This window comes from Budorcas taxicolor, chromosome 23 (assembly GCF_023091745.1).
Source record: "Budorcas taxicolor isolate Tak-1 chromosome 23, Takin1.1, whole genome shotgun sequence".
Taxonomy (NCBI): Eukaryota; Metazoa; Chordata; class Mammalia; order Artiodactyla; family Bovidae; genus Budorcas; species Budorcas taxicolor.
The window spans coordinates 543,062-605,030 of NC_068932.1; the positions used below are offsets into that span (position 1 = coordinate 543,062).

General features: G+C 37.5%; 1 protein-coding gene and 2 pseudogenes across 1 annotated transcript; 1 reads left to right on the plus strand and 2 right to left on the minus strand.

Annotated features, from left to right (window-relative positions):
- Positions 1-7,872: 7,872 nt before the first annotated feature.
- Positions 7,873-8,814, plus strand: LOC128067940 (olfactory receptor 5D18). The gene has a single exon (XM_052661071.1). It carries the CDS (start codon positions 7,873-7,875, stop codon positions 8,812-8,814), a length of 942 nt encoding a protein of 313 aa, XP_052517031.1.
- Positions 8,815-26,571: 17,757 nt separating this feature from the next.
- LOC128068048 (olfactory receptor 5W2-like) lies at positions 26,572-36,891 on the minus strand (annotated as a pseudogene).
- A 5,878-nt stretch (positions 36,892-42,769) lies between these two features.
- LOC128068049 (olfactory receptor 5W2-like) lies at positions 42,770-43,700 on the minus strand (annotated as a pseudogene).
- Between the last annotated feature and the right edge of the window lie 18,269 nt (positions 43,701-61,969).

The window sequence follows — 61,969 nt, forward strand, 5'->3', positions numbered from 1 at the left end:
AAATCCATTTTGGTGCAGAAGCTTTTAATTTTAATTAGGTCCCATTTGTTTATTTTTTGCTTTTATTTCCAGTATTCTGGGAGGTGGGTCATAGAGGATCCTGCTGTGATTTATGTCGTTTTGCATATGTTCTCCTCTAGGAGTTTTATAGTTTCTGGTCTTACGTTTAGATCTTTAATCCATTTTGAGTTTATTTTTGTGAATGGTGTTAGAAAGTGATCTAGTTTCATTCTTTTACAAGTGGTTGACCATTTTTCCCAGCACCACTTATTAAAGAGATTGTCTTTAATCCATTGCATATTCTTGCCTCCTTTGTCGAAGATAAGGTGTCCATAGGTGCGTGGATTCACCTCTGGGCTTTCTATTTTGTTCCAATTGATCTATGTTTCTGTCTTTGTGCCGGTACCATACTGTCTTGATGACTGTGGCTTTGTAGTAGAGCCTGAAGTCAGGCAGGTTGATTCCTCCAGTTCCATTCTTCTTTCTCAAGATTGCTTTGGTTATTCAAGGTTTTTCGTATTTCCATACAAATTGTGAAATTATTTGTTCTAACTCTGTGAAAAATACAACTGGTAGCTTGATAGGGATTGCATTGAATCTATAGATTGCTTTGGGTAGTATACAAGCAACCCCTGCAGTTCAATTCCAGAAAAATAAACGACCCATTCAACAAATGGGCCAAAGAACTAAATAGACATTTTTCCAAAGAAGACATACAGATGGCTAACAAACACATGTAAAGATGCTCAACATCACTCATTATCAGAGAAATGTAAATCAAAACAACAATGAGGTACCATCTCACGCCAGTCAGAATGGCAGCGATCCAAAAGTCTACAAGCAATAAATGCTGGAGAGGGTGTGGAGAAAAGGGAACCCTCTTACACTGTTGGTGGGAATGCAAACTAGTACAGCCACTATGGAGAACAGTGTGGAGATTCCTTAAAAATTACAAATAGAACTGCCTTATGACCCAGCAATCCCACTGCTGGGCATACACACTGAGGAAACCAGAATTGAAAGAGACACGTGTACCCCAACATTCATCTCAGCACTGTTTATAATATCCAGGACATGGAAGCAACCTAGATGTCCATCAGCAGATGAATGGATAAGAAAGCTGTGGTACACATACACAATGGAGTATCACTCAGCCATTAAAAAGAATTCATTTGAATCAATTCTAATAAGGTGGGTGAAACTGGAGCTGATTATACAGAGTGAAGTAAGCCAGAAAGAAAAACTCCAACACAGTATACTAATGCATATATATGGAATTAGAAAGATGGTAACAATAACCCTGTATGCGAGACAGCAAAAGAGACACAGATGTATTGAACAGTTTTTTGGACTCTGTGGGAGAGGGAGAGGGTGGGATGATTTGGGAGAATGACATTGAAACATGTATAATATCATATAAGAAATGAATCACCAGTCTAGGTTTGATGCAGGATACAGGATGCTTGGGGCTGGTGCACTGGGATGACCCAGAGGGGTGGTATGGGGTAGGAAATGGGAGGGGGGTTCAGAATTGGGAACACGTATACACCCATGGCGGATTTATGTTGTTGTAAGGCAAAACCAATACAATATTGTAAACTAAAAATAATAATAACAATAATAAAATTAAATTTAAATAAATAAATAAAAATCCAACGTAAAATATCAATAGTACCAAGCTTGAGAAACTCTGAAGATTATAATCAATAAATAATTTTATAATAGTGAGAACTGACTTGGTAAGATTTACTTCTGGTTGATCCTTAAATCCTTGAATATCTGAACACACAACGCCATCAAGAGTTCTAACTGTTATGTGGGACCTCTTGCCTTTAATGTTGAAACATCTAGAACCAGTTGGTTCTTGGTTTGAGAAACAGTGGTGACCTTACCAGAAATGTTAGTCTGAGAAAGAATTCTTATTTATAAAGAAAGATAATTAAAGGAAATTAATTATCTGATATGTATGACTTACAGTTCTAAATAAAGGACAGTTCCAGGTGAACTAAGATGTGCCACATTGTTAATACTTTACCCCATTGCCACCATGTATTTGTCAAAACCTTCCACACAGAAAAGGAAATAATCAACAGAAAGAAGAGGCAACAGAATGGGAGGAAATATTTGAAATGCATGTATCTTATAAAGCAGGGGTCCCCAAATTCCAGGATTTAATACCTGACAATCTGAGGTGGATCTGTTAATAATAATAATAATAAAATGCACAATAAATGCAATGTGCTTGAATCATCCCAAACCTGCTACCACCCTGGTCCATGGAAAAATTGTCTTCTATGAAACCAGTTCTTGGCCCCAAATACACTGAGGATTACTGCCAAGGATTCAGTTCAGTTCAGTCTCTCAGTCGTGTCTGACTCTTTGCGACCCCATGAATCGCAGCACGCCAGGCCTCCCTGTCCATCACCAACTCCCGGAGTTCACTCAGATTCACATTCACCGAGTCAGTGATGCTATCCAGCCATCTCATCCTCTGTCGTCCCCTTCTCCTCCTGCCCCCAATCCCTCCCAGCAACAAAGTATTTTCCAATGAGTCAACTCTTCGCATGAGGTGGCCAAGGTACTGGAGTTTCAGGATTAATCTCTAATGAATGCATTAAAAGGTCATGCAATTCAATAGCAATAAGCACAAAAACTAATAGGCCTACTAAAAAATTAGCTAAGGACATAATTTAGACATTTTTTTAAGAAAATATATAAATGGCCAATAGATATTTTAAAAGAAGAAAAACATGTTCAATGTTCTAATCATCAGGGAAAGGCAAATCAAAACCCAAATGAGATATTACCGTATATCTGTCAGGCTGACTATTATCAGAAATTATAAAAAGACAAGGTCAGCAAGGATATGGAGAAATTAGAACCTTTGTATGCTGTTGGTAGAAATGCAAAATGGCGTGGCTGCTATGGAAAACAGTATGGTGGTGTTTCACAATATAAAAATTAATAGCTATATGATCCAGTAATCCTGTTTTTAGATGTTCATCAAAAAATGGTGAAATTACGATTTCAAAGAGATGTTAACATTTCTGTGTTCATTGTAGAACTATTCACAGTAGTGAATAGTAGCTGAGATGTGGAAACATCTAAATATGAAAAATTAAGTAAATAAAGAAAATGTGGCATATACAAAATATGGAATAAAACTCAACCTTTAAAAAAAGATGGAAATTTTGCAATATGTGACCACATGGATGAATATTGAAGATATTATGCTTAAGTGATATAAACCAGTAACTGAAATGCAAATATTATATGATTTCCCACTTATGTATGTATTTAACATAATAAAATTCATAAACTCAAAGAGCATTATCATAATTGTCAGAGTCAGGTGGAGGGGGAAATGGGAAGTTACAAATCAATGGGCATAAACTTTTACTTAAGCAAGTTGAATAACTTCTAGAGATGTAATATACAAAAAACACATCCATAGTCAGCAATGCTGTATGAGTATCCTAAAATCTAAGAGGATGGGTCATGTTTCATTCTTACTGCAATAAAATAATATATATATATATTAAAAAAAGAAATATAGGTGTATTATTATTTTAAAAAATTTTAATTGCATTTCATCAGTTTCTCACTCCTCCCCCACAACTCCCACCCCATTAATGCCAGCTTATTTGTCTTGAATCCAGTCCAGGTACCACATTGCATTAAATCATCATGTCTTCCAAATCTCCTCTAGTCTGTGACACTTTTTCAATTTTCTTTTTCTTTTCTTTTTTTTTTTTTTTTGGCTTTTACAATTCTAAGGGATACTGGTGAGATATCCTGTAGAATACTTTCAAATGTGGGCTTTCCTAATGATTTTCTCACATTGGGTTGAGGGAAAGAATATCACAGAAGTAAAGCTTTTCTCATCACACCATACCAAGGGATAAATGAGAGCCACGTGACACCACTGTGGTGATAGTCACCTTTTTTCAGGTAGAAATGGCAGCCCACTGCAGTATTCTTGCCTGGACAATCCCTCGGACAGAGGAGCCTGGTGGCCTGCAGTCCATGGGGTCGCTAAGAGTCGGACACGACTGAGCGACTTCACTTCCACTTTTCACTTTCATGCCTTGCAGAAGGAAATGGTAACCCACTCCAGTTTCCTTGCCTGGAGAATCCCAGGGACGGGGGAGCCTGGTGGGCTGCTGTCTATGGGGTCGCGCAGTGTCAGACACTACTGAAATGACTTAGCAGCAGCAGCAGCAGCAGCAGCAATCAGGTAATATCAGTCACATTTCTTTAAAGTTGAATTCAAGATTTCCAATGTAGTTGAGTTGATAACGATTATTTCTAGAGTGTTATTTTTTCCTTATTTAAATTCTATAGTTCATGTTTTCTTCAAGAAATATGTGCTATTTCAATATCTAAAAGTAGCTAATGGAGTGGATGTGGTGATGTAATAAAAGAGATATTTAAAAGGGACTAGATCATTTTCCTAACTTGTTTGTAAATATTTCTGCTTTAACTCAATAAATCATGATATCAGATGTTCATTCTTTTCTATTTCTGTGTAGTATTTCATTGTAAAACTATATTACTACCTGCTTATCAAATCTTATTGATATTTGGGTTATTTCCACCTTTGGGAAACTGTGAATAAAGTTTCTATGAATACTGATGTATGATCCCTTTTGTAGAAATATGTTGTCATGCCCCTTGCATAAATACAGTTGAGATTTGTGGTTAAAGGTAGGGTACATATTTATCTAAGTAAAAAGTTTCCTTATCAATCAATAAATAAATCATGAAGAACTCTTCATTCTACTCCCGTTTGGTTATAGTGAAAGTCTGGAAGAAGAGGGTTTTACTTGTCATATTGTAGTCATTCAATTAATATTTGATAATGTTGACTTCTATAATTATGTAATTTTGATAACTGTAGAAAAAGTATTGGAGTGATGAAAAGTCTGAGAAGAATAACTTTAACATATAAATTTTCATATGAAATTCCCCTAACACTCTTCCAGTTTTTCTGGGACACAGAAATTGCATCAGAGAAGGGTGATTAATTATAAATGTTTATTTCATGGCTTTAAAAGAATGAGGCAACAGATAGTCTCTAGGGTTTATGCCCCAAAGGCTGTGACTCTGGATATAACGATATATCCATCACTTCCAAATAGGACAGATCCTGCTTTCAACATCAGCAGGTATGCATTAGATTCTAAAGACAGATTAATATTAATTTCAATGTTGGGAATCTAGGGAAAAAAGTGTGGAGGGGAAATTCACCATTTCGATATAGACATTCTTGAGAATTACCTAGTCATTGAAAATTGCCTTTCTGAGGGTTCAAGGAAGAGGAACTGCACTAAACCTAGAGAGCTCTCTATTAAAGCTGGCTCAGCTGAGATCATGAGTGAGTGTGTGTGGGTGCTCAGTGCTTCAGTCCTGTATGATGCTGTGCCAGGCTCCTCTGACCATGGGATTATCCTGGGAAGACTATTGAACCAGGTTGCCATTTCCTCCTCCAGGGGGTCTTCCTGACCCAGGGATCAAACCTGGGTTTTCTGTAACTCCTGCATCCTCAGGCAGGAGGATTCTTTGCCATGGAGCCACCTAGGAAGTCCTACCCCCTGAATAACAGCCCCTTAAACAAGAGATGCCTGGAATGTGGGGTTAGGAGAGTTCTGAGAATCTGGGGAATGTGCATTGTCTTGCTACTTCAAATGTTTGAAATTGAAGTCAAGGTAGAAAGGACAAGTATTTTAAGAAAGAGAGAGATCAAACAAACTATAATGAAAAAAGGAAAAAAGGACCATTTTTACTTAAGATTATAAAGTGGCTCTGAGACTAAATATTACAACAAAATAGGGGGGAAATGTAGGGAACCTATATAAAAATTAACATTAGTTTAAAATGAGTGTTTAGGAAATTCCCTGGTAACTCAGTGGATAGAGCTTTGCCAATGCAGGGGTGCAGATTTGATCCTTGGTCAGAGAATTGTAGTCCCACCTGCCTCATGGCATATATATATAACAGAAGTGATATTGTTGCAAATTCAATAGAGACTTTAAAAATGGTCCATATAAAAATTAATTAATTTAAATTAATGTATGTTTAAGTACCTTGGTGCTGCTGCTGCTGCTGCTGCTGCTGCTGCTAAGTCAGTTCAGTCGTGTCTGACTCTGTGCGACCCCATGGACGGCAGCCCACCAGGCTTCCCCATCCCAGGGATTCTCCAGGCAAGATCACTGGAGTGAGTTGCCATTTCCTTCTCCAATGCAGGAAAGTGAAAAGTGAAAGTGAAGTCACTCAGTCGAGTCTGACTCTTAGCGACCCCATGGACTACACACAGGCATATACTATAGTGGTGCTTTTACATGCAAAAATCTGAGTCAATGACAACAACAAAAGGAACCCACAGTTTTGGGGGGGTTCCTAAATGTTGCTGGGGGACTGGTTCCATTTCAGATGTAAGAATGAAAGCTGCAAAAGTATTTTCTCAGTGCTTTGTGATAGGCTGTCTTCAATACTCAAATTTATAAGTTTAGGAAGAGATAGGGACCTTGAGTTCTTTGTTTTGCATATGATCTGATCTCTTCATTGTTGGCCATCTGAAATCAGTTTCTTGAGTTGTAGAACTAGAGAGAACTACAAGAAATGAGAGAGAAAGAGCTCCTGGTTCTGGTTCTGGTTCAGTAGGATCTTAGAGGTATTGGTCACCATTTGGAGAAATAGAATTATTTTATATTACTTTTTTCTATTGAAGTATTTCCATAGTACAGTGCTACCTTAAGTGTTTAATCTTTCTCCTTTAGAGGTAATATATGGACAGAATAAATATTCTATGAATCTTGAAAGGAGAAAAAAGAGAGAGAAAGGCCAAAAACTGGACATTTCTAAGTCAATTTTTAATAAGGATAGCTATTCTTTCTGAGAGAATATTTTTCTCAAATTTCTTTCCTTGATGCTTTCTAGTATAGCTCTGTGATACGAATACTTTCATCAGGCACATTCCAAAGTCTCCAGTTTGTCATAAATTAGTATGATAATAAATAAAGAAAATAACATCTGGACCTGGATCAAGATTACTGTAGACAAATGAGTAATTGCTGGGAGACTGGATCAGCGTTCATGTCATAGATGTGTAGATTGAGCCTTATTTGCATGGTATAGGGAAAGCCAAAAATTTCCATCTTCTGCTTTGCCATCTCTAGAATAAATAGCTACACTAGATTATCTTTATTATTTTTTCAATATTATTATTCCTCAAGCAATGATGGGGGATTAACAACCTGGACTTGCTAAGTTGAGAAGTACACTCTGTGAAAAATTATAATTTATTTTGAAAACAAGTTTACTCATTCAGAAGCAAAACAAGTGTTAAAGTGCTTTATGGAATTAATAGTAAAGGGACAAATGTAAAGTGTTAGGTGTGTCATTTTTAATGTCACATTCTGAACATACAATGCAAAATTTAATTTGTTTAGAAATTTATCACTTTTACTATTAGTTATAGAACTGAAACAAGTAGCTCTGGTACTAGGGTAAATTAATCTTTTATGAAATTATAAAGTTCAAGAAAATCTGAAGGTATTATGAGAGGATTTCATTTAAAATAATCCCAAGTGACTTGAACTCATCTTTTTACTTTGAAATATTAAAAATTAAAATTGAGAACTAAGAAAGTTCAATAATTATAATTTTACTTAAATAAAATGTTTAAAAGTTTGTCATTTTTAAAAAATTTACTTTTAGCATAGCATGCATAGAAAATACATAGATTCTAAAAGAGACACTTTGCTTCATCTTCCAGCTTTGGTAAGGAGTAGTTAACTAAATGTCTTACATCCTTATTTACCTTAATATTTTTCTTTCTAGGACTGATTCAGATTCTGACAAACGGAAACCATGTTTCTATCAGAGAGAAATAAAAGTGGGGCCACGTTCACTCTCCTGGGCTTCTCCAATTACCCAGAGTTGCAAGTCCCCCTCTTCTTGACATTCCTGGCCATCTACAGTGTCACTGTGGTAGGGAATCTTGGGATGATTGTAATCATCAAAATTAACCCCAAACTGCACACCCCCATGTACTTTTTCCTCAGCCACCTCTCCTTTGTGGACTTTTGTTATTCCTCCATCGTTGCTCCCAAGACCATGGTGAACTTCATGGTAGAAGACAGAACCATTTCATTTGTAGGCTGTGTAATACAATTCTTTTTCTTTTGTACCTTTGTGGTGACTGAGTCCTTTTTATTAGCTGTGATGGCCTATGACCGCTTTGTGGCCATCTGCAACCCTCTACTCTACATGGTGGCCATGTCCCCAAGACTCTGTGCCACATTAGTGGTTGGATCTTATGCTTGGGGAATAGCTTGCTCCTTGATACTCACCTGTACTGTTATCAAATTATCATTTCAAGGTTTCAACACAATCGATCACTTCTTCTGTGAGTTCTCCTCCCTGCTTTCCCTCTCTTGCTCTGATACTTATCTCAACCAGTTGCTGCTTTTCATTTTTGCCACCTTTAATGAAATCAGCACACTCTTCATTATTCTCCTATCTTACGTGTTTATTGTTGTCACCATCCTCAAAATGCATTCAGCCTGTGGTCGTAGCAAAGCCTTCTCCACCTGTGCCTCCCACCTCACCACCATCAGCATCTTCCATGGCACCATCCTCTTCCTCTATTGTGTGCCCAACTCCAAAAACTCCAGGCACACAGTCAAAGTGGCATCTGTATTTTACACGGTGGTCATCCCCATGTTGAATCCCCTGATCTACAGTCTGAGAAATAAAGATGTCAAGGACACAGTCTCGAAGATCATGGACTCTAAAGTATTTTCATACTAAACATTATTCTGAAAGATTTTGCCCTTGATATGTAAATAAACTGTGTCTGCAAAGGTTGGTTGATAAAAAGAAATTTATTATTAATGAAGTGTTAATACATAAAATAGAAAGTACATGATATTTTACTTAACTGTACTAAACTTGACTCTCTCTCTTACTTACTGTAAAAAAAAGTTAGTAATCTTTCAAATCTTTTTCATTTAAAATTTTAGACAAATAATCTGATTACAACGGTTAAAAGACATAAATATCATGCGGTATACTTCTGTAATTTTAATAATTGTTAATTTCATCCTCCTTTTTTAATACTTATGATAGACTAGGCTCTCAATAATAACATGGATTCCTCTTACAAAAAGTACAAATAGCAGTTAAGACATAGCGTTCATACTTCAAGGAATAAAAATTCAGTGATGATAGTAGGGCACTTTAAAAAGTGGAAATTGTATAAGAGAGAAAACAGTAAGTATAATAGAAGGTTTCGCAGGAAATTTTTCAAGTCTTTAAGAGAGATACTTTTATCAAATAGGTATTATGTACTCTGGTTTGGATAACAGAAAGAGTTTTAGGAGACATATTTCAACATAGGAGTTTTATCCAGGAGACTAAAGACTGAGAAAGAAGGAGGTCAGAGTGCAATACTGAGTCAATGATACAACAATGATTTTTTTTAATTGAATAAATACTGTGCTTGCATATTTGGATATTTTTGTTGTATTGTATATACAGGTTACTTGGCATGAATGAAAGTTGATAAGACATGGTCTATATTCCGAATGTGTTTTCAAAAGAGCTCCATTGTGGCAACATAATCAGCTATGATTGTTGTTGAGTCACTCAGTTGTGTCCAATTCTTCTGCAATCCTGTGGACTCTAGTCCACCAGGATCCTCTATCCATGGGATTTTCCAGGCAAGAATACTGGAGTGGGTTGCCATTTCCTTCTCCAGTGATAGAGTCCACCACAGACTTAAAAATGGTAGACCAGATCTCAGAAAATTTTACATACAGACAGGAAACATGGTGAGTACCTACCTAATATGCATTTCAAGTATTATTCTGCCTATGAAGACATCAGAAATATTATCAATTCTTTTTGTTTTCCTGAATAAAATGTCTATGTCCTTCTCAACTAAAGAAAGTGAAAGTGAAAGTTGCTTAGTTGTATCCTATTCTTTGTGACCCCATGGACTAGTCCAGAGAATTCTCCAGGCCAAAATACTGGACTAGGTAGCCTTCCCGTTTTCCAGGGAATCTTCCCAACCCAGGGATCGAACCGTGGTCTCACACATTGCATGCAGATTCTTTACCAGTTGAGCCACAAGGGAAACCCTCTCAACTAAACTCATAGCTTTAAAAAAAACAGTACTTGGAGTTGCCCTAAGTGTTGAAAACCAGTTGCCTATATGACCATATTCAACATATGACAAGAAGGTAGTCACTAGCATCCAGATTTATTCAATCTGGCAAATTAGAAATACTAGATCTTTGGACTTTCCTGGTGGTCCAAAGGCTAAGAGTCTGCACTCCCAATTCAGGAATCGTGGCTTTGATCTCTGGTCAGGGAACTAGATTCCTCGTGCTGCAACTAAACGACTCTATGTGCTGCAACTAAGATCTGGTGTAGCCAAATGAAAAATATTGAAAAACAGAAATACCAGGTCTTCCAGTGTTCTGGTCTGGAAAATTCTGTGGACTGTATAGTCCATGGGGTCGCAAAGAGTCAGACACGACTCAGAGACTTTCACTTCACCTAACATTAATAGCTCACTTGCTTGAATAATTTGTACACTATTCTCTCTACTCAATATGTCTAGATAAATTCTACAATGTCTTCTTTTCAAAAGATCTAAACACTCATAATATTTGAGAGCATTAAATGTAAATGGGAATAGAATCTGTCAGAATTTGTGCTGGAATAGGAATGACACAAATATTTCAGCCACTTTCTCACAGCTGTTTTTCCTCAAATTTTTTAAAGTAATGCATTAAAATTAGATTGCCTTCTAATTTTGCTGAGGACTAAAATTTTGGATCATATATCTTTTAAGATGATTTTCTGCCCAATATGGTAGTTTTCAACATGATCCCAATTCTTCAGTTATGCAGGTATCCACACCCGTTTATACTCTTCTGATTAATGGTGGAATCAATTTCTCCATGTTCTGAATATAGACTACTTTGTGACTAGCTTTGGCTGATATAGAAGGTAGCTGAAGAGAGATTGTGCCATCTTCAAGCATCTGATGGCCCTGTGGCTTTCTCATAATCTTTTGGAATTTGCATAGTCTCTTGAAAAAGCTGCCATGTGAATAAGCACAGGCTAGCCTATTGAATAATGAACAATATGCCTTACATCCCTATTCTATGACATAGCATTTAGCAACCTCCTGACTGGAGTGTGAGGCCTTCTTATATCACCTAGACTGCAAAGTTGATAAAATACATGTAAGGACACCAGCCAAGCTCAGCCATGTCAAGATCAGATGAGGGCACTGACCTTACTGACTGATGGAATAGTGATTCATGCAATAAGCAGCTGTGTTTTTTGTTGTTGTTGTTTTGTTTTGTTTTGTTTTGTTTGTTTTAAGCTAGTGTTTTGGAGTAGCATGTTGTGCTTTCTTTAAAACCAATGACCATTCATCTGCTGATGGACATCTAGGTTGTTTCCATGTCCTGGCTATTATAAACAGTGCTGCGATGAACATTGGGGTACATGTGTCTCTTTCAATTCTGGTTTCCTCGGTGTGTATGCCCAGCAGTGGGTCATAAGGTAGTTCTATTTGCAATTTTTAAAGGAATCTCCACACTGTTCTCCATAGTGGCTGTACTAGTTTGCATTCCCACCAACAGTGTAGGAGGGTTCCCTTTTCTCCACACCCTCTCCAGCATTTATTGCTTGCAGATTTTCGGATCGCAGACATTCTGACTGGTGTGAGATGGTACGTCATTGTGGTTTTGATTTGCATTTCTCTAATAATGAGTGATGTTGAGCATCTTTTCATGTGTTTGTTAGCCATCCGTATGTCTTCTTTGGAGAAATGTCTATTTAGTTCCTTGGCCCATTTTTTGATTGATTCGTTTATTTTTCTGGAATTGAGCTGCATAAGTTGCTTGTATATTTTTGAGATTAGTTGTTTGTCAGTTGCTTCATTTGCTATTATTTTCTCCCATTCAGAAGGCTGTCTTTTCACTTTGCTTATATTTTCCTTTGTTGTGCAGAAGCTTTTAATTTTACTTAGATCCCATTTGTTTATTTTTGCTTTTATTTCCAGTATTCTGGGAGGTGGATCATAGAGGATCCTGCTGTGATTTATGTCGGAGAGTATTTTGCCTATGTTCTCCTCTAGGAGTTTTATAGTTTCTGGTCTTACATTTAGATCTTTAATCCATTTTGAGTTTATTTTCGTGTGTGGTGTTAGAAAGTGATCTACTTTCATTCTTTTGCAAGTGGTTGACCAGTTTTCCCAGCACCACTTGTTGAAGAGATTGTCTTTACTCCATTGTATATTCTTGCCTCCTTTGTCAAAGATAAGGTGTCCATATGTGTGTGGATTTATCTCTGGGCTTTCTATTTTGTTCCATTGATCTATATGTCTGTCTTTGTGCCAGTACCATACTGTTTTGATGACTGTGGCTTTGTAGTAGAGCCTGAAGTCAGGCAAGTTGATTCCTCCAGTTCCATTCTTATTTCTCAAGATTGCTTTGGCAATTCGAGGTTTTTGTATTTCCATACAAATCTTGAAATTATTTGTTCTAGTTCTGTGAAAAACATGGCTGGTAGCTTGATAGGGATTGCACTGAATTTGTAAATTGCTTTGAGTAGTATACTCATTTTCACTATATTGATTCTTCCGATCCATGAACATGGTATATTTCTCCATCTATTAGTGTCCTCTTTGATTTCTTTCATCAGTGTTTTATAGTTTTCTATATATAGGTCTTTAGTTTCTTTAGGTAGATATATTCCTAAGTATTTTATTCTTTTCGTTGCAATGGTGAATGGAATTGTTTCCTTAATTTCTTTTTCTACTTTCTCATTATTAGTGTATAGGAATGCAAGGGATTTCTGTCTGTTGATCTTATATCCTGCAACTTTACTATATTCATTGATGAGCTCTAGTAATTTTCTGGTGGAGTCTTTAGGGTTTTCCATGTAGAGGATCATGTCATCTGCAAACAGTGAGAGTTTTACTTCTTCTTTTCCAATTTGGATTCCTTTTATTTCTTTTTCTGCTCTGATTGCTGTGGCCAAAACTTCCAGAACTATGTTGAATAGTAGCAGTGAAAGTGGACACCCTTATCTTGTTCCTGACTTTAGGGGGAATGCTTTCAATTTTTCACCATTGAGGATAATGTTTGCTGTGGGTTTGTCATATATAGCTTTTATTATGTTGAGGTATGTTCCTTCTATTCCTGCTTTCTGGAGAGTTTTTATCATAAATGGATGTTGAATTTTGTCAAAGGCCTTCTCTGCATCTATTGAGATAATCATATGGGTTTTATTTTTCAATTTGTTAATGTGGTGAATTACATTGATTGATTTGCGGATATTGAAGAATCCTTGCATCCCTGGGATAAAGCCCACTTGGTCATGGTGTATGATCTTTTTAATGTGTTGTTGGATTCTGATTGCTAGAATTTTGTTGAGGATTTTTGCATCTATGTTCATCAGTGATATTGGCCTGTAGTTTTCTTTTTTTATGACATCTTTGTCAGGTTTTGCTATTAGGGTGATGGTGGCCTCATAGAATGAGTTTGGAAGTTTACCTTCCTCTGCAATTTTCTGGAACAGTTTGAGTAGGATAGGTGTTAGCTCTTCTCTAAATTTTTGGTAGAATTCAGCTGTGAAGCCGTCTGGACCTGGGCTTTTGTTTGCTGGAAGATTTCTGATTACAGTTTCAATTTCCGTGCTTGTGATGGGTCTGTTAAGATTTTCTATTTCTTCCTGGTTCAGTTTTGGAAAATTGTACTTTTCTAAGAATTTGTCCATTTCTTCCACGTTGTCCATTTTATTGGCATACAACTGCTGATAGTAGTTTCTTATGATCCTTTGTATTTCTGTGTTGTCTGTTGTGATCTCTCCATTTTCATTTCTAATTTTATTGGTTTGATTTTTCTCTCTTTGCTTCTTGATGAGTCTGACTAATGGTTTGTCAATTTTATTTATCCTTTCAAAGAACCAGCTTTTGGCTTTGTTGATTTTTGCTATGGTCTCTTTTGTTTCTTTTGCATTTATTTCTGGCCTAATTTTTAAGATTTCTTTCCTTCTACTAACTCTGGGGTTCTCCAATTCTTCCTTTTCTAGTTGCTTTAGTTGTAGAGTTAGGTTATTTATTTGACTTTTTTCTTGTTTCTTGAGGTATGCCTGTATTGCTATGAACTTTCCTCTTAGCACTGCTTTTATAGTGTCCCACAGGTTTTCGGTCGTTGTGTTTTCATTTTCATTAGTTTCTATGCATATTTTGATTTCTTTTTTTATTTCTTCTGTGATTTGTTGGTTATTCAGAAGTGTGTTGTTCAACCTCCACATGTTGGAATTTTTAGTAGTTTTTCTCCTGTAATTGAGATCTAATCTTAATGCATTATGGTCAGAAAAGATGCTTGGAATGATTTCGATTTTTTTGAATTTATCAAGGTTAGATTTATGGCCCAGGATGTGATCTATCCTGGAGAAGGTTCCATGAGCACTTGAAAAAAAGGTGAAATTCATTGTTTTGGGGTGAAATGTCCTATAGATATCAATTAGGTCTAACTGATCTAAAGTATCATTTAAAGTTTGCATTTCTTTGTTAATTTTCTGTTTAGTTGATCTGTCCATAGGTGTGAGTGGGGTATTAAAGTCTCCCACTATTATTGTGTTATTGTTGATTTCCCCTTTCATACTTGTTAGCATTTGTCTTACATATTGCGGTGCTCCTATGTTGGGTGCATATATATTTATAATTGTTATATCTTCTTCTTAGATTGATCCTTTGATCATTATGTAACGTCCTTCTTTGTCTCTTTTCACAGCCTTTGTTTTAAAGTCTATTTTATCAGATATGAGTATTGCCACTCCTGCTTTCTTTTGGTCTCTCTTTGTGTGGTATATCTTTTTCCAGCCCTTCACTTTCAGTCTGTATGTGTCCCTTGTTTTGAGGTGGGTCTCCTGTAAGCAGCATATAGAGGGGACTTGTTTTTGTATCCATTCGGCCAGTCTTTGCCTTTTGGTTGGGGCGTTCAACCCATTTACGTTTAAGGTAATTATTGATAAGTATGATCCTGTTACCATTTACTTTATTGTTTTGGGTTCGGGTTTATACACCCTTTTCGTGTTTCCTGTCTAGAGAATATCCTTTAGAATTTGTTGGAGAGTTGGTTTGGTGGTGCTGAATTCTCTCAGCTTTTGCTTGTCTGTAAAGCTTTTGATTTCTCCTTCGTATTTGAATGAGATCCTTGCTGGGTACAGTAATCTGGGCTGTAGGTTATTGTATTACTCAGCCGTTAAAAAGAATTCATTTGAATCAGTTCTGATGAGATGGATGAAACTGGAGCCGATTATACAGAGTGAAGTAAGCCAGAAAGAAAAACACCAATACAGTATACTAACACATATATATGGAATTTAGAAAGATGGCAATGACGACCCTGAAGGCAAGACAGTAAAAAAGACACAGATGTGTATAACGGACTTTTGGACTCAGAGGGAGAGGGAGAGGGTGGGATGATTTGGGAGAATGGCATTCTAACATGTATACTATCATGTAAGAATTGAATCGCCGGTCTATGTCCGACGCAGGATACAGCATGCTTGGGGCTGGTGCATGGGGATGACCCACAGAGATGTTATGGGGAGGGAGGTGGGAGGGGGGGTTCATGTTTGGGAACGCATGTAAGAATTAAAGATTTTAAAATTAAAAAAATAAAAAACTAAAAAAAAAAATAAATAAATAAAACCAATGACCTACTTAATTTCTGACACTACCACAAAGACCTTCTCAAGTCTTATATAGCAACTAAGCATATCAACTTTTCTTAAATGCAACTTGATTAAAATGTGTAATTAAAAAGTTTAGACAATTTAACTTGTTAATGTCATTGAATCTTTTGATACAATACTTTAATAAAATTATAGTATCTTGTTTGTATAAATGTAGTTCATCAAAAACTAACTTCAAAATTTTACTATAAATTTTATTAAAATGATCATTAAATAAAATTAAATTATAAGTTTCTGTTCAGTTCAGTTCAGTTCAGTCCCTTAGTCGTGTTTGACTCTTTGCAACCCCATGAATCGCAGCATGCCAGGCCTCCCTGTCCATCACCATCTCCCGGAGTTCACTCAAACTCACGTCCATCAAGTTGATGATGCCATCCAACTATCTCATCCTCTTTTTGTCTCCTTCTCCTCCTGCCCCCAATCTCTCCCAACATCAGAGACTTTTCCAGTGAGTCAACTCTCTGCATGAGGTGGCCAAAGTACTGGAATTTCAGCTTTAGCATCATTCCTTCCAATGAATACCGAGGGCTGATCTTTAGAATGGACTGGTTGGAACTCTTTGCAGTCCAAGGGACTCTCAAGAGCCTTTTCTAACACAACAGTTCAAAAGCATCAATTCTTCGGCACTCTGCTTTCTTCACAGTCCAATTCTCACATCCATACATGACCACTGGAAAAACCATAGCCTTGACTAGACGGACCTTTGTTGGCAAACTAATGTCTCTGCTTTTCAGTATGCTATCTAGGTTGGTCAAAACTTTCCTTCCAAGGAGTAAGCGTCTTTTAATTTCATGGCTGCAGTCACCATCTGCAGTGATTTTGGAGCCCCCAAAAATAAAGTCTGACACTGTTTCCACTGTTTCCCCATCTATTTCCCATGAAGTGATGGGACCAGATGCCATAATCTTTGTTTTCTGAATGTTGAGCTTTCACTCTCCTCTTGCACTTTCATCAAGAGACTTCTTAGTTCCTCTTCACCTTCTGCAATAAGGGTGGTGTCATCTGCATATCTGAGGTTATTGATATTTCTCCCAGCAATCTTGATTCCAGCTTGTGCTTCCTCCAGTCCAGTGTTTCTCATGATGTACTCTGCATATAAGTAAGCAGAGTGACAATATACAGCCTTGACGTACTCCTTTTCCTTTTTGGAACCAGTCTGTTGTTCTATGTCCAGTTCTAACTGTTGCTTCCTGACCTGCATATAGGTTTCTCAAGAGGCAGGTCAGGTGGTCTGGTATTTCCATCTCTTTCAGAATTTTCCACAGTTTATTCTGATCCACACAGTCAAAGGCTTTGGCATAGTCAATAAAGCAGAAATAGATGTTTTTCTGGAACTCTCTTGCTTTTTCCATGATCCAGCGGATGTTGGCCATTCGATCTCTGGCTCCTCTGCCTTTTCTAAAGCCAGCTTCAACATCAGGAAGTTCATGATTCACATAGTGCTGAAGGCTGGCTTGGAGAATTTTGAGCATTACTTTACTAGCATGTGAGATGAGTGCAATTGTGTGGTAGTTTGAGCATTCTTTGGCATTGCCTTTCTTTGTGATTCACTTACCTTTTCCAGTCCTGTGGCCACTGCTGAGTTTTCCAAATTTGCTGGCATACTGAGTGCAGCACTTTCACAGCATCATCTTTCAGGATTTGAAATAGCTCAACTGGAATTCCATCACCTCCACTAGCTTTGTTTACAGTGTTTTCTAAGGCCCACTTGACTTCACATTCCAGCATGTCTGGCTCTAGGTGAGTGATCACACCATGGTGATTATCTTGGTCATGAAAATCTTTTTTGTACAGTTCTTCTGTGTGTTCTTGCCATCTCTTCTTAATATCTTCTGCTTCTGTTAGGTCCATACCATTTCTGTCCTTTATTGAGCCCATCTTTGCATGAAATATTCCCTTGGTATCTCTAATTTTCTTGTAGAGATCTCTAGTCTTTCCCATTCTGTTGTTTTCCTCTATTTCTTTGCATTGATGGCTGAGGAAGTCTTTCTTATCCCTCCTTGCTATTCTTTGGAACTCTGCATTCAGATGCTTATATCTTTGCTTTTCTCCTTTACTTTTTGCTTCTCTTCTTTTCACAGCTATAGTACTTCAAAAAATACCTGACCTGCCTTTAAAACTTAGATAAATAGGTAAGCAGAGATTTCCTCTGAGTGTTTTGCTTAGATGATGTAAAACATCACTGCCAATGCTGTTCTTTATAGATGTCTTTTTATTCTTTCTGTAATGGAATTCTCTCCCTCAGAGAGATGAATTTTAAAACTGGCAATACTTTCAGGGTATACTAAGAACAACAAAAATAGATACTAAATAGATGTATTATAATCATCAATCCACTACTTTCAAAATATTGCTGTATAGTCTAAAATGTATGTCTAAAGTCCTCATTTTTTTTTTTTTTTTTTGAGAAAAACAAAAAGGTATATATAAACCAGAGAGAAACAAGAAGTCATGTCAAGGGTTGGAAAAATTTTGATTATAGATAGTGTCAGGCTTTCTGGAAAGCAGTACTTCACAGCACTCTTATGTTTTAAGTTTTGGGATTTTGTTTTTGCTTTTCTAATTGGGATAATTTGAGTATTACATGAATGAATAAGAGGAATCTTTGCTTCTGAAAAATGAAATTACTTGGAATTCTTGAATCTTTGGTATATTCCTCAAGGGCACACACAACAGACCCTCCTTTGACCACTGTTGTTTTAAGGAGAGGTTATGCAGATAAGAAGCGACTTGGGAGAGATCCTTCAGGCAGACCCATTAAACAGTCTCTGCGTTGAGCAGGGAGCATGGTTTCCGGCACTGTCAGTGGCTCTGCTCTTCCTAACACAGGGCCAGATGGCAAAAAGCAAGAAACAGTAAATGAGCTCATTCTATCAGTGATTCCATTTATGACTTTGTGCAAGTTACAGCTGTCAGCATCTAAGTCATCTTGGATGGTGCATAGCTGTAATCATCTCACTTATTTTTATAAAGATGAAAGGTGTGGGTGGTTGCATTAAGAAGATTACACAGCACATACAAAGTGATCAGCAAATGTGAACAATTGCTATTATTCTCAGCAAAGGCAGATCATTATTTCTATCCCTTTCTGGAATTCAGCAGAATGCTATTGTGACGTCAAACTCTATGTCCCCCAGAAAGGAACTCTAAGTGTAATATTGGCACAGTTAATAAGACTTATCCACATATTTCATAATGGCAACATAATACCTGGTTCAGAGGGTAGTGCTTGAATGCAGTAAAAAAAATGCTCTGCAGTTCATCATGACATCTGAAAAGAACTGTGTTGAACTGTAATAACATGTACCAACTTGGGTCTTTCAAGGTGGCTCAGTGGATAAAGAATCCACCTGCAATTCAGGAGACACAGGTTCAATCCCTTGGTCAGGGAGAGCCCCTGGAAGAGAGCATGGCAACCCACTCCTGTATTCTTGCCTGGAGAATCCCATGGACATAGGATCCTGGCGGGCTATGGTCCATAGAGTCACAGAGTCAGACATGACTGGAGATACTTGGCATGTACGTGAACCAGCTTTAAATAGCGTTTCCCCTCTGACTGCATCTCATACAACTCATTAATTATTTGAGGCCCAAGATGATGTTGTTTGCTTGATGTTTTGTTGATGTCCAACAGAGATCAATGATTGGTTTGGAAGCTTAAGAAATACGAGCTCCAGGGATACAAACACATGAAAATGTAAAGCATGTAACATTTTCCCTAGTAGCATCTTCACAAACAGGAAGCAAGTTCTATCTCACAGCTTACTTGGACTATATTCTGTTTGGGGGGGGCGGGGGGGGGATGGAATGAACTGTATTTCCTGGGGTCTGGAAGCTTGCTCATTTATTTGTTTTCTCATAAGGGTAACATTATTAGCCATGTATGAGATGGGGGAGAATTGTAAAAGAGGGTAGAGACATTAGACATATTTTTTAAAGTCTTAGTTAGCCTGTATTTATAGAGCATTTTAAGAAATGCCCAAATTTTGAGCACTCCTTTTTGAAAATATTCTCACTTTTTGTGCTGAGAAACAATCTCGACAGGAAATGGGGACAACTCAATCTGCAGAGCCAAATATCTTGAAACAGCTGTCAGTGTAAGAGGGAAAGAGTGTGAGCCAACAGGGAAGAATGCTTGATTCCTCTCTCCTTCCCTCCTCTTCCTTCCTCACTTTAACTCCATCCACAGAACCTGGGAAAGACAGCAGGGAAAGTCTCCTGACAGCCAATCTGAGGCTGAGAGTGGTGCTGAGGGGTCCTCGGAAGTGCTCCAGGAGGAACACAGACATGTGAACCATCTCTGGATCAGACAGGAGGGGGATTACTTTGTCCTCATGCCAAAGGGATTTGTAGATGTCTCTCTATAGCAATTTTCTGGCATTTGATACTATTGACATTTTGGCCCAAATTATATTTTTGTCTTTTCATGTGTTGTGAGTGTGTGTGGAGGATGGGGTTGGGGAGGAAGATGCTGTTCTGTACCTTGTAGACTATTTAGCAGCATCTCATCTGTCCAGGGGGATTCCCTAGTGGCTCAGAGGGTAAAGAATCTGCCTGTGATGCAGGAGACCCGGGTTCAATCTCTGGGTCAGGAAACTCCCCTGGAGATGGGAATGGTTGCCCACTCCAGTATTCTTGTCTGGAGAATTCCATGGACAGAGGAGCCTGTCAGGCTTACAGTCCATGGCAGTCTCAGTCAGGAACAGCTGAGTGACTAAGCCTTTCACTTTTACTCGTCGGTCCGCTAGATGTCAGTAGCAACCCTCCCTATTGTGCCTATCAACAACATCAAAAATTACTAAATGTCCCATGGGGTTATAATCTCTCCTAGTTAAGAACCACTCCTTTCTATAAGTAATCAGCAGCTTGATTTTTCTTTAGAAACAGGAAAAGGTTTTCCACAATTATGTGAGGGCTTCCCTGAAAGCTCAGCTGGTAAGGAATTCACCTGCAATTCAGGAGACCCACAATTATGTACTATTTTGAAATCAGAAAAGACAGGTCACTTGTACTGTCCATTAAAGAGAGAAAACCATATCCTCAAAATAATTACATTTTCAAACCGAAGTTTTTTAAGTCACATATTCTTTACCTCTTTGAGTGGCTCAGGGTAAAGAATCTGCCTTCAGTATACACCTGAGGCATTCACTCCCTGGGGTGGGAAGATAAGCCTGGAAGGAAATGGCAACCCACCCCAGTATTCTTGTCAGAGAAATCTCATGGATGGAGTGGCCTGGGAGGCTATATCCAGAGAGCTGCAAATAGTTGGACACAACTGAACACACATGCACACATTTACATTTTTGAAGTTATTTGAAGAATGTGGAAAATAGCTGGATGTGTTCGGGTTAGGTCAACATTTTTTCCCCTTAAAAATAAACAACTGGTGCCTCCAAATCACTTTACTTTTACTAAGGGTGAGGAGAGAAAATATCCTTCATTGGCATTTTCAATATGTCAAAAGCTTTGAATATATATCCCCTTTATTAAAAACACAACTACACCCACAACCCTTAAGGCTTTTATGTTTTGTGAGAATTCAGACAAGATTCTATTCTAAGGTTTCTTTTTAAAGTTATAAGAATAAAATAGTTACATATAATGGATGTTGTGAAGATCAGATATATAATGCAGCTTATGTATGCATATATAATATTCTATCTGTGCAATCTGGTTTACTATGTTGTCCCTTGCCATCTTATCATAATCATTTTTAGATCATTAAAACTTCTTCATGTATGGCAAAACCACTACAATATTGTAAAGTAATTAGCCTCCAATTAAAATAAATAAATTTATATTTTTAAAAACTTCTTCAAAAATCTGAGTGACTTTCCATAATATATATGCAGTATGTCTTTGAACGTTTTTCCTGTTGCTTGAAATTTTATTTCTAAATTTTTTATATCCTCTTTTTTTAATACGAATTTATTTATTTTAATTGGAGGCTAATTACTTTAAATATTGTAGTGGTTTTGCCATACATTGACATAAATCTGCCAAGGGTGAACATGGGTTCCCCGTCCTGAACACCCCACTTTCCTCCCCATCCCATCCCTCTGGGTCATCCCAATGCACCAACCCCAAGCACCCTGTCTCATGCATCAAACCTGGACTGGCGATTTGTTTCACATATGATAATATACATGTTTCAATGCCATTCTCCCAAATCATCCCACCCTCATTCTCTCCCACAGAGTCCAAAGGACTGTTCTGTACATCTGTGTCTAAATATAGAGTTATCATCATCATCTTTCTAAATTCCATATATATGTGTTAGTATACTGTATTGTTGTTTTTCTTTATGGCTTACTTTACTCTGTATAATAGGCACCAGTTTCATCCACCTCATTAGAACTGATTCAACTGTATTCTTTTTAATGGCTGAGTAATATTCCATTGTGTATATGTACCACAGCTTTCTTATCCATTCTTCTGCTGATGGACATCTAGGTTGCTTCCATGTCCTGGCTATTATAAACATAAAAATGCTGTGATGAACATTGGGGTACACGTGTCTCTTTTGATTCTGATTTCCTTGGTGTATTTATGTCCATCAGTAGGATTGGTAGGTCATATGGCAGTTCTAGTTCCAGTTTTTTAAGGAATCTCCACACTGTTCTCCATAGTGGCTGTACTAGTTTGCATTCCCACCAACAGTGTAATAGGGTTCCCTTTTCTCCACACCGTCTCCAGCATTAGAAATGAAAATGGAGAAATCACAACAGATCATAAGAAACTTTGAGCTTTGCCTCAAGGATATCCCCCACAATATGTGCTTGTGGTGTGTGTGGGATCATCACACAAATGAAATATAGAATCCATCAAGATTCATCAGTAAGAATCCATTTTTTCAAACTTAGAAATGTACCAATTTCAGTGACTTTAGTCTTATGAGCATTCTATCTTTATGGAAAGAAATGGAGGAAGACAGCAACAAACCAGCAAGCAGAAGAAACAGACAATGAAAGCAAACAAATGTAAAGAAATACTGTGCACCTCCAAATTGCCAGGTGAGATTTCTGAATAAATACGAAAGTGCCTGAAGTCTTTCAAGCATAATCTAGTATATGCCTGGCACATCTTGTTTAACACCTTTTACAATTAATTAGATAAATACTAGATATGTGGTATTTTATACTACTAACATAGATAGTATATAACAATTCAAAAATGTTTTCTTGTTGTCCCTCAAATCCACTTCTAAGGATTTCCATAAAGAGACCCTGGATATGAGAAATTATGTAAGCACACAATCATTCATTCTAGAGTTTATGATATAGATAATTGAATAAACATTTTTGTATATAAACAGTATCTCTATCCACTAGATTAACATTGAAAATAGCAACACAAGTATGAATACCTGTATATGAACGAGTAGATGAATGAAATAAATGAATATACATCAAAGGAAAGGAATATAATGTCTCTGTTCAGAATATTTTACATGTAAATGTGTTTATTAAGGTCTTTTTTACGTTTAAAATTTGAGTTTATACAAGAATACATGGTCCTTTCTGAGCAGTGTGAGTCAAGCTGGATTTTCCTATCTTTACATAGAATTTTTTTATTGTCACAATAAATTTAATGGATGTGCATATGTGTGTATTGTGCATCTCTGTGTTTGTACCATCTATTATGGAATTAAAACAGTGTACCTTTATTGGAGTTGGTTAAGCATATGTGATAAATGTTGGATAAGTGGAAATATTTAATCAAGTATGGGACTGAACTCTGAAGAGACAGGGACAAAAAAATAGGAAAAATCTATAAATATAGATATAGATATATCTATAATATAGATGTCTCAATAATCTCACATAGGAAATCGTGTTGTGCTCTGTTGCTCAGTCGTGTCCAAGTCTCTGTGACTCTATGGACTGTAACCCACCAGGCTCCTCTGTCCATGGAATTTTTCAGGCAAAATTTCTTGAGTGGTAGCCATTTCCTCCTCCAGGGGATCATTTCCTCCCAAGGATCTTTCCCACATCTCTTGTGCCTTCTGTATTGGTAAGTGGATTCTTTACTACTAGCATATTTGTCACATATTTCTGAGAACAAAAAAATTGAAAAATCCAGAGCTCTGACAAAGACATAGAAATATACCCTAAATTATTCCAGAGACAACACTGAATGTGCCAGAAGATAGAATCACACTCACGAAAACATCATAAGTTAGTCATAGGTATTAATATTTTGCAGTATGAGTTACTTAGATATATTTAATTTTTTTCAGTTTTTTTCTTTTCTTTTTACTAAAATAAAAATGTTCACCTCTAGTAAACAAACTTTCATCATGTATTTTGGAGAAAATCTTAATTCAGTTCAGTTCAGTCGTTCAGTCATGTCTGACTATTTGAGACCCCATGAACCACAGCACGCCAGGCCTCCCTGTTCATCACCAATTCCTGGGGTTCATCCAGATTCATGTCCATTGAGTCAGTGATGCCATCTCATCACCTTCTCCTCCTGCCCTCAACCTTTCCCAGCATCAGAGTCTTTTCAAATGAGTCAGCTCTTTGCATCAGGTGGCCAAAGTATTGGAGTCTCAGCTTCAACATCAGTCCTTCCAATGAACACCCAGGACTGATCTCCTTTAGGATGGACTTGTTGGATCTCCTTGCAGTCCAAGGGACTCTCAAGAGTCTTCTCCAACACCACAGTTCAAAAGCATCAATTCTTCAGCGCTCAGCTTTCTTTGGGAGAAAGCAATGGCAACCCACTCCAGTACTCTTGCCTGGAAAAGCCCATGGATGGAGGGGCCTGGTAGGCTGCAGTCCATGAGGTCTCTAAAAGTTGAACACGACTGGGTGACCTCAGTTTCACTTTTCACTTTCATGCAGTGGAAAAGGAAATGGCAACCCACTCCAGTGTTCTTTCCTGGCGAATCCCAAGGATGAGGGAGCTGCCGTCTATGCAGTCATATAGAGTTGGAAGGACTGAAGCGACTTAGCAGCCGCTGCAGCTGCAGTTTTCTTTATAGTCCAACTCTCACATCCATACATGACTACTGGAAAAACCATAGCCTTGACTAGATGGACCTTTGTTGTCAAAGTAATGTCTCTGCTCTTCAATATGCTATCTAGGTTGGTCATAACTCTCCTTCTAAGGAGTAAGCGTATTTTAATTTCATGGCTGCAATCACCATCTGCAGTAATTTTGGAGCCCAGAAAAATAGTCATCCACTGTGTCCACTGTTTCCCCATCTATTTGCCATGAAGTGATGGGCCCAGATGCCATGATCTTAGTTTTTTGAATGTTGAGCTTTAAGCCAAATTTTTCACTCTCCGCTTTAGAGAAAGAATAAACAAAACTTGAATAAAAGGAACCAAACATAAAGATCAGAGCATAAATAAATGAAAAATATAAAGAAAATAATCACAAAGATCAATGAAACTAAAAGCTGGTTCTTTGAGAATATAAACAAAGTTGATAAGCCTTCAGTCAGACTCATCAAGAGAAGCAAAGAGAAGACTCAAGTCAATAAAATTAGAAATGAAAGACGAGAAGTAGCAACTGACATTACAGATATTTTCCATTAGTCATCAATGTTGTGTAAGAGGGACATGTTATGCAAAGAAGAAGGAAAGTTAGTGATGAGGACTGAAGTAGACAGCCTAGAATACATCAGAGTCATGATATGCTGTTCCCTATTTTTGTGGAATTTCAAGAATATTTATGGAATAGAAGAGTATCTCCATGCCATTGCCAAAACTTGGATTTGAATTGTGAATTTCGTAAAAAACACTCAGTTCTTTAAGTTATCCATTTCTAGATGAGGAAGCCAATTTTAATCAAATGTTGTCTGCTGCAATACTATTTTTGACTTCCATTTAATGGGCTTAATTTTTTTCATATCATATTTATTAAGTCCAATAAAATGGACCAACATGTAGGTCAAATCAGTCTTTAGATGCTGTAATATACATCTGACATTTGAATGGAGACAAATTAACTAGATTATATATTTATTTACTGCACAATACCTGCCAATCCAGTGATGCCCTGTTTGTCTTAGGCTTTAATTTTCAGACAATATTTTCAGTTAGGCTGCCTTTTATGAGCAACAGTTCCAAAAGAGTTCAGTGGATTGATAAAATATGGTAGAAATAAAAACCTATACATCTTTTATATAAAATAAGAATTTTATAAGTTTGCAGCTTTTTCCACAATGAAAAGTTTTCCTAACATGCCATAATGTCTCACAAATGCCCTTAAATTTTTTATCCCATGATGATTTTGTGGCTCATTTATTATCAAACTGCTTAGTTCATTAATGTCTACTACTAGTATCAGCTTAAATTCGTTAATATAGAAAATATAAAAAGCCTGAGCTCTGAAAGATTGCTCAGTTAATCTTTGATTTACTTTATGACAAAATCTTTAAGACATTGCATAATGTTTTAGTGAGACTGAAATTATGTTTGAGTGATAAATGAACAAAATTAGCATAAGTAGAAAAGTCAAAAGGTTTTTCAAAAATGTTAAGTGCCATATATAAACCCTGCCCACACACTAAGCATGATATATGAGGAAACCTACAATATTTCTTAGCAGTGAAGATGACTTAGTCACTCAGTCATGTCTGACTCTTTGTGACCCCATGGATTGTAACCCACGAGGCTCTTCTCTCTATAGGGATTCTCCAGGCAAGAACACTGGAATGAGTTGCCATTTCCTCTTCCAGTCTTAATAGTGGAGTTTAATACAAATAATTATTCACTTAGGAACTTGAGAAAGTTGTTTCTCATGTGTCATGCCATATAATTTTCATTACACAATTACTACATGTGTGTGGTTGTGTGCAAATATGCATAATACAAATATTTTAAAATATAGTTTAGCTTTCAATTTTACTAAGACTTCTTTCACATCCTTGTTCCATAGGCTAAATATCAGAGGATTTAGGAGGGGAATCATAAGAGTGTAAAGCAAAGAGGTAATTTTGTCTTCATCTAGAGAGTAAGATGAACTAGGCCTGAAATACATAAAAAGCATAGTTCCCTGAAAAATTGACACTGCAGTTAAGTGGAAGGTGCAAGTGATAAAAGCTTTGATTCTCCCCTCAGCAGAGTGGACCTCCAAGACTGAAAGGATGATATAAAAATAAAAACAAGGACCCCTAAAACAGTACTCAGTTCAATAGAACCCAAAGCAGTGAATATCATTAACTCATTGACCTCTGTATCTGAGCAGGACAGGAAAAAAAAAAAAAAGAGGTAAATCACAGAATGGTTAATGGTCAAATGGTTAATCACATTTGACCCACAGAAGCATAAATGGAATGCTAATGCTGTGTGTACCTCAGAAACTGTCATCCCCACCAGGAAAACCCCAGCCATGAGCAGGGAGCACACCCTGCTGGACATGCTGACTGCATAGAGCAAGGGACTGCTGGTGGCCTTGTACCGGTCATAGGCCATCACAGCCAGCAGGAGACACTCAGAATTGGCAAAGATACAGAAGGCCAAGAATTGCAAAGCATAGCCATATAAAGAGATTGACTTGTTTTTGGCAAATAGGGAGAAATATCAATAACCTCAGATATGCAGATGACACCACCCTTATGGCAGAAAGTGAAGAACTAAAGAGCCTCTTGAGGAAAGTGAAAGAAGAGAGTGAAAAACTTGGCTTAAAGCTCAACATTGATAAAACTAAGATCATGACATCTGGCCCCATTGCTTCATGACAAATAGATAGGGAAACAGTGGTAACAGTGGCTGACTTTATTTTGGGGGGCTCCAAAATCACTGCAGATGGTGACTGCAGCCAAGAAATTAAAAGACACTTGCTCCTTGTACCAACCTAAACAGCATATTAAAAAGCAGAGACATTACTTTGGCAACAAAGACCCATCTAGTCAAGGCTATGGTTTTTCCAGTAGTCATGTATGAATGTGAGATTTGGACTATAAATAAAGCTGAGCACCAAAGCATTGATGCTTTTTTTTTATTATTAAATTCCAATACAATTTTTGTTTTGTATTCTGATACAATTTCAACTACTATGTGAAAAAGGGTAAATAAACCACAGATAGTCATATTGATAAATATTTATCAGTTCAGTTCAGTTCAGTCACTCAGCCGTTTCTGACTCTTTGCGACCCCATGAATTGCAGCACACCCGGCATCCCTGTCCATCACCATCTCCCAGAGTTCACTCAGACTCGCGATCATTGAGTCCGTGATGCCATCCAGCCATTTCATCCTCTGTCGTCCCCTTCTCCTCCAGCCCCCAATCCTTCCCAGCATCAGAATCTTTTCCAATGAGTCAACTCTTTGCATGAGGTGGCCAAAGTACTGCAGTTTCAGCTTTAGCATCATTCTTTCCTAAAGCAATACGTGCTAATGTAAATTTGTAGGCAAAGTAATTTATTTGTGTAACATAAGAAAAACTGACTTTGACTTAGGATTAGGAGAAAAGTTTCACAAAATATCTAAAATTTAGTATGGGTGTTGGAGGATGTGTGGTTCATCCAGTGTATAGTGGAGGGAAGAGGTACCTAAATGTGTGACAGAGCCAGCAAATCTGGAGAACATAAAGAAGTCTGGAGTAACAGAGAGCATTAGGAATATGAAGGCATGACTAAGGTAGGAAAGGTAGGTCAACCCTGGTTCTGAAGAGTTGGTTTTTTGTTTGTTTGTTTGTTTTAATTTTTATTTTTACTTTATTTTGCTTTACAATACTGTATTGGTTTTGCCATACATTGACATGAATCCACCACGGGTGTACATGAGTTCCCAATCATGAACCCCCCTCCCTCCCCATATCATCCCTCTGGATCATCTCTGTACACCAGCCCCAAGCATCCTGTATCCTGTATCGAACATAGACTGGTGATTCATTTCTTACATGATAGTATACATTTTTCAGTGCCATTCTCCCAAATTATCCCACCCTCTCCCTCTCCCACAGAGTCCGAAAGTCCATTCTATGCATCTGTGTCTCTTTTGCTGTCTCGCATACAGGGTTATCATTACCATCATTCCAAATTCCATATATATGTGTTAGTATACTGTATTAGTGTTTTTCTTTCTGGCTTACTTCACTCTGTATAATAGGCTCCAGTTTCATCCACCTCATTAGACCTGATTCAAATGTATCTTTTTAATGGCTGTGTAATACTCCATTGTGTATATGTACCACAGCTTTCTTATCCATTCATCTGCTAATGTACATCTAGGTTGTTTCCGTGTCCTGGCTATTATAAACATTGCTGCGATGAACATTGGAGTACAAGTATCTTTCAGTTCAGTTTCCTCGGTGTGTATGCCCAGCAGTGGGATTGCTGGGTCATAAGGTAGTTCTATTTGCAATTTTTTAAGGAATCTCCACACTGTTCTCCATAGTGGCTATACTAGTTTACATTTCCACCGACAGTGTAAGAGTGTTCCCTTTTCTCCACACCCTCTCCAGCATTTATTGCTTGCAGATTTTCGGATCGCAGACATTCTGACTGGTGTGAGATGGTACGTCATTGTGGTTTTGATTTGCATTTCTCTAATAATGAGTGATGTTGAGCATCTGTTCATGTGTTTATTAGCCATCCATATGTCTTCTTTGGAGAAATGTCTATTTAGTTCTTTGGCCCATTTTTTGATTGGGTCATTTATTTTTCTGGACTTGAGCTGCATAAGTTGCTTGTATATTTTTGAGATTAGTTGTTTCTCAGTTGCTTCATTTGCTATTATTTTCTCCCATTCAGAAGGCTGTCTTTTCACCTTGCTTATAGTTTCCTTTCTTTTGCAGAAGCTTTTAATTTTACTTAGATCCCATTTGTTTATTTTTGCTTTTATTTCCAGTATTCTGGGAGGTGGGTCATAAAGGATCCTGCTGTGATTTATGTCGGAGAGTGTTTTGCCTATGTTCTCCTCTAGGAGTTTTATAGTTTCTGGTCTTACATCTAGATCTTTAATCTATTTTGAGTTTATTTTCGTGTATGGTGTTAGAAAGTGATCTAGTTTCATTCTTTTACAAGTGGTTGACCAGTTTTCCCAGCACCACTTGTTAAAGAGATTGTCTTTAATCCATTGTATATTCTTGCCTCCTTTGTTGAAGATAAGGTGTCCATAAGTGTGTGGATTTATCTCTGGGCTTTCTATTTTGTTCCATTGATCTATATTTCTGTCTTTGTGCCAGTACCATACTGTCTTGATGACTGTGGCTTTGTAGTAGAGCCTGAAGTCAGGCAAGTTGATTCCTCCAGTTCTGTTCTTTCTCAAGATTGCTTTGGCTATTCAAGGTTTTTTTTTGTATTTCCATACAAATTGTGAAATTATTTGTTCTAGCTCTGTGAAAAATACCGCCTGTAGCTTGATAGGGATTGCATTGAATCTGTAGATTGCTTTGAGTAGTATACTCATTTCCACTATATTGATTCTTCCAATCCATGAACATGGTATATTTCTACATCTATTAGTGTCCTTGATTTCTTTCATCAGTGTTTTATAGTTGTCTATATATAGGTCTCTGGTTTCTTTAGTTAGATATATTCCTAAGTATTTTATTCTTTTCGTTGCAATGGTGAATGGAATTGTTTCCTTAATTTCTTTTTCTACTTTCTCATTATTAGTGTATAGGATTGCAAGGGATTTCTGTGTGTTGATTTTATATCCTGCAACTTTACTATATTCATTGATTAGCTCTAGTAATTTTCTGGTGGAGTCTTTGGTGTTTTCTATGTAGAGGATCATGTCATCTGCAAACAGTGAGAGTTTTACTTCTTTTCCAATCTGGATTCCTTTTATTTCTTTTTCTGCTCTGATTGCTATGGCCAAAACTTCCAGAACTATGTTGAATAGTAACGGTGAAAATGGGCACCCTTGTCTTGTTACTGACTTTAGGGGAAATGCTTTCAGTTTTTCACCATTGAGGGTAATGTTTGCTGTGAGTTTGTCATATATAGCTTTTATTATATTGAGGTATGTTCCTTCTATTCCTGCTTTCTGGAGAATTTTTATCATAAATGAATGTTGAATTTTGTCAAAGGCCTTCTCTGCATCTATTGAGATAATCATATGGTTTTTATTTTTCAATTTGTTAATGTGGTGAATTACATTGATTGATTTGCAGATATTGAAGAATCCTTGCATCCCTGGGATAAAGCCCACTTGGTCATGGTGTATGATCTTTTTAATGTGTTGTTGGATTCTGATTGCTAGAATTTTGTTGAGGATTTTTGCATCTATGTTCATCAGTGATATTGGCCTGTAGTTTTCTTTTTCTGTGGCATCTTTGTCAGGTTTTGGTATTAGGGTAATGGTGGCATCATAGAATGAGTTTGGAAGTTTACCTTCCTCTGCAATTTTCTGGAAGAGTTTGAGTAGGATAGGTGTTAGCTCTTCTCTAAATTTTTGGTAGAATTCAGCTGTGAAGCCGTCTGGACCTGGGCTTTTGTTTGCTGGAAGATTTCTGATTACACTTTCAATTTCTGTGCTTGTGATGGGTCTGTTAAGATTTTCTATTTCTTCCTGGTTCAGCTTTGGAAAGTTGTACTTTTCTAAGAATTTGTCCATTTCTTCCACGTTGTCCATTTTATTGGCATATAATTGCTGATAGTAGTCTCTTATGATCCTTTGTATTTCTGTGTTGTCTGTTGTGATCTCTCCATTTTCATTTCTAATTTTATTGATTTAAATTTTCTCCCTTTGTTTCTTGATGAGTCTTGCTAATGGTTTGTCAATTTTATTTATCCTTTCAAAGGACCAGCTTTTGGCTTTGTTGATTTTTGCTATGGTCCCTCTTGTTTCTTTTGCATTTATTTCTGCCCTAATTTTTAAGATTTCTTTCCTTCTACTAACTCTAGGGTTCTCCATTTCTTCCTTTTCTGGTTGCTTTAGGTGTAGTGTTAGGTTCTTTATTTGACTTTTTTCTTGTTTCTTGAGGTATGCCTGTATTGCTATGAACTTTCCTCTTAGCACTGCTTTTATAGTGTCCCACATGTTTTCGGTTGCTGTGTTTTCATTTTAATTTGTTTCTAAGAGTAATTTGATTTCTTTTTTGATTTCTTCTGTGATTTGTTGGTTATACAGAAGCGAGTTGTTCAACCTCCACATGTTGGAATTTTTAATAGATTTTCTCCTGTAATTGAGATCTAATCTTAATGCATTATAGTCAGAAAAGATGCTTGGAATGATTTCAATTTTTTTTGAATTTATCAAGGTTAGATTTATGGCCCAGAATGTGATCTATCCTGGAGAAGATTCCGTGAGCAGTTGAGAAAAAGGTGAAATTCATTGTTTTGGGGTGAAATGTCCTATAGATATCAATTAGGTCTAACTGATCTAATGTATCATTTAAAGTTTGTGTTTCTTTGTTAATTTTCTGTTTAGTTGATCTGTCCATAGGTGTGAGTGGGGTATTAAAGTCTCCCACTATTATTGTGTTATTGTTAATTTCCCCTTTCATACTTGTTAGCATTTGTCTTACATATTGTGGTGCTCCTATGTTGGGTGCATATATAGTTATAATTGTTATATCTTCTTCTTGGATTGATCCTTTGATCATTATGTAACGTCCTTCTTTGTCTCTTTTCACAGCGTTTGTTTTAAAGTTCTCTTTCATCTGATATGAGTATTGCTACTCCTGCTTTCTTTTGGTCTCTATTTGCATGGAATATCTTTTTCCAGCTCTTCACTTTCAGTCTGTATGTGTCCCTTGTTTTGAGGTGGGTCTCTTGTAAGCAGCATATAGAGGGGTCTTGTTTTTGTATCCATTCAGCCAGTCTTTGACTTTTGGTTGGGGCATTCAACCCATTTACGTTTAAGGTAATTATTGATAAGTATGATCCCGTTGTCATTTACTTTATTGCTTTGGGTTCGGGTTTATGCACCCTTTTCGTGTTTCCTGTCTAGAGAATATCCTTTAACATTTGTTGGAGAGCTGGTTTGGTGGTGCTGAATTCTCTTAGCTTTTGCTTGTCTGTAAAGCTTTCGATTTCTCCTTCATATTTGAATGAGATCCTTGCTGGGTACAGTAATCTGGGTTGTAGGTTATTTTCTTTCATCACTTTAAGTATGTCTTGCCATTCCCTCCTGGCCTGAAGCGTTTTAATTGAAAGATCTGCAGTTATCCTTATGGGAATCCCCTTGTGTGTTATTTGTTGTTTTTCCCTTGCTGCTTTTAATATTTGTTCTTTGTGTTTGATCTTTGTTAATTTGATTAATATGTGTTTGGGGTGTTTTGCCTTGGGTTTACCCTGTTTGGAACTCTCTGGGTTTCTTGGACTTGGGTGATTATTTCCTTCCCCATTTTAGGGAAGTTTTCAACTATTATCTCCTCAAGTATTTTCTCATGGTCTTTCTTTATGTCTTCCTCTTCTGGGACTCCTATAATTCAAATGTTGTGGCATTTCATATTGTCCTGGAGGTCTCTGAGATTGTCCTCATTTCTTTTAATTCGTTTTTCTTTTTTCCTCTCTGATTCATTTATTTCTACCATTCTATCTTCTATTTCACTAATCCTATCTTCTGCCTCCATTATTCTACTATTTGTTGCCTCCAGAGTGTTTCTGATCTCATTTATTGCATTATTCATTATATACTGGCTCTTTTTTTTTTTTAATTTCTTCTAGGTCCTTGTTAAATCTTTTTTGCATCTTCTCAATCCTTATCTCCAGGCTATTTATCTGTGAATTCATTTTGATTTCAAGATTTTGGATCATTTTCACTATCATTATTCAGAATTCTTTCTCAGGTAGATTCCCTATCTCTTCCTCTTTTGTTTGGTTTGGTGGGCATTTCTCTTGTTCCTTTACCTGCTGGGTATTCCTCTGTCTCTTCATCTTGGTTATATTGCTGCATTTGGGGTGGCCTTTCTGTATTCTGGGAATTTGTGAAGTTCTCTTTATTATGGAGTTTCCTCACTGTGGGTGGGGTTGTATCAGTGGCTTGTCAAGGTTTCTTGGTTAGGGAAGCTTGTGTCGGAGTTCTGGTGGCTGGATCTGGATTTCTTCTCTCTGGAATGCAATGAAGTGTCCAGTAATGAGTTATTAGATGTCAATGGTTTTGGAGTAACTTTGAGCTGTCTGTATATTGAAGCTCAGGGCTGCATTCCTATGTTGCTGGAGAATTTGCATGGTATGCCTTGCTCTGGAACTTGTTGGCCCTTGGGTGGTGCTTGGTTTCAGTGTAGGTATGGAGGTGTTTGATGAGCTCCTATTGATTAATGTTCCCTGGATTCAGCAGTTCTCTGAGGCTCTCAGGATTTGGACTTAAGCCTCCTGCTTCCGGTTTTCAGTTTTATTTTTACAGTAGGCTCAAGACTTCTCCATCTATACAGCACCGATGATAAAACATCTAGGTTAAAGATGAAAAGTTTCTCCACATTGAGGGACACCCAGAGAGGTTCACTAAGTTACATGGAGAAGAGAAGAGAAGAGAGAGGGGGTAGTTAGAGGTGACTGGAATGAGATGAGGTGAGATCAAAAGAGGATAGAGCAAGCTAGCCAGTAATCACTTCCTTACGTGTGCTCCACAGTCTGGACCACTCAGAGATGTTCACAGAGTTATACAAGGAAGAGGAGAGGGAGGAAGTAGGCAGAGGTGGCCAGGAGGATAAAAGAGGGAAATGAAAAGGAGAGAGATAGATCCAGCCAATAACCAGTTTCCTAAGTGTTCCCCATCGTCTGGAACACACAGAGATTCACAGAGTTGGGTAGAGAAGAGAAAGGGGAGGGAGGAGACAGAGACAACCTAGTGGAGAAAAAGGAGAGTCCAAAGGAGGAGAGATTGGTCAAGCCAGTAATCTCACTCTCAGGTAAAATTGGGTACTGAAGATTGGGTTTTTAATTGTACAAAATTGACAACAGATACCAAAAAGCAAAGATTAAAAATCTAGAGTAGAGCTTGGATTTTCAAAAATACAATATTAAAGAAAAGAAAAAAAAAGTCACAAGAATTATCTTAAAAAAAAAACAACAACCACACACACACACACACACACACACACACACACACACACTATATATATATATGTATATATGGCGTTTGCTTTAAAAATAGGGTCTTTTTTTGAAAAGTAATAGTAGTTTATAAAAATAAAAAATTAAAGGAGAAATAGAGGACTTAAGAATTTAAAAAATTTTAAAAAAGAAGAAAAAACAATCAAACAACAACATCAACAAAAACAAAAAAGAAAGAGAGAGAATGATGGTAAAAATAGTAAAAATATATCTGGGACTTTCTCTGGTGTTGTGGGCAGTGTGGGGTCACTACCAAGGTGGTTCCCTCTGTTTAGCTTCTTCTGTTTACTGGTGTCTTCAGTGTGTGATTTCTGCCCTGGCACATTTTGGGCAGTGGTGGACAATTTTTTTTTTCTTTTTTAGGCTCACTTGTTCAGTCGTGCTTTGGGGAGGGAGGCTGCAAACAAATAACACTGGCGTGTGCTTGCAATGCCTTAGCCACAATGGGCCTGCCCCTGCTCACGGTGCACGCCGCTCAGGCGGTGCTCTGCCAGGAACCATCTGAGGCCGGCCCTAGGCTGCATGCACCTCCCCGGTCTAAGCCACTCAGGCTCAGCGCTCAGGTAGCCCTCAGAGGTGCAGATTCTGTTGGGCCTGCGTTTTGTGCCCTTCCCAGGTCTGAGTAGCTCAGGTGTTTGGCAAGCGCGGTCACTGCAACTTATCGCCTTTCCCATCCCTGCTGCTGTTTTCTGGATGTACCACTGGCTCCCATTCTCAGGTGGATGGTGACTGTCCAGAACCCCAAGAAGACTTGGCAAAGAAGCCTGCTTGCAGTTTGGTAGGTAATGTCTCTCCAGGGCTGCAATTGCCCCCTTCCAGCCCTTAGGGCCCTGGCTGCCTGTCACCGGAGGGGGATGGTCTGCAGCCAGCTATTTCTGTTCCATCCTTTGTTCTTTGTGTGGTCCTGGTGGTGTCTTATGTTAGAGCTTTTCCCATGGTAGCTATCCCACAGTCTGGTATGCTAGCCCAAGTTAGTTCACTATGGTTACACTCGGGGCATTCTGGCCCGATTCTTAAAAAGCACTGCAGCCCATGCCTCCCTGCCCTGCCCCCACTTGCTAGTGGCAGATGCAGGCATCTGTGCTGCTTCTCCGCTGGGGGAGTTACCATTGGGCTCATAATCTGTTGGTTTTAATTATTTACTTATTTTTCTTCCCTGTTATGTTGCCCTCTGTTCTTCCCAGGCTTGCCACAGACTCGGCAGTGAGAGTGTTTCCTGGTGTTTGGAAACTTTTCTCTTTTTAAGACTCCCTTCCCGGGACAGGACTCCCTTCCCAGGATGGAGCTCCCTCCCTACCTCCTTTGTCTCTTTTTTCATCTTTTATATTTTTTCCTACCTGTTTTTGAAGACAATGATCTGCTTTTCTGGGTGCCTGATGTCCTCTGCCAGAATTCAGGAGTTGTTTTGTGGAATTTACTCAGCACTGAAATGTTCTTTTGATGAATTTGTGAGGGAGAAAGTGTTCTCCCCATCCTATTCCTCCGCCATCTTAGGACCGCCCCCCTGCATTAATGCTTTTAACTGTGATGTTAGAAAAGATTCTTGAGAGTCCCTTGGTTTTCATGGAGACCCAACCAATCCATCCTAAAGGAAATCAGTCCTGAATGTTCATCGGAAGGACTGATGCTGAAGCTGAAACTCCAAAACTTTGGCCACATGATGTGAAGAACTGATTCATTGAAAAAGACTCTGATGCTGGGAAAGACTGAAGGCAGGAGGAGAAGAGATGTCAGAGGATGAGATGGTTGGATGACACCACTGACTCGAAGGTCATGTGTTTGGGAGTTGGTGATGGACAACGAGGCCTGGCGTGCTGTGGTCCATGGGGTTTCAAAGAGTCGGACATGACTGAGTGACTCAACTGAATTGAACTGGCAAATAGGTGCACCAGCATCTGGGGGCCAATGGCTGTGGAATAGCAGAGGTCAGAGGATAGGTGACTGAGGGAAAAGTACAAGGGTATATGCAGCTAAGGATCCATCCTAATTAAAATAATCATTCCAAGATTTGCCAGAATGTTAACAAGATAAACAGCAAAAAACATGATAAATAGGATCACTTTAATCCCAGATTTATCAGTAATTCCCCTAAATATGAATTCAGTTAAGGATGAGCAATTTTCTTTTTCCATTCTTTGGTGTTCTTGTCTAAAGTTTTGAAAAAATGACGGAGAAAATGATACATATATGATTCTTGAGAGTTCCTTGGACAGCAAGGAGATCCAACCAGTCAATCCTAAAGGAAATCAGTCCTGAATATTCATTGGAAGGACTGATGCTGAAGTGAAGCTCTAATAGTTTGGCCATCTAATGCAAAGAACTGACTCATTGGAAAAGACTCTGATGCTGGGAAAGATTAAAGGCAGGAGGAGAAGGGGACTACAGAGGACGAGATGGTTGGATGACATCACCAACTCTATGGACATGAGTTTGAGCAAACTTTGGGAGTTGGTGATCGACAGGGAAGCCTGATGTGCTGCAGTCCATGGAGTCCCAAAGAGTCAGATGTGATTGAGCAACTGAACCAAACTGAATTTTGGAATAGTGTTTATATAGCAAAAGATTGGCCTTCCCTGGTGACATAGATGGTAAAGAATTCTCCTGCAGTGCGGGAGAGCTGTGTTCGATCTCTGGGTCTGGAAGATCCCCTGTAGAAGGTAATGGCAACCCACTCCAGTATACTGGCCTGGGAAATCCCATGGATAGAGGAACTTGGGGGGCTACAATTATGGGTCACAAAGATTCACACATGACCGAGCAACTTTCACTCACTCACAGAAAAAAAATAAATAAATATAATCAGAGAGAAATATTTCCATAAAATAGAAAGTATTTTAAAATGATTTATCCATATATATGACAGAGAACTTGTATCCACAATATACTAATAGCTTTGCTCACTGGGGAAAAAAAAGACTTAAACAAAAAATGACCCCCCCAAAAAATAAAAGTTAACAGAAACTGTCAAAAAGAAGAAACATAAGCAGCAAGTTAATGCATGAGAGTTTGCTCAGAACTATTAATTATTAAGGCAATGAGGATAAAGCCACAACACAATAACATAATGCAAATCCCAAATGGACTGAAATTAATATACTGAGCATAACAAATTCCCTAATTCATCGGAAATCTCATTTGGGAACTAACAGGGACAGGCTTTCTTATCAGTTTGGGTGTTTTTCTTTGTCCTTTTCATTTGTTTGTTTTTCTACTTTTATTTTCTACAAATCTGGGAAATCGTTTAGCTTAAATCCATATAATTATTTCATATTTAATTTTGGAAATGTGATTCTTTTTTTTTTTTTTGAAATGAGATTCTTAATAGCAACTTTTCATGCCTTTTTATATGTCATTGCTATTCTTGGTTGTGAGGATCTCAACACTGAAATACCAATTGTACTCCTGTGTAGCTATTGGTGAGGCAAAGTTCAAACCACAACTAATTGCTAATATTTTCCCAGTAAAATCAAGAAATTGATGTATGTATGTTTCAAAAGAATTCTACTATTATTCTACTTCTCTGTTACACATATGGTGTATGTAGGATTCTTCTTGGTCACCTAATTATGGTGGTTAGTAGCTCAGTTATGTCTGACTCTTCGCTACCCTGTGGACTCTATTTGCCAGGCTCCTCTATCCATGGGATTCTCCAGGCAAGAATACTTTAGTGGGTAGGCATTCCCTTCTCCAGGGGATCTTCCTGACTCAGGGATCAAACCTAGATTTCCTGTATTACAGGAAAATTCTTTACTGTCTGAGCCACCAAGGAAGCTCTAATTATACTCCAATCCAAATTAATTTTTCCCTCAGGAATCCCTGTCTTCTGGGGTGCAACTATTTGTTGCAGCAACTATTTTGTTCAGCCAGAACCCAGATTTAGATTTTAACAGGTCTGCTCCTCAAACACATGTAGATTAACATCCTTTCAATGTTCCCCCACCTAGCAATTTAACTGATTGTTATTACAAGCTGGGTAACCTAAGGGGGGAAAAATCTTCCAATGGGATTTGTGTTTCATTAAAAATGGAGATCTTAAAATAACTGTAAAACATGTCTTAAAGAGAAAGTGTATTCCTCAGATATAAGCAAGTGAGAGAAAGGATCTATATTTAGAGATTTTTGGTTCTTTGCAGACACTAAAACAATTCTAGGCAGACACATACTACCCAGATGATCTTCTTCAAAATACAGTTGTCTGTTCTTCAAGCCTATTATGATGTGGAGTTCATTGTGTCATATGGTACTGAAGTATTTTATAGCTCCCAGGTGCTGTGAAAATGAGGGGAGAGCCAGTGGGTGGGTAAAGACAGTGTTGTTCTACAAGCAAGGTGGCACTTTTAATAACATAAAGATTAATAATGTACTGAGATACTCTAGAAAGTAAGCACTATATCCATTACATAAACATATCATAAACCATTTACAAGAAAATTTTATAATTAAAAATAAAAATTAATAGTTTCAATCTCATAGTGAAGGTACTGTGTTAATGGAATGCCATTTTAGATTATAATATACACATAGAAAATTTTCATCTAAATCAGTACTACTTTTGGAATTGCATTTAATGGGCTTATATTCCTTTCTCTTTATATTATTCCCACTAGATCCAATAAAATGAGCTGATATTTGCAATGCAGTCTTTAGTTGTTGAAATAAATATACACCATAAGCATGAAGAATGATTAATTAATGTGTTCACTAACTCTTAATTAATGGCAATCCATCAAATCCCTATTTTGCTTGACTTTAATATATTCCAGTCTATGTTTTCTGCTGTGTTTCTCCTCATAAGCAACAATTCAAAAGACATTTGGCTGAATTGAAAAAATATACCAAGAGTAGAGAATTTCAATCTTTTTTATTATACAATTATTCTAAGGTGTTTCCACCATGAGAACTGTTTTTAACATGCTATAATGTTTCACAAATACCACTCTGAATAACAAAGGAATTTTGTAGGCTTTATACTTCCATTCTGAAATGTTTTTACATCAGGACATTTTACAATGACATCTAGAAAGTTTAAGACTATCAGAGGTCTTTTAACCTTACACCTTTAATGGATAAATAAGAGTGTTCTTCAGTACTTTAGGGTATTTCAAATATGTTTCCTCACTTTCTGTGCTTTAGCCTTCAGGAAACCAGATTCAAGATATATGAAGCATCAAATATCAAAAACTTATAATTTCTTACATCTAGTGCAATTAATAAGTATGTATGTCTTTATAAAAGTCTGTTAACTTTTTGTCCATAACCATTTCTTCACCTTCCCAAAACTGTTATTATATGCATACAATAGTTACACTATATTATGATTATAGGGCTTCCCTGGGGACTCAGCTGGTAAAGAATCCACCTGCATACTGTGATATATATATATATATATATATATATATATATATATATATATATTTAAGGCACTTAGCAAACTCAGTTAATTTTGTGTTTCTGAAATATAAGTAATAGCCAAAAAAGTTGTATAGTATTTTTAGGTTAATATATATTTGCTTATTTTATGCTTCAGGCAACTGTCAGTGCTTTGGTTAACAAGGATGGAATGCCTTGTTCTTTACCAAAGAATGAGCACAAGCAGTGTGATATGAAACAATGCTTTAGGTAAGTGAGTGTTTGTGAACCACAAAGAGACAAAAAAAGGGGCACTTAGGGCATAGAATGAGAGAGAAGGAAGGAAAAGAATCTTGGAAGAAGTGCAGAAGAATTGATAGTTGATAACAAAAACACAATAGTGTATTTTAACAAGTCTCTTTCTATACTTTCCATAGGGCTTAATAATCTAATCTTTAGACTTCTTTCCTTCTCATTTTTTAATATAGCTACTTCAAATGTAATTGATAGATACCACATATAGTTATAAGGTATACAATGTGATGAAGTGATATATGTGTACTTTGTGAAATGATTATCACAATAAGGTTAATTAATACATGCATAACCTCATATAGTTACCATTTTGAGTGTGTGTATGATGAGGACAGTTAAAGTCTATTCTTTTAGAAAATTTAAAGTTATAATAAAGTATTGCTAACTGGAGTCATCATGTAGATTCAATCCCCTAAACTTCTTCAATAAATAATAGAAACTTTGTGCACTTTGACCAACATCACCCTTTTCTCCTGCCTTTCAGCCTCTAACAACAACCAATCTACTATTTAATTCTATGAAATTTATTTATTTACTTAGGCTTCACCCCAAGGCTTGCAAGGATCTTAGTTCCCTGACCAGGGGTCAAACCTGGGCCTGGGCATTGTAAGCAACAAGGTCTGTTCACTGGACTGCAGGCAGTTTCTGAGTTTTACATTTTAGATTCTATCTACATGTGAGATCATGTAGTGCTTGTCTTCCTCTGTATGGAGTATTTCACTTAGTATGTTGCCTGCATGGTTCTTCCATGTTATAGTAAGTATGACTTCTTCTAACAAACATGGACTTGTATATTTCACAACCTGAATAACTGTCAAATCCTCTATCTACTATCCTTTCATCTCTCAAGTTGAGTCTTATTTAGATATGACTGAATATCTCTATTTAAACATGATGCTATTTTGGATTAGATTTAGATATTTTTGCTTTGGAATTATAGCCCTCTGTGTATTATTTCACGATGATTTTGAGGTTATAATGAGTTACTTGACCATTTAGTTAATATGTTATTTGTTTTACCTTATACTTCAGTTCAGTTCAGTTCAGTCGCTCAGTTATGTTCGACTGTTTGTGACCCCATGAATCGCAGCACGCCAGGCCTCCCTGTCCATCACCAACTCCCAGAGTTCACTCAGACTCACGTCCATCGAGTCCGTGATACCATCCAGCCATCTCATCCTCTGTCGTCCATTTCTCCTCCTGTCTCCAATCCCTCCCAGCATCAGAGTCTTTTCCAATGAGTCAACTCTTCGCATGAGGTGGCCAAAGTACTTGAGTTTCAGCTTTAGCATCATTCCTTCCAAAGAAATCCCAGGGCTAATCTCCTTCAGAATGGATTGGTTGAATTTCCTTGCAGTCCAAGGGAACCGCAAGAGTCTTCTCCAGCACCACAGTTCAAAAGCATCAGTTCTTCAGCACTCAGCTTTCTTCACAGTCCAACTCTCACATTCATACATGACCACAGGAAAAACCATAGCCTTGACTAGACGGACCTTAGTCAGCAAAGTAATGTCCCTGCTTTTGAATATGCTATCTAGGTTGCTCATAACTTTTCTTCCAAGAAGTAAGCGTCTTTTAATTTTATGGCTTCAATCACCATCTGCAGTGATTTTTGAGCCCATAAAAATAAAGTCTGACACTATTCCCACTGTTTCCCCGTCTATTTTCCATGAAGTGATGGGACCAGATGCCATGATCTTCGTTTTCTGAATGTTGAGCTTTAAGCCAACTTTTTCACCCTCCTTTTTCACTTTCACCAAGAGGCTTTTTAGCTCCTCTTCACTTTCTGCCATAAGGGTGGCGTCATCTGCATATCTGAGGTTATTGATATTTCTCCCAGCAATCTTGATTCCAGCTTGTGTTTCTTCCAGTCCAGCGTTTCTCATGATGTGCTCTGCATATAAGTTAAATAAGCAGGGTGACAATATACAGTCTTGACATACTCCTTTTCCTATTTGAAACCAGTCTGTTGTTCCATAGTATTTAAACTGCAAGATGTGCTATAGTATATAAAGGATCTACATGCTCAAAAATCAGAGTAAATGCACAATAAGTCTCAGCATAATTGAACAATATTTGAATAAAAATTAAACAAAAATTAGCATAATGGAAAAGTCAGAAATATTTTTCATTTAAGCTAAATGCCATGTAAAAATTCTAGAAAGATAATTTAACATGACATGTGAGAGGGACAGTAATAGATTTAAGATTGAGATTCAATGTAATATGACTTTAAGAAATTGAAAAATTATGTTTGTTATGTATTCGACCATATAACTTTAATAAATCACCTGTCACTACATGTGTTTGAATGCATGTTTATTTACATATGCCTAACATAAATATTTAAAGCCATTTATTTTTCAAGTTTTCTAGGGCTTCTTTCACATCCTTGTTTCATAGACTGTAAATCAAAAGGTTTAACATGGGAATCACAAGGGTGTAAAACAGCGAGGTCATTTTGTCTTGATCTAGAGAATAGGAAGAACTTGGTCTGAAATACATAAAGAGCATAGTTCCCTGGAAAATTGCCACAACAGTTAGGTGGGAGGTGCAAGTAGAGAAAGCTTTGAATCTCCCTCAGCATAGTGGATCTTCAAGACTGAAAGGATAATATAACAATAAGAGACAAGGACTCCTGAAATGGTACTCAGTTCAATGAAGCCAAAAATCATGAATATCACTAGCTCATTGACCTGTGTGTCTGAGCAAGATATCAACAGGAGAGGAGGAACATCACAAGAAAAAAGTGGTTAATCTCATTTGACCCACAGAAGCATAAGGGGAATGCTAATGTTGTGTGTATCAGAGCATCTGCCATTCCCACCAGGTAAACCCCAGCCATGAGCAGGGAGCACAACCTGTTGGATATGCTGACCGCATAGAGCAAGGGGCTGCTGATGACCTTGTACTGGACATAGGCCATCACTGCCAGTAAGAGACACTCAGAATCTGCAAAGATACAGAAAACCAAGAATTGCAGGCCACAACCATGGAAGGAGATTGACTTTTTCTTGGCAAACAAGTCTACTAGCATCTTGGGGCCAATGGCTGTGGAATAGCAAAGTTCACAGAAGGAGAGGTGGCTGAGGCAAAAGTACATGGGTGTGTGCAACTGGGGATCCATCCTAATCTGGGTTATAATTCCAAGATTTGCCAGAAGATTGATGAGATAAATAAGTAGGAACATGGTAAATAGGGTCACTTTGTTCACAGTGTTATTAGTAATTCCCAAGAAAATGAATTCAGTCACAGAGGAGCAATTCTCTCCTTCCATTCTTTTTAGATCTTGTATAAACTCTTGAAAAATTGATCAAAAAATAAATGGCACATTCAAGTGTAACATTTCTACACATCTGTAAAAAATCATAAGGCAGAACATGTTTTTTTCTTCTGCAATTGTATTTTTATATTCAGAAAAATATATCCAGTCATGCACACAAATTAAAGAGGCATAGCCCTCTATTCTGCAAAAACAAAATGAATTTGAGAAAAACCTTTTTGAAAGACTGATGTACATCTAGATGCCATCCATAAGGTTTGTCACTTTCTACCAGCTCTTTTCTGAGCCTTACTCTCTCTCTCTCTCTCTCTCTCTCTCTCTCTCTCTCTCTCTCTCTCTTTCTCTCTCTCTCTCTTTTTTTAAAAACCTCAGGGAGTAGATCTAGAGTAATATACCTTTTTTCACCTCCTGAAAACCATGTGAAAGAGACTCCAATGATAGAGAGGCTAGTCTCTACACTTAGGCTTAAGTGTTTTCAATGCTTGAAAAGATTCACTTGGGTAAAAAACATATGATTACAATTTTTGTGTTTCTTAAAAAAACGTGATTGGTTTAAGAGTATTTGACTTAGTTCCCTACACGGTGAGTATATCAATGACTAGTAATAACAACAGTAACAAAAAAAATTTATGGTACTTATTTTAATTAATTCTGTGTTTAGTCTTTGGTAAGATATGAAATAATTATTACTGACCTGTTTTCTAGAAATTTGCTATTGCTTTCCCACAATGCTCATTATCTCTTTGTGGAGTGGTTGTTGTCAAAGGATGAATCTCTTTACCAGTGGAAGAAAATTTGCATCACTTTAGATTCTAAATGGCTTTTTTATATAATAAAATGGAAATGATAGGAGGGACAATGTTGTTCATTGTTCAGTTGCCACGTCATGTTTGAGTCATCAAAACCCTATGGACTGCAGCAAGCCATGCTTCCCTGTCCTTCACCCTCTCCCGGAGTTTGCTTAAACACGTGTTCAGGATGCCATCCAACCATCTAATCCTCTGTTGCTGTCTTCTCCTTCTGCCTTCAATCTTCGCCAACACCAGAGTTTTTCCAAATGACCTGTCTGTTCACATCCGGTGGCCAAAGTATTGGAGTTTCAGGTTCAGCAACAGTCCTTCCAATGTGTATGAGTAGTTTGCCTGTAAGAATGACTGGTTTGAACTCCTTGCTGTCCAAGATACTTTCAACAGTCTTCTCCAACACCACAGTTCAAAAACATCAGTTCTTTGGCACTCTGCCTTCTTTATGGTCCAGATCTGACAACTGTATGTGACTGCTGGAAAAACCATAAATTTAACTGTACAGACCTTTGTCAGCAAAGTGATGAGTTGGCTTTTTAACACACTGTCTAGGTTTGTCATAGCAACTAATTTGCCACACATATTTGTGTTACTTTAGATTCCAAATGGCTTTTTATATAATAAAATGGAAATGAGATAAGTGACAATACATACTTCTAAAATTTTCTCTGTTATACATTTGTATTTATGTGTGAATATATATATATATATATATATATATATATATATATATATATATATAGGTGTATGGAGAAAGAGTATAAGTTATGAACTTTTTGTTTAGACCTAAGTTAACATGGTGTGTGTTCACATGGGGATACACTTGTACATATTTTTATTTTTATTGTGGCAGCTACACTATTTTTCAATAAAACAAAACATATCTTAAGTTCATATATACATTGCCCAATGCTAAAGGGAGTAAAGGCTTTTGTGTGAACCAACAGGAAAATAATATAAAATGTTGTATTGTGGATATTAACAAGCTCAGATCCTTTCAATTATGAGAAGAAAACACTATTTCTAGCCATTAGGTACAGATTTTAGTGAGTAACCAAGCATAAAATTCTTCATTTACAATTTTTTTCTTTTTTTATCAAAAAGTTATCTCTTTTTTCTTTTTTAAATTTTTTATTATTATTATTACTTTACAATATTTGATATCTTACATTTCTTAAGATAGGATCTAGGAACTTACCTGAAATAAGCAGATCTTGGTTAGCTGACAAATAGGCAGATGGCTTTTTATTTAACCAGATTAACTGGGATTTAAATCCCTGTGCTACTATCCTTTGGCTTTGATATTATTCAAATATTTCCTTAACTACATTTCTGCTTCTGTATATTCCAACATGAATTCAGGAATAATTTAGCAAAGGCTAAGCTTTTTAGCTTCACTATTGTCAGCAAATTGATTCATGGTAGAATGAAAACTGCAAATTGTCTTTGTGGTGTGCTTCACAGTTAGTCTGAAACTATCTCCTTCTCTAGTCAAAGAGGAAACCTAATAAAACTCAAAAAAGTTCTCCCTCCCTCACTTCAGCTCCTTGTGATTGTTCATTTTGCTTCTGAAACACTCTCTTTTACTATTTCATTTTGGAGTATGATTACACTTTGCATTACCTTTTTTATTAAATTATAATTCATATAAATTAAAGTTCACCCGTTTAATATATACTGTTCTTTAACTTTTAGTATATTTTCAAGATTGTTCAGTTATCACCACTATCTACTTCAGAACATTTTCATCACTCCAATAAGAAACACAGGCTTATTAGCTGTCATTCCCCTTGCTTCCCTCCCTGACCCCTGGAAACCATTCCTTTCTGATACTGCATGGTTTCCTATTCTTGGCCTTCTACAATTAAGGCCTCAGAAACATGATCAATGCTTATTTTGTGTAAAATGGCACCCCACTCCAGTACTCTTGCCTGAAAAATCCCATAGACGGCGGAGCCTGGAAGGCTGCAGTCCATGGGATTGCTGAGGGTCAGACACGACTGAGCGACTTCACTTTCACTTTTCACTTTCACGCATTGGAAAAGGAAATGGCAACCCACTCCAATGTTCTTGCCTGGAGAATCCCAGGGACGGGGCGGCCAGGTGAGCTGCCGTCTATGGGGTTGCACAAAGTCGGACATGACTGAAGCGATTTAGCAGCAGCAGCAGCAGCAAGCTCCCTGGTAAAAGAAGATGAAAAGTTGTTTTCTAAACACTTATTATTAAGTATTTCTTGTTATCAAAATGATATAAAATAAATAAAATATACCTGCTTGGTGGATCTTAATATAGGTATGGCTCATATGTGCAAAGATGACCCATCTAGAAAATTGCACAGTTCAGTTCAGTTCAGTCACTCAGTCGTGTCCAACTCTTTGCAATCCCATGAATCGCAGCATGCCAGGCCTCCATGTCCATCACCATCTCCCGGAGTTCACTCAGACTCAAGTCCATCGAGTCCTTGATGCCATCCAGCCATCCCATCCTCAGTCATCCCCTTCTACTGCCTCCAATCCCTCCCAGCATCACAGTCTTTTCCAATGAGTCAGCTCTCCTCATGAGGTGGCCAAAGTACTGGAGTTTCAGCTTCAGCATCATTCCCTCCAAAGAAATCCCAGGTTTGATCTCCTTCAGAATGGACTGGTTGGATCTCCTTGCAGTCCAAGGGAACCTCAAGAGTCTTCTCCAACACCACAGTTCAAAAGCATCAATTCTTCAGTGCTCAGCCTTCTTCACAGTCCAACTCTCACATCCATACATGACCACAGGAAAAACCATAGCCTTGACTAGATGGACCTTAGTCGGCAAAGCAATGTCCCTGCTTTTGAATATGCGATCTAGGTTGGTCATAACCTTTCTTCCAAGGAGTAAGCGTCTTTTAATTTCATGGCTGCAGTCACCATCTGCAGTGATTTTAGAGCCCCAAAAAACAAAGTCTGACACTGTTTCCACTGTTTCCCCATCTATTTTCCATGAAGTGATGGGACCAGATGCCATGATCTTCGTTTTCTGAATGTTGAGCTTTAAGCCAACTTTTTCACTCTCCTCTTTCACTTTCATCAAGAGGCTTTTTAGCTCCTCTTCACTTTCTGCCATAAGGGTGGTGTCGTCTGCATATCTGAGGTTATTGATATTTCTCCCAGCAATCTTGATTCCAGCTTGTGTTTCTTCCAGTCCAGCATTTCTCATGATGTACTCTGCATATAAGTTAAATAAGCAGGGTGACAATATACAGCCTTGACGTACACCTTTTCCTATTCAGAACCAGTCTGTTGTTCCATGTCCAGTTCTAACTGTTGCTTCCTGACCTGCATACAGATTTCTCAAGAGGCAGGTTAGGTGGTCTGGTATTCCCATCTCTTTCAGAATTTTCCAGTTTATTCTGATCCACACAGTCAAAGGCTTTGGCATAGTCAATAAAGCAGAAATAGATGTTTTTCTGGACAGGTATGATAATTTTTCTAAATCATCAGAGTTACATTTTATTCCTAAAATAATGTGTTCCCTGGGGTCTCAGATGGTAAAAAATCTAAAATTTGATCAAACATCTTGGTATCTCTGATGTGACTGGACTTTCTCAGCATCCCAGAACTAGTTCTCCTTTCACAAAGACCTGAATGACCAAAATGTCAGTCATTCTCCTTCTATATGTGTGTTGTTTAAGAAGTAAATATATGCACAACAAAATTAAGAAGAGACTGCACACCTGCTCACAGATTTAATAACAATAACATTAAAAAAAACTATTAATAAGCAAATCAGTACTTAGAAATTAACAGAGTTCTACCATGAGCTCATTGATAGTTTGGGAAGAATAAAGCAAATTGTACACTTTTCACATATTTTCCTTAGAGATACAGTACCTCTTTAACTTTCTTTTGAATTTTTGCCATACTCTTCCTGCTTTGATGAACAAAAAATGGTCAGAAATATTGTAAGTCACTTCTGAGTCTAGCCTTTAAGAAGACAGTATCTAAAAGTCATGGCCTACAGTACAGAAAGTACAGCAAATCATCTGAATAACAGATTTTCCAAGTTCTGAGATAACATGGACTGGGAAGAGGAGAATTTGAGTCTATCTTGCCTGTCATTTACATTCTACGCAGTTATGAAAGATCTTGCAGTCTAACCCATCTTTCCATGAATATTTCATATATCCTCAGTTAACACAAGAAATAAACAAGATAATGAATCAATGATCATTCCTTTAAGTTATTTAGGTTTGAAATACAGTTTTATGTAGTAAGAGATAACAGGAACTGTGTGGGGAAATAAATCAGAGAGAAACAAATTTTAAGTGTGTTGTGCTGTGCTTAGTCACTCAGTTATGTCTGACTCTCTGACCCCATGGACCGTAGGCCGCCAGGCTTCTCTGTCCATGGAATTCTCCAGGTAAGAATATGGTAGTGGGTAGTCATTCCCTTCTCCAGGGGATCTTCCCACCCAGGGATTGAACCAGGGTCTCCTGCAGGGCAGTCAGATTCTTTACCATCTGAGCTACCAGGGAAGTATATATAAAGATTGAAGGAAATCTTTGAAAACCGTATATTTACCTGACAGAGAGATGATACCTTTTGCAGCATAGGTCCGTGAATGGACCCAAAGATTTTCACATTGAGAGATGTAAGTCAGACAGAGAAAGATATCACTTATAAGATAGCACTTATATGTGAAATCCAGAATATGCTACAAGCAACTATTTTACAAAACAGAAACAGAGTCACAGATGTTTGGGTTCCTTTTCTGATTGCTCCTTTTATTTGTTTATTGCTCTCATCTACCTTATTTTCTCAAAAACTACAAATTTTAGCAGGTTAAAGTTTATTTAATTAGTCCATTTTTAATTTTGCAGAAAAGATACCTAGTGAAAAATTGTGTTGCTTTTTAAATTGTTATTCCCATTCTTGGTATAATAACCCCAATTGGTGTTTATTATTTTGTCATTATGTCATGTCTGAGTCTTTCGTGACATGGACTGTAGCCCACCAGGCTCCTCTCTCCTTGAGATTTCCCAAACAAGAATACTGAAGTGGATTGCCTTTTTTTTTTTTCTCCAGGGGATCTTCTCCCAGGGATCAAACCTGTGTCTCCAGCATTAGCAGGCAGATTCATTACCACTGGGGAAGCCAAATCACACCAATACTAAGGTGTCAAGTACAGTACTCTATGGAGATATTTTTGAGGCAAAGATCAAACCACATACCTGTTAATAATTTCTCACTAAAATCAAGAAACTGATGCATTTGTATTACACAAGAGTTTTATTATCATTATTTACTTCACTGTCATACATATGGTATATATAGAATTGTTTTAGTCGTCTCATTCTATTCCTATGCATTTTAATTTTCCCCTCAGCTACATTCTTGTCTTCTGGGATGCAAAAATCCCTTCTGTTGTATTTCATTCATCCAGAACCCAGTGTTAGCTTTTCAACAGCGCTGTTATCAAGACTATGTTGACTAACACTTTTCAATCTACTCTCACCCAACAATTTAAACATGAGTTTGGGTAGATAAATTATTATTTTAAATTGGATAACATAAAATATCTCCCAACGGGATTTGTGTTTCATTAAAAATGGAGATCTTAAATAATTGAAAAACATATCTTTAGAAGAAAATGTCTTCCTCATATATAAGCAAGTGGGAAAAAATCTCTAGGATTTTGCTGGTACTCCTGGTAACATTAAGACAATTCTCTATTGGCAAATGTGTACTGAGGAGAAAATTACTTTTTTCAGAATATAATTTCTCTTCCTCAGATATAGAGTACGATGACACAGAGTTCATTGTATGATACAGTACTAAATATATTACATCTCACTGCAGCTAAGATAATGACTGGGAAAGCCAGTGTGTGAATAAAGGCAGTGTTTTTCTGTAAGCAAGGTGAATTTCTGATAACATAAAGATGAATATTGTACTGAGATACTCTGTGGAATTATGCACTACACTAAAATCACATATGTACGCTGAACATTCATTTTGTACAAAAGGCCTTTAGATTTAAAAAAAATACAAATTAGATTTCTTACCATTTCTCATTGAAAAAAGTACATTGCAAGTGCATTTTCAGAAATGAAACTATAACCAGACCCCCCCAAAAAATAATTTGTTGCTTCTTGGAAATTTTTCCCACACCCATCACAAAGTAACGTTCAATACCATATATCACTTTGCTTGTTTATTTTTGAGGTATATACCAGGGAATCATATTACCTTTATGCTATTATGTCTGGCTTCATTCACTCAGTATTATGTCTGTGAAATTTCTCCACATGTTGTATGAAGAGGTAGTTCATTCATCTACATTGCAGTCTACTTTTTCAATATACAAACTTACCATAAAGTTATTCATCTAATCCAGAGCAGGAGTCAGTAATCCTGATCCATGATGTTTCACCTAAGCTGAGACATACCATTTATATGTGTATTACAGATGGTTGCTTTTGGGATACAGTGAAAAACTGTTTAGGTATGACTAAGATTTTATGGCCTACAAACCCTAAAATATACATTAAAGAAAAACTTATCAAGTCCTATACTAATGTTCTGGGGGGAAAAATGAGTTATTTTCACTGTTATAGTATTTCAAATACTACTATGGTGAATATTTCTGTACATGTCTTTTAGAGAAGATATTCATTCTTCCCTCTTGGGCATAATCCTAAGCATGGTATTTTTGGTCCTACGACATTTGTACAGCCAGCTATAGAAGGCTCAGCCATGGAGTTTTATCAAGCACTGTGGCAACTTTCCATTTACTGTCAATGTGTAAAGGCCAGGGTGCTTCACAACTTCACCAGTAGTTGATATTTCAATTGCTTATATTTTGCCATTCTGTAGATAATACAGTATGACTTTACTTTTTGTTTCAGTTTTATTTACCTGAGTACTAGTAAGGTTGAATATCTACTTCTATGAGGAATCTATGAGATTCTGAATTTGAATAACAGGTCACATAAGTCTTTTGAACATGAAATGCTAAAATGACTCTTTTTTCTTCCATTTTTCAAATCACCAATAATAGGGATGGCTTTACATAGAAGTAGAGTCATATTTTATAGAGGCAGGTTGTATCATCTGAAAATTATCTTACAGGTAATCTGGCTTAATCCCCATTTTACACAGGAGGATCTGAGTGATAGAAAGGAAGAGTGATGAGTTCCATCTAGAGTGGCATTGCTACCTGGTACAGAGCATGTTTATAACTAGAGAGAGAGATTTCCAGTAAGGAAAAAAGCCACTCCCTCTAGCTTAAACAGAAACCCTCTTATGTATTGGTTTATTGAACGTTACTACTGATCTCTGTCTATCAAATGTAGTTATACAGCCTATGACCACTATGCATCGCTCTGTTCTCTGTGTTAGATAACTGAATCTATCATCATGCCATGTTTACAGAAAAGAATTTAAATTCAAGGATGAAGAAAGGGACTATAGAATGGAAATTTGACTATAATATTGACACATTATCCACTGTCACTGATAATACTGCATTTTAACAAAGATATTTTCCATCAAGGTCAGTGATATGTCAGAGGGATGTAATATGGAGAAGAGGAAAGATAGTGATGAAGACTGAAGTAGACTGGCTAGAATACATCAGAGGCTTTTGATATATTGCTCCCTACTTCTATAAAATTTCGTTATAGAGGAGTCTTTACGCACCATGTTCAAATTTCTATTTGTTATGAATTCCCTAAAAAAAATTCCCATAATTTCTTCTTTAACCTCTATAATTCCAGACATGAAAGCCAGATAATATCTAGATGTTGTTTGCTTCAATTCTATTTTTGGCTATCAATTAATGGGCTCAAATTTTATTTCTTTTTCATATCACTTATATCAGATCCAATAAAATGGACCAATATGCAAATCATATCAGTTTTTAGATAATGTAACAAATATCTGTCAGAGATAGATTAATGGAGATAGATTAATTAGATAATGTTGCATCACAATCCATTGATGCCCTATTTTTCTTAGACTTTAATATTCAGACAGTGCTTTGATCAAGATGCTTTTTATAAGCAACAGTTCCAAGAGTTTGATAAAATGATAAAATATGCTAGGATTAGAAACCTATAAATATTTTATCTAACATAAGAATTCTTTGCAGTATTTTTCTACCATGAGAATTTTTCCTAATATGCCATGCATGTGTGTGAGCTCAGTCATGTTTGACTCTTTGCAATTCTATAGACTGTAGCCTGCCAGACTCCTGTTTTCATGTGATTCTCCAAGTAAAACTACTGGGGTGGATTGTAATTTCCTCCTCCAGGGGGAATTCCTGACTCAGGGATCAAGCCCATGTCTCCTGCATTTCCTGCATTTGCAAGCAGATTCTTTACAACTGAGATATCTGGGAAGCCAAATATGCCATAAAGTCTCACAAACAACATTTTGAATAACAGAGTAAGTTCTTCGACTTTACTTCCATTCTGAAATACATTCACAAAAGGATATTTTAGAATGGCAACTAGAAAATTTAAGGCAATCATTGGCTGTTAGCTTTTAAAATTTTAATGGATAATTAACAATGTTTCTGTAGCTTGTAGTCCTTCAAATATATGGCCATATCTTCACTTTCTCAACGAACTGATTCAGTGCTTAGCCTGCAGGAAACAAGAACAAAGGTAAATATCAATAATTCATAGCTGTTTATTTCTAATGTAATCATTATGCATGTCTTCATAAATCCATTATTAGTGTCTACAACTAATTCATGTGTATTCCCCAAAAAAAATACTGTTGTATACATGTGTAAATAATATGTATATTCAATTATGCTTTATATATATATATATATACATATATATATATATATATGCATGAACATACATGTATTAACATGGGCTTCCCAGGTGGCACTAATGGTAAAGAATCCACCTGCCAATGCAGGAAACATGAGACATGGAGTTCAATTTCTGGATTGAGAAGATGCCCTAGAGGAGGGCATGGCAACCCACTCCAGTATTCTTGCTTGGAGAAGTGCATGGACAGAGAGCCTGGATGTCTACAGTGCACTGGATTGCAAAGAGTCATACATAACCAAAACTCAAGTAACAACATACAAGCATGCACACAAATATTAACATACACCTATATATGATTTATGAGCATTCTTGGCTAAAAGATTAAGCAGCCCATCTCTGTTATCCAAACACTGATTATTGTCTGGTGCCATAAAGTTGTAAAATAAGCAAATATGTCAGTTCAGTTCAGTCGCTCAGTCGTGTCTGAATCTTTGTGACCCCATGAATCTCAGCACGCCAGGCCTCCCTGTCCATCACCATCTCCCGGAGTTCACTCATACTCACGTCCATCAAGTCCGTGATGCCATCCAGCCATCTCACCTCGGTCGTCCCCTTCTCCTCCTGCCCCCAATCCCTCCCAGCATCAGAGTCTTTTCCAATGAGTCAACTCTTCGCATGAGGTGGCCAAAGTACTGGAGCTTCAGCTTTAGCATAATTCCTTCCAAAGAAATCCCCAGGTTAATCTCCTTCAGAATGGACTGGTTGGATCTCCTTGCAGTCCAAGGGAACCTCAAGAGTCTTCTCCAACACCACACTTCAAAAGCATCAATTCTTCGGTGCTCAGACGTCTTCACAGTCCAAACCTCACATCCATACATGACCACTGGAAAAACCATAGCCTTGACTAGACGGACCTTAGTCGGCAAAGTAATGTCTCTGCTTTTGAATATGCTATCTAGGTTGCTCATAACTTTCCTTCCAAGGAGTAAGCATCTTTTAATTTCATGGCTGCAGTCACCATCAGCAATGATTTTGGAGCCCCCCCAAAAAAATAAAGTCTGACACTGTTTCCCTATCTATTTCCCATGAAGTGATGGGACCAGATGCCATGATCTTCGTTTTCTGAATGTTGAGCTTTAAGCCAACTTTTTCGCTCTCCTCTTTCACTTTCATCAAGAGGCTTTTTAGCTCCTCTTCACTTTCTGCCATAAGGCAGGTGTCATCTGCATATCTGAGGTTATTGATATTTCTCCCAGCAATCTTGATTCCAGCTTGTGTTTCTTCCAGTCCAGCATTTCTCATGATGTACTCTGCATATAAGTTAAATAAGCAGGGTGACAATATATAGCCTTGACGTACTCCTTTTCCTATTTGGAACCAGTCTGTTGTTCCATGGCCAGTTCTAACTCTTGCTTCCTGACCTGCATACAGATTTCTCAAGAGGCAGGTCAGGTGGTCTGATATTCCCATCTCTTTCAGAATTTTCCACAGTTTATTGTGATCCACACAGTCAAAGGCTTTGGCATAGTCAATAAAGCAGAATTAGATGTTTTTCTGGAACTCTCTTGCTTTTTCCATGATCCAGCGAATGTTGGCAATTTGATCTCTGGTTCCTCTGCCTTTTCTAAAACCAGCTTGAACATCAGGGAGTTCACGGTTCACATATTGCTGAAGCCTGGCTTGGAGAATTTTGAGTATTACTTTACTAGCATGTGAGATGAGTGCAATTGTGTGGTAGTTTGAGCATTCTTTGGCATTGCCTTTCTTTGGGATTGGAATGAAAACTGACCTTTTCCAGTCCTGTGGCCACTGCTGAGTTTTCCAAATGTGCTGACATATTGAGTGCAGCACTTTCAGAGCATCATCTTTCAGGATTTGAAACAGCTCAACTGGAATTCCATCACCTCCACTAGCTTTGTTCATAGTGATGCTTTCTAAGGCCCACTTGACTTCACATCCCAAGATGTCTGGCTTTAGATGAGTGATCACATCATCATGACTATCTGGGTCGTGAAGACCTTTTTTGTACAGTTCTTCCATGTATTCTTGCCACCTTTTCTTAATATCTTCTGCTTCTGTTAGGTCCATACCATTTCTGTCCTTTATCGAGCCCATCTTCGCATGAAATGTTCCCTTGGTATCTCTAATTTTCTTGAAGAAATCTCTAGTCTTTCCCATTCTGTTCTTTTCCTCTATTTCTTTGCATTGATCGCTGAAGAAGGCTTTCTTATCTCTTCTTGCTATTCTTTGGAACTCTGCATTCAGATGCTTATATCTTTCCTTTTCTCCTTTCTTTTTCACTTCTCTTCTTTTCACAGCTATCTGTATGACCTCCCCAGACAGCTATTTTGCTTTTTTGCCTTTCTTTTCCATGAGGATGTTCTTGATCCCTGTCTCCTGTACAATGTCACGAACCTCATTCCATAGTTCATCAGGCACTCTATCTATCAGATCTAGGTCCTTAAATCTATTTCTCACTTCCACTGTATAATCATAAGGGATTTGATTTAGGTCATACCTGAATGATCTAGCGGTTTTCCCTACTTTCTTCAATTTGAGTCTGAATTTGGTAATAAGGAGTTCATGATCTGACCCACAGTCAGCTCCTGGTCTTGTTTTTGTTGACTGTATAGAGCTTCTCCATCTTTGGCTGCAAAGAATATAATCAATCTGATTTTGGTGTTGACCATCTGGTGATGTCCATGTGTAGAGTCTTCTCTTATGTTGTTTGAAGAGGGTGTTTGCTATGACCAGTGCATTTTCTTGGCAAAACTCTATTAGTCTTTGTCCTGCTTCATTCTGCATTCCAAGGCCAAATTTGCCTGTTACTCCAGGTGTTTCCTGACTTCCTACTTTTTCATTCCAGTCCCCTATAATGAAAAGGACATCTTTTTTGGGTGTTAGTTCTAAAAGGTCTTGTAGGTCATCATAAAACTGTTCAACTTCAGCTTCTTCAGCATTACTGGTTGGGGCATAGACTTGGATAACTGATACTGAATGGTTTGCCTTGTAGACGAACAGAGATCATTCTGTCGTTTATGAGACTGCATCCAAGTACTGCATTTTGGACTCTTTTGTTGACCGTGATGGCTATTCCATTTCTTCTGAGGGATTCCTGCCTGCAGTAGTAGATATAATGGTCCTCTGAGTTAAATTCACCCATTCCAGTCCATTTTAGTTCGCTGAGTCCTAGAATGTTGACATTCACCCTTGCCATCTCTTGTTTGACCACTTCCAATTTGCCTTGATTCATGGACTTGACATTCCAGGTCCCGATGCAATATTGCTCTTAACATCATCGGATCTTAGTTCTATCACCAGTCACATCCACAGCTGGGTATTGTTTTTGCTTTGGCCCCATCCCTTCATTCTTTCTGGAGTTATTTCTCCACTGATCTCCAGTAACATATTGGGCACCTAATGACCTGTGGAGTTCCTCTTTCAGTATCCTATCATTTTGCCTTTTCATACTGTTCATGGGGTTCTCAAGGCAAGAATGCTAAAGTGGCTTGCCATTCCTTTCTCCAGTTGACCACATTCTGTCAGACCTCTCCACCATGACCTGCCTGTCTTGGGTTGCCCTGCAGGCATGGCTTGGTTTCATTGAGTTAGACAAGGCTGTGGTCCTGTTGTGATTAGATTGACTAGTTTTCTGTGAGTATCGTTTCAGTGTGTCTGCCCTCTGATGCCCTCTTGCAACACCTACCATCTTACTTGGGTTTCTCTTACCTTGGGCATGGGGTATCTCTTCATGGCTGCTCCAGCAAAGCACAGCCGCTGCCCCTTACCTTGGACGATGGGTATCTCCTTACCGCCGCCCTTCATGACCTTCATTCACTGCACTATGAGGCACCAAAGTTCATCATGTCTCCCTGCCGCAAGGAGAATGACTACAGGAGTTAGGAGGGGCATAAAGACAGGGTTGTTCTATAAGCAGTGCATCACATCGGGTAATGTAAAGATTAATTACACATTGAGATGCTCCAAGAACTTATGCACCATATCAATATCAAAAATATATAATGCACACTTTTTTGCACAAGAGACTGTTAGATTTTAAAAAATAAAAAGTAACAATCTGACAGTGAACATACTTTGTGGAAACTCATTTTTAGAGTATGCTCTGTCAAGAAAACTTTCATCTACAAAAGTATACTGAAAATAAATTGTCAGGAATGAAAAGATCTCTTTTCCCAGGAAAAGACAAAAGACAAAAACATTATTAAGATCTCAAAAATCATCTCCATATCCATCACAAAATGATGTCCAGTATGATGCTTTAATTTGGATATTTTGAGTTATATAGTAGTAAAATCATATAGCTTTTCCATTTTTATGTGCAACTTCTTTCATTCAATCTTTTTTGGTATGTAAAATTTCTCTATACTTATGTATGTCAAGATAGTTTATACATCCTAATAGTTGTTTAGTTTTCCTAGGTACAAAGTTACATACAGTTATCTATCTAATCTAGAGGAGCAGTCAGTATACATGATCTATGAAGTTTCATTGGAGCTGGACACACCATTTATTTATATATTTTCATGTGCTTTTATGATACAGGGGAAGCTTGAGAGCAGTGACCAACATATTTGCCATGCAGTAATGGGACCGGGTGCCATGGTTTTAGTTTTTTTTTTTTTTTTAATGTTGAGTTTTAAGCCAGCTTTTTCACTCTCTTCTTTCACCCATTAAGGAACTCTTTAGTTCCTCTTCACTTTCTGCCATTAGAGTTACATCCTCTGCATATGTGAGGTTATTGATGCTTTCAAATTGTGGTGCTGAAGAAAACTCCTGAGAGTCCCTTGGATGGCAAGGAGATCCAACCAGTCCATCCTAAAATCAATGCTGAATATTCATTGGAAGGACTGATACTGAAGCTGAAGCTCTAATATTTTGGCCACCTGATGAGAATAGTTGATTCATTGAAAAAGACCCTGGTGCTGGGAGTGACTGAAGGCAAAAGGAGAAGAGGGTGGCAGAGGATGAGATGGCTGGATAGCATCACTGGTTCAATGGGCATGAACTTGGACAAATAATTGGAGAGTGAGGGATGGGGAGCCCTGACATCACTCCATGGGGACAGAGAAGAAGAAAAGTTCCTGCTGCAGTCCATGGGGTCGCAAAGAAATCAGCACGACTTAGCAACAGACCAAAAACAACAACTTTTTATATATGTTTTGCTTACTGGAGGGCTAATAATTGTAAATATCCACTCCTATGAGCAGTCCAGTACTCTCGCCTGGAAAATCCCATGGATGGAGGAGCCTGGTAGGCTGCAATCCATGGGGTCGCAAAGAGTCAGACACGACTGAGTGACTTCACTTTCACTTTTCACTTTCATGCATTGGAAAAGGAAATGGCAACCCACTCCAGTGTTCTTGCCTGGAGAATCCCAGGAACAGGGGAGCCTGGTGGGCTGCCGTCTATGGGGTCGCGCAGAGTCGGACATGACTGAAGTGACTTAGCAGCAGTCTATTAGATTCCTGAATTGGAATAACAAGCCACACAAGTTATGTTTGAAAGTGTTTGGTCTTATGAATTTCATACTGTCTAGATGGTTTCATGCCACCACTATTTTAGGTTAAAACAGCCTACACATAGAGTACAACTACTAGTTTGAACATGAAGTAGCTCTCGGTATTTTTTTTTTTTAAGTTTTAAAATCTTTTCCAATACTGGGATAAATTTACACAGCAGGAAGGTCATATTATATAGAGACAGATTGTATCACCTGGAAAGGAACTTGGAGGTATTCTAGTTGAAGTCTCTGTCTTACATAAGAGAATCTGAGGATCAGAAAGGAATAGTGATGTGCTAAGTTCAGAGTGGCATTGCTACCTGGTTCATAGCACATGTCTAAATCCAGAGATCTCCAGGAAGGTTGAAAGTTGCTGCTTTTGTATTTATCACAGAATTTTGTACTTATTGGATTATTGAACATTACTTTTTATTAATGTAGCTATACAATCTATGACCCATATGTTCTCTGCCTTAGACATACAGTGATATCTACGATTAGAGAAAGAAAGACAAAGTCACTCAGTCATGTCTGACTCTTAGCCATTCCATGGACTGTAACCCATGAGGCTCCTCTGCCCATGGGATTCTCCAGGCAAGAGTACTGGAATGGGTTGCCATTTCCTTCTCCAGGGGATCTTCCTGGCCCTAGGACCAAACTTGGGTCTCCTACATTACAGGCAGATTCTTTACCATCTGAGCTACAAGGAAATCCGTTATCTACTATTGTTATGCCATATTTCTACTTAAGTATTCAAATGGCAGGGAAGAAGGGGTCAGGATATGGGACCTTGCCTGTAGTATTAGCCTACTGCACTGTCATTGATAATGTTGCATTTATACAACATTTGCTACCAGTTATTGTTATGTATATGATAAAAAATATGAGGTAGAGGTACTAAGAAGGGAAATATAGAGATGAGAGCTGATGTAGACAGACTAGAATACCAAAATATTTAGTGCAGTTTCCTTATTTTGCAGAATCCTGATAGAAGAGCATTATGCATTCTTGCTCAAACTTTTGAGTTATAAATAACTTAAAATATATTTCCATAATCTGTTACTTAACCATACAATTTCCAGGAGAAGTAGAATGAGTCAGTTCTATTTTTGGTCTTCCATTTAGTGAGATGAATTTTTTTTTTCTTTTTTATATGACACAAGTAGATATAATTAAATGGGTCAATACTTAGATCAAATAATTCTTTAGATGTAGTAATAAATTTCTGTCAAATAGATGGAAATGTGTTATTCATGGCAACATGATGACATCCTATTTTGATTGGACTTTATTATATTTCAGAGGTTTTCTGCCATACTGTTGCTTATAATCAACAATTCCAAAAGAATTTAGGTGAATTAATGCAATATGCTAGAGTTAGACTTTTTAAACTTTTATCTAAAAGAAGAATTCTCTGTGGCTTTTTATCTACCATAAGACCTTTTCCTAACATGTCATAATGTCTCACAAATACCACCCTGTGTAACAGAGGCAATTTTTAGGCTTTATTACCATTCTGATATTTTCTCGTAAATGTATTTTACAAAGGCAGTGAAAAAACCTAAGAACTTCAGTGGCATTTATCTTTTACAATTTTAATGAATACTTAAGAATGTTTTCCTGTCTTCAGGAGATTTTTCAAATATATGATCAAATTCACACTTTCATGAGGAACAAAGTTAATGGTCCAGCCTTTGATAAAGAAGGACAAAAAGCAAATAAAACAGTCGAAAATCAAGAACTTATAGCTCTTTACTCCTAGTGTAATTAATATGAATGTCTTTATCAATCCATTAGATTAGTATTCACACCACTTTATGTATCTTCCAAACAATCTGTTGACTGTATACATATACTTTATAAGCTATAATGTAAATATATATATAGTAGATGTTATCCCTCTGTTGATTTTGCCACTGAGATAAAATTAATACTCAAAAATGTTATCTAGTATTTTCAGTTTATTATGTATTTATTTATTCCTCCATTGTGGTCTGGACAACATGGAGTTTTTTTAGATAATGGAGTCGATTTCTCACAAACAAGGTGAAATTAAATAATGCTTTAAGTAGACGGTTGTTTGTGAATGACAAAGAGATAAAAAGGACATTCAACAAGGGTCAAGAAGAAGAAAGAAAAGAAAGAAATTGTCATGGAGAAAGAAAAAATATTAATAGTTGATAATGATAGTCCATTGATGTACTTTATCAAGGTCCTTTCCACTGTCCCCTAAAATTTCTTTTCTTCTTTTTTTTCTATCTTTAGTCAGACAAAATTGACAATTAGCATGTATAAGGTGTACAGGTGAAGATTTGACACGTGTGCATTGTGACTGGGCTTCCCAGGTGGTGCAAGCGGTAAAGATCTCACCTGCCAATACAGGAGACATAAGGGACATGGTTTCAATTCCTGGGTCGGAAGGACCCCCTGGAGGATGGCATTGCAACCCACTCCAGTATTTTGCCTGAAGAATCCCCATGGACAGAGGAGCCTGATGGACCACAGTCCATGGGGTCGCAAAGAGTTGGACATGACCAAAATGACTGAGAATGCATTTGTGACATGATCACCACATAAGATTAGTTAACATATTCATTAACTCACATAGTTACCATTTGGAGTGTGTGTATAATGAGGACACTTAAGATCTACTTTTCTAGAAAATTTAAAGTTTAAAATACAGAATTGTTAACTAAAGTCATAGTATACATTAGAGTCCCAGAACTTATTCATTATGTAACAGAAAAGTTGTACACTTTGACAAATATTTCAAACTTCTTTTACCTACCAGATCTTGGAAACAATCAATCTACTCTGTATTTCTATAAATTAATCCTTTGTGTATTCAACATGCTGCTGCTGCTGCTAAGTCGCTTCAGTCGTGTCCAACTCTATGCGACCCCATAGACGGCAGCCCACCAGGCTCCCCCGTCCTTGGGATTCTCCAGGCAAGAACACTGGAGTGGGTTGCAATTTCCTTCTCCAATGCATGAAAGTGAAAAGTGAAAGTGAAATCACTCAGTTTTGTCCGACTCTTTGCGACCCCATGGACTGCAGCCCACCAGGCTCCTCCATATATGGGATTTTTCAGGCAAGAGTACTGGAGTGGGGTGCCATTGCCTTCTCCATGCATGTGAGATAATGCAGTAGTTATCTTTCACTGTCTGAATTACTTCAC

Bases quoted from the DNA above. Each gene is read 5' to 3' on its own strand.
- LOC128067940 (XM_052661071.1), top strand. From the start codon at position 7,873: ATGTTTCTATCAGAGAGAAATAAAAGTGGGGCCACGTTCACTCTCCTG.